This window comes from Abrus precatorius, unplaced genomic scaffold (genome assembly GCF_003935025.1).
Source record: "Abrus precatorius isolate BTA unplaced genomic scaffold, Abrus_2018 Scaffold11, whole genome shotgun sequence".
Taxonomy (NCBI): domain Eukaryota; kingdom Viridiplantae; phylum Streptophyta; class Magnoliopsida; order Fabales; family Fabaceae; genus Abrus; species Abrus precatorius.
Genome location: NW_020874303.1, coordinates 1846870 through 1918958, shown reverse-complemented (window position 1 = coordinate 1918958; position 72089 = coordinate 1846870). Strand labels below are relative to the sequence as shown.

Genomic DNA, 72089 nt, shown 5'->3' with positions numbered 1-72089 from the left:
CAAGCAAGAGTGGTATGGCTCAAGCGAAAGTTCACAATAAGTGAGAGGTATTTAAGAGATTTCAGACCAAAAACTCATTATAATATAAGAAATCTTTCCTAACTCATTTTCTTTGAACTCTCTCTTCCCTTCCTCCTGAGGAACTCCTCTGAACTTTGAACATACTCTAAATCCAAGCTTGAATCTCAACTCTACAGAATTGCTAGTGAGCATCTCAGAGCTTAACTTTTTGTTTTCATTCTATTTTCTTTGTTTTCTCTTTTCTCAAAGGGTACTTTTCTCTAATATATGTAAAAGGATCTGTCTTTTGGACAACCTTGTTTCACTAACTTCTTCATGAAATTTGTCTATTTGAGGTAAGAAGAGCTCTATTCCATTGTTAAGAACATGATATATTTGTACTCATGAAAATGTGTGTGTGTGTGCATTTATGTTGTGGACTGAGTTCGAAGGTGCTTGATCTCCAATAACTTATTGATATATGACAGAGGCAATGAACTTTAATAAAGAGAAAGAAAAAATATAATGAAAAATAAGATACCATAAAAATAACAATTTGTGTAGAATAAGAGAAAAAAAAATGGTGAAATCAAGATATAATGAGGAATACGAAAAGAGAAATGGTGATGAGAAAGGAAAGATGAAAAGGACGAGTGTAGATAGTTCAGAGATATACTGAGAATGTGAAAGATAAAGGCGATTTTAAAAATCTTGGGAAAATGAGGGTGATGAATGCTTTTCTTGATTTGTGCATATTAATGAGAGTAAGAGCACTACAACCTCACACTTATTTCTTGACCTAAACTCTTGACCATGCTTTTGCTAAAATGAGCCGGATCGACACACATTGTATCTGTGTAGATGAGATTATCCAGCAACTATATATACAAGGAAGACCTCAAAGGATCTCATGGGCAATGAAAGTTTGAAATGAAGAATCTAAGAATAATAGAAAGGAAAATATAATAAAGTTATAAAACTGATGGTTATAGTATGTATATTGAAATTAACTATATTGTTTTTATTAATTAGTGTGTTATTGTAGTTTCATTGTAAACAATAATGATGGTTTTGGCATTATATTTACTTTAGAAATAACAATAAGATATAATGTACCTTTTGATTACCTTAGCAGTGGTAGGATCCACCATATCCTATGCTTGTACATATACAAAGGTTTGATCAGATCACCAGATGCGTGGAATTACTGCATACTTTTTTGGATATGATCAAAATAAAAGAGCAAGTCATTTTATCATAAAGCGAATTACAGGTACTAAAGTAGTGGAGACACAAGCGATCTCAATAGAGACGATAACATATCTTAAGAGGAATTAGTAGGGATAAAGAGATGATTTAAGAATGATGATTAGCATCATCTTCAGTTTTTTGGTGTGAATATACTGTTCATTAGAAGTTGTTGTATTTTGTATTTTATTTGTAAATAGTATAAATGAGTTCTAATGTATTTTTGAATTATATTTTGTAAATAATAAACTCTTGTATGATAATTAACTAGTGTCCATGTATGTTATTTTAGCTTCCTACCTAAATTTATCATTTTTTTATTGTTTTATTATTGAAAAAATTTATGAGTCTAAGTAACAAAAATGAAAGTTTTACATTTCTTGCACTTTGCATTTTGAATACAAGTGAAATTTAATTTAATTTCCTCCTTTCAATATAAAATTATTTCCTTAAATAGTATAAATAAATAAGAATGTTACAAATAAGACTCTACTTTGATACTTTTTGTTTAAAAACAAAATCGAACATGTTATTTTTATGCATAAATTATATATAAAAACATCCTTAAAATTTATAAAAAGAAAGGTAAAATGTAATTTTTAGATAAAAACTTATGCATGGTTAATTCTAATCATGTCATTGTAGAATGTATTTTATGTTTTTAGATGACTTGTGAAGGCCTAACAATTTAAAAGCCGCATTTTCGAGCCAATAAGAGATTATTTGTGTTTCTAAGATGCTAGTTTGTGATTAGCACCTTAATAAGCTTTTGTCAAGAACTTTTTCTTCTTAAGTTATCTCCAACATAAATGCTTAAATATCGAAAAGGCAATGATCTCACTTTATAATTTAAAAATCAAGATGTTATGTCTAGAAAATTACTTGTTACATTCACTCCTATAATACAACTCTTATAAAAAATAATTTTAAGATAATTAAAAGTAATTTTTGTTAAAAAAAATTTATAACACACACCTCAATGCAATTTCTATTTATCTATTTATTAATTAATTCCTAATGATATTAGTTAAACAATTAAAAATATGTCTTTTAAATGTTATGCACACATTCCATGTGATCTTTCAATGCACACCCAATGTAATTTCTAAATTTTTGGGCAAAATTTAAACACTTTCTTCTTTTGGATTCTTCAAATATGATGAAATATATGAATAATGATAAAATATATGAATAATGTGTTTGTGCTTGTTGTCTTCTTTAAAATGCTATTGTTTGTATTGTTTTTTTTTTTTCTCTTTATGTATGTAAAAGTTTTTTTGTCTTCTCTAAAACAAGTTTTTTTTTTTAAAGTATCCTCCATAGAAAATAATTCTGTTCAAACAGTAAGTTTATGCTAAAAAACGATCTATTTCTTGTATAACAAATTTGAGTTTTTATTTTATTTTTATATATTCTCTTATAATGTAATCATATGTCTTTTTATTTTGGATTTTCTAAACTTTTGTATCAAATCAATTTAATATTTTCTTATTTAATTAATTGTTTAATAAAAAATTTACTATTTTTATTTTCTTTAATCAATCTCAATATTTTTAATCAAATTTAAGGATAAGGTTATTTATAAAACATCATTAAAATATTTTGTTAATAAAAATAATTTTGTTTATTTTTATATTTTAAAATATGATATCCTTAATAAATATTTTATTAATAAATTATTTTTTTTAAAAATAATTTTAATTTATATTTTTATATTTTCTCTGTATTCATTCACTCGTCTAAAGTAAGTCTGTCACTTCCATTTGTAACTTGTTCTTGTTTTGTAGCATTTTTTAAATTTGTTAGATTTTATAATTTTATTTTATTTTATTTATCCTTTTAGAGAGATCTTACAGTAAATAATTCAAGACAGGCCAAAAGCGTCATAGCCAAGGTGATAGTTGCGAAGTTAATTATTAAAATTTGTAAACTTGTAAAGTAATTTTAAATTATTAAAAATATTAAATATAATTATTTTTTAATATAAATATTTGTTTAAAATTTTATTCTAATTAACTCCTTTTTTGCATTTTTATTGTGCAATTTTAAAAAATTTTTTTGTCAGTGATCTCATACTCATTTTAAAAAAGATAATAAGTAAAGGAAAGAAATCAATGAATTTTTTCTTTTTCATAATTTTATTGAAGAATATTAAATGGCATTTAAATAACATTATGCAGGTTTTATCCAATTAGATTATAATTCCAATTTTATTATCCAAATGGAAATATAATAATTTCCTAGTTACAAAATAAACATAATAATAAATGGAAATTTTATTTTTTAATAATATTAAATGGGTTTAATAAAAATATATTTTTCCGGTCTTACTAAAAATATTCAAATACATAATAGAGAAGTATTATTTGATTTCCCGAAAAAGAGTTTAATAAAATAAATGTGTTCATATCTTTAAAAAAATTGTCTCGTAACCTGCAACTGCAAGTTCTCATACATTATGCAAATATTTTAAAATTAGGTAATAATTTGAAATATAAATTAAAATAAAAATATTTAAGAAAAAAATTAAAATTCTGATCTAGGTAAGTAAGCAGAGAAACCTAAATAGCTCAAATTTAGAAAAACGAAATAAACTTAAAATTTTAAATAATTAATTTAAAAGTATAATTGACATTTCAGAAAAAAATAATATAAGAATTTATTTTGGAGCAGAATTAATTAAGATTTGAAATGAAAAGAATATGTAAAAAGAACAATTTTTTAAAAATTGAACAAGTTGAGAAGAGTGAATAAAAAATATTTTTGACAAAAGAAGAAAAATTGAAAATATATAATATTTGAATAATTTTTAAAAAAATTAAAATTAAATTATGGAAATAATGAAAATAAGAGAGTGTGAAAAATATATTAAATAGTCTTATTTAAAGAGAGTGCTTAAACTTACCATTAAATTGATTAACCTATTTTATAGCTGCATTTAAATAGTCTTACTCTGACATTTAATCTCATTGACAGTAATAAGCTTTGATTAAATTGGCTCTACCTTTTTTTAACAAAATTTTATTTTTTAAAATTAGCTAATAAACTAGTTTATTCATTCAAGCAATGATTGATTTGTGGATTAAAATGAATTATTTTCCTTTATTACATTAAAATAATTTAATTTCTTCAATAAATTTTTTTTATATAAATAAATGGGTTGAACTATAAATTTAAAAATCACGTTTTTTTGTTGAAGGGAAGTAAACAAAGTTGGAAAAGATGAATATGAGATGAAAAAAATTGAGAAGACTGATTTTAATGGTGAAAGAGTGATTTTCTGTTGTTTGGTGCTTTTCTCATTTAATGGAAGAAAATAAATTAGGGAAGTGGAGTCCACACAAATAAATAATTTCATACCAATGTTATTTTTTTATTGTTAAATATTTTTAAATAATATAAAAATTTAAAAATAATAAATATAAAGAAAATGTTATATTAAAAGTTTAAGTTTTTTTATTAAAATATTTTTTACTATTATGAAAATATTTTATAAAAAATTTCTTATTTCTTATTCTTTTTTTTGTATTCATTTAAATAAGTAATGGTTTTTTTTTCTTAAATATAATTCTTGTCCTCTAAAAATTTTAAAAATTTCTATTTTATCCTTTGGTTTTAATTTTTTTAAATAAATTTCTTAAAAATTATATTTTTAATATAGTCCCTTTATTAGTAATTCATTACTTTTTTTATTTTATACTTTTATCATTGACATAAATTTTTTAAATTTTAATTTTAAAGTCTTAACTTTATTCGTTAAAATTTTATTTAAAAAATATGAAATATGTGATGTTATTAATAACATATTTTACTCATGTTATATTTCAATTAATTTATATAAACAATTTAGATGTTATATAAAAAAATAATGAAACAAGTTAATAAATTACTAATAGAGACTAAATAAAAATTAAGACATTATTTTGAAAAAAATAAATCAAGAGGGATCAAATATATGATTTATAAGTTTTTATAAAAACAAAATTTTATTTAAATTATTTTTAATGTCTTTCTCTTTTAGTATTTATTCATTATATTTTTATTCTTTTTTTTTATTTTTAATGCATTTCTCTTTTATATTTTTTACATATTATTTTTTTAATCTATTTAATTGACTTGATTTATTAAAATACTATATTGGAGGTACTGAAAAACTAATTTATAAAAAATAATAAATATATTCTAATAAATTATTTATAAAAATTAAATACAAATTATAAAATTTTTGTAAAATTCAAGCACTTTGAGTCTAATTTTTTCTAAACTAAAAGAATTGAACCTGCATCTAAAACTATGTCAGAGTTACATTTAACATGAGCTTTTGTCAACTAAGGGCTATGTGGATCAATTGAAGTTTGTATATCCTCCTCTAATAATAAGAGATGCACTTTTAATAATAAAATTAATTTTTCTATCTTATTATTTTTTAATATTTATTTATCTAACATGAAATAATAAGTTTATGTTATAGTTTTTTCTTATCTTACTTTCTAATCTAGATTTTATTTTATAAAAAAGTCTAAATTTAAAATAAATAAAATAAGATAACATACTATATCAAATTTATATATCAATTATATTATAAAATAATAACTTAATTACCCTTATTTTATCATATTTTTATTTAACTTTTATATTATTCTTATCGACTCATATAAATTAATTAATTATTATATTTTATTTAAATTACATAAAGTTTTTGTAAGAAATAATTGTATTTGACTTGTAATGATTATATTAAAATTATATTTTTAAATATTTATCATAATCATAGCCGCATTACTTAAGACTCGAAATCAAAACTTTGGATTAAACTAAAACCCACATGATGAACCATCTTTTAAGTCTCATTTAATGCTTAAGACAATATAAAAATAAATAAAATATTTGGAAAAAAATAATACTAAAAAAATAGGAAAAAAAATAAAAGTTGTGACATTTTCCATGCGTGACAAATCGCGTAGAAAAAACCAGACAATTCAAGATCAGACCAAATCTAATCACAGCGTTGTGAGTTGTTCCTCTGAATTCTGTCGCTATGTAAAGACAAACAAATCAAAAATCCCTGTAATATTATTATTGTATGAACACCTTTTAATATAATTTTATTAATTAATTTCTTAAAAGATTAACATTTTTTTATAAAATAATTAGTATACATTCATTAAAAATAATTTATAAAGTAAGTATTTATTTTTTTAAAAAATTAATAATTGTAAAATATATATGAAAAAAATATTTTTTATAAATATAATAAAAATTACATTTTAAAACGTGTTTTCAGTCACGTCTCTGTATTCTGTATAAATTGAATTCCAACAACCCAAAAACCACTTGTCTGAGGAAAAGCTTCAACATCAATTGCAAAACCTCTCATGGCTACCTCTATCACAAGCTTGAACTCTTCAAGGGTGCTTCACATTCACAGACAGCCACACCCATATTCCATTTCTCCCTCAAATATGTCAAAGTTTGCGTCTTTTCCTTCTTCAGCTTTCAGAACCCCTTCTTCTTCTTCTGTGTGTTGCTCTCTCACCAGAGACCCTGCTTCTGTTGTTCCATTGAAGGATCACATCAAGCTTGATAATGGGTCGGTTACGCCTCAGAGACCCGATTCGTTTGGTAGATTTGGAAGGTTTGGTGGCAAATATGTGCCTGAAACTCTGATGCATGCACTCACTGAGCTTGAGGCTGCTTTCCATTCCCTCGCTGCTGATGAAGATTTTCAGGTTTTGTGATGATTTTTACTGTATTTTGGTCATTTTTGTTGGGTTTGATTTGTTTACGGAAATGCTGATTGTTTGATTTTTAGGTTCTGGGAAGCTGTTTCAGGACTTATTTTTTAGAGTTACAAAATATATTTTTGCAATTTTCAATAAAATAACACAAGTTCCAATGAAAATATGATTTAAATTAAATTAAAATTCTGTTAACCTCAATCATAAGGTGAGTTTAGCATCCAAAATAATAAAAGAAAAAACATATATTATATTAAAATTGTAAAATTACAATAAGTGCTCATCTATTTCCCTTTTTCAATAAAATTTTATCATTCGTTCCTCAATCTCACTTATCCTCAGTCCATTACCATTTTTTTATTAATCTAGTCTTATATTTTAATTATATTTAATGCCTCAGAATTAATTTTATCAAGGTCAATTTTACTCAACTTTAAATAGACACTCGGTGGATTTAGTTGAAGATGAGTTTCCTTTGCAATGTGGGGGCTAAGCTGAAATTTTGTTTGTAATGGGTTTTGTTTTTTCATTTTGAACAGTATTTGTTAGTGTGGCACACAACTTGATTGTTGAAATGTGGCAGTGATGGTAGTTTTGGCTATTTAGTTATTTTTTTTAAAGTTTAGCATATTTGGGACTGTCATTTTGTCTGTTGAATTGATTGAATCCTCTGACCATGTTGGAAGTGGGGAATACCGGAAACTGAGCTGGGGTTAAGCTTCGGCCTTTCTGCTGTGGGAAGAATTAATGGTTACTTTATACTCGACCTTGTTATTTTAAATAATGAGGGGGGTGTTTGGTTTTACAAAACGTTTTTAAACTTCATTTTATGTTTTCACTTTTAATTATTAAACTGTGACCATGTTTTCATTTTGTTTCAAAGATTTGTACAGTGAAAAACAATTTTACAGTGTTTCTGAAACCAAACAGTTGACACTAAGGGTTATTTCCTTTTCCTTTTGCTGTTTCTCATGCTTGTGAATGAAAATTTCATTTTTGTGACAATTTGAATGTGTGTCATTTTATTCTTCAGCACATTTGTTAGTCTTTGCTTTTACAGTTCCATACAAAACTGAACAATTTGGAACTCCATATTAATCTCCACTCAATCATTCTGTGAATAATTTTTTATCTCTCTCAACAAGCACATCTCTCATTCTTTGTATGTTAACAACATTTAGCAGCTAAACAATGTAGTTTCTTGGACGGAAAAATAATGGAAATTTTCTGAGATAGATGATTTAAATTGCAGAGAGAGCTGGCTGGGATTCTAAGAGACTATGTTGGCCGGGAGAGTCCTCTTTATTTTGCAGAAAGGTTGACGGAGCATTACAAGAGGCCTAATGGTGAAGGGCCTCACATCTATCTGAAGAGGGAAGATCTTAATCACACAGGGGCTCACAAAATTAACAATGCTGTTGCCCAAGCTTTGCTTGCCAAGAGTTTGGGCAAAAAACGCATTATTGCTGAAACTGGAGCTGGTCAGCATGGAGTTGCCACTGCTACTGTATGTGCTCGGTTTGGTTTAGAATGCATAATTTATATGGGTGCACAGGATATGGAAAGGCAGGCACTCAATGTTTTCAGAATGCGCCTTCTTGGTGCCGAGGTATATACATCATCTGTTATTGTTGTTCCATTTGGTAGGTAGATATATCCTATCATATAAAAGATTTCTTATTTTGTTGACAATTAAATAAAAGAAAAATATATCCTTGAAATGAAAAAGGTTAATGTTCTCATGTTTGTTGTTCTTCATTATGTCATATGAATGATCACTTGTTGAAGACAATAACGTGGCTGATGGCTGTCAGTTGTCTGTTATTTTAAGAATGAACGTTAAAGCTTGCTATAGATGTCGTTAATCCCTTTAACTGCATGTACGGTGTTCTTCATGTTTGCAATTGCACTGTGTCCTTTTGCATATAAATGTCTTTTACTCTGTCTGTTGATATCTTTTCTATTTTAATATAAATATAGTGGGGTAAGATCCTTCTACGAATAAACTTTTAACTGTTTCTCTTTTGTTAGACATACACGTCTTTCATGCACTTCTTTTTTTGAGCTAGTACTTAAGGATAAAATACATTAGATATGCAGCTATGTTCTATATTGCAATCATCAGCTGAACCACTTTCTTCACAGGATAATTTATGATGATTCTGAAAGTATATGTCCTGTTAACTATTGAAAATCAGGATTGGATTTGTATATACCAGTATATAAAACTTTTTGTTGAAACTATTTTCTGATCCAGTAGACAGTTACTCCTAATGTGCCAAGGTTCACAAATTGATTGAGGCAAATGGTAAATTTGACAAATGTTTTGAGTAGCATAGCTCAATCAATGGATGCGGATGTGCATGATTTTGTTCTGGAAAGTAGACATATTTTTATGCTTGATATATTCTGTTTTTGGAGAATATTTTTGGTTCTGAACATGCATAGATGCATCTTTACAACATGACTGTATTAATGTAAGTATTTTTATTTGAGACAAGATAGTGTACTACATGCATAGATGCATACGCAAGATTTGGGTCAACATGAGATATGGACACTAACATGAGAATGTTATAAGTAAAAAAGTTTGAACACTGTATTAATGTTAGTATTTTTATTTGAGTAATTGTAGCATCCAAAGACCAAGTCTTGATCGGTATAAATGTCAAAAACATTTGAATTAATATATTACATTCTTCATCAGGGAAATTGTGTGCTCTTCAATCTTGTAATGTGATCGTAATGTGTGTCCAAAACTAGTTGCTATATGTTGAATTTAAAAGATCTATCTACATTTGAAAATTATGATTTGCTCTTTGGCCTATCTAATAGGATTATCTGTACTATAGGTGCGAGCTGTGCATTCTGGGACTGCTACGCTTAAGGATGCTACATCAGAGGCTATAAGGGACTGGGTGACTAATGTAGAGACAACTCATTATATTTTGGGTTCTGTTGCTGGGCCACATCCGTATCCAATGATGGTAAGAGAGTTTCATGCTGTGATTGGCAAGGAGACCAGAAAGCAAGCTTTGGAGAAATGGGATGGGAAACCTGATGTTCTGATTGCATGTGTTGGTGGAGGTTCAAATGCCATAGGACTTTTCCATGAATTTGTCGATGACAAAGATGTTAGGCTAATAGGTGTGGAGGCTGCTGGATTTGGTCTTGACAGTGGCAAGCATGCTGCAACATTGACAAAGGGAGAAATTGGGGTTTTGCATGGAGCTATGAGCTATCTGCTGCAGGATGATGATGGACAAATAGTTGAGCCTCACTCTGTTAGCGCAGGGTAATTCATCTGAATGATAATTTGCTATCCATTTTTCTTTTTTCTATTGTGATTATACTTACTCTGACTGTGTAATTATGTTTACAATGATGAAAAAATTTATATGCAGCTTGGATTACCCTGGTGTTGGTCCTGAACATAGCTTTTTGAAAGATTTAGGGCGTGCTGAATACCATAGCATCACTGATGAAGAAGCATTGGAAGGTATTCTTGCTTTGTATAAGACGTGATTACAGATTTATGTGAAAAATATTTTTAATATACAGTGAAAATTGCATGGATTTTAAATTTCAGTTGTCATGACTTATGTCTTTCTCCCTCCTTTGCATTGGCATACACTATGATTTTGTGTGATTGTGCTTTATAAATTATAACTGTAAAGAGATTCTATTGTATGTGAATGATAACTCTCATCTGAGTCATTTGTATGATACTTATTTTACTGTATTATTTCTGTAATCTTTATCTGGTCTTCCTGTAAATTCCCCATGGCACTTGTTCTTTATTAGTTTTATTGATGTGTCTAAAATCTAAGTAGGTGATGTCCATCTTAGATATCTTTCAAATAGCATGTATTCTAGTATTTTTATCTTTAGTTTACTTAAAATTGTTCTGGAGCATGACTTTATGATGAACACAGAATCTCATCTTGCCATTCTCCATCATACAGCATTAATAAGATAGATATATTTTTATACTTTTGTGGTTAGATGTTCATGTTATTGTTGCTCTTTTGTCAGATCTTGTTTCTATCTAATTTTGTGGATGCTTTTGTATGTGTAGCTTTTAAGAGAGTTTCGCGACTTGAAGGAATAATCCCGGCTTTGGAAACATCTCATGCTTTGGGATATCTAGAGAAAATCTGTCCAACCCTTCCTAATGGAACCAAAGTTGTGGTTAATTTCAGTGGCAGAGGTGATAAGGATGTTCAAACTGCTATCAAGTACTTGAAAGTTTGAAGGGGCGGGTGTATTATCTTCTGATTGAGCTTCATTTTCATACTTAGAGACAGATTTTGCTAAATTTATTGCTAAAGCAAGTTCTAGTTAATAACCATGTGTATTTGCAACAGAACTGTGGCCATTGGATTTTCAATAAACTTAAGTTTTGAATGTTATCATAAAAGTAGTGATTGAATACAAAATAAACATGTGGTGAAAACTTGCTGCTTTGAATTGTATTTATTTAGGGCTAATAAAGTGGTAAACAAGTTTGCATATCTAATGGTTGATTTGAAACCTACTAATCTATCCTTACCTATATGCATGAAGCAATAAACCTTAGACTGAGTCCTATCCGATGGTGGGAAAAAAAATTTAGAATGATCCTTTTCTGAGTGGTAATATCAAAAGTTGAAACTTGGAAGTGACAAGATCACAAAACTGCGTGGAGCTAATTGGATATAATGTTAGATAGACATGTTAAGTGTTCCTATCCAAATGTTAATGTAACTGAAAAGTGGAAAGTTGGTTTATAAATCTATTTTTCTTTGGTTCTTCCATTTCCTAATACCTACATTCCCTTGTGTGGTTTTATGTGCCAATAATATGGTGCTTATTAGTGTGGCAAATCTATTTATATGTCTCGGGACCCACTAATAATTTTTCCCCACTTTGGATCTTTAGAATTATGCAAAATTCAAAATTTAATATTTTCATAAATTACTGTCTTGAAGAACATGATTTTCCCATTTTTTAATAAAAATCTGAAGCATGGTAAAATTAACCACAAAGAAAATGTTTTATTTTACACCTTAATAGGTGTATACATCGTTGAGAGATAGGAAGATATGAGAAAGAAGTGTAAAACGGATGAGTGAAAATTGAGATTTGAAAAAAAATATTATTACGAAAATTTTCACTTTTCTTCTGTTCTCCATCTAAATACTAGATGCCTAACATAACACTTTTTCAAAGAAAAAAAAATCAAGAAAAGTGAGATACTTCAAAATTTATAATTTATAATAACATTTAAGATTTAGGTGAGAGGAAATTTATAAATTTATTTTAAAAATCATTAAAACTAATAAGTGAGTATAGATACATAGTATAAAAATAAGATAATGTAGCATAATTTTAGTACAATTTTCAAATTGAAGGTTCAAAAGAAATGATGGTAAATAGCAAGAAACATGCTTATTATACCTTTTTTAAGAGTTACATCTCCTCAACTTGTGAAGCAAAAGAAGTGTAAGTATAAACAAGATAGGACTGATTGTGAGGGTGAAAAATGAACGAATATGACGTGATATATATGTGTATAACATTATTCTTTTCATTTATACCATTGTTACATCACCTTTTAGATAATACAACAAGAGAAGTGTGCTAATTTCACTTTCCGTGTACAACAAAAGATGTGAAGTATATTGTGCAACAATCGTTTTCATGTTCTTATAGTAGTTGCTTACTTATAAAAGAACACTTCTTATTTAATATGGACTTTTCTGTGTTAAATAGTAACCTGCCACTTACATGAAATAAAACAGTATAAAAATGACCAGATGTAAGGTGATGTATAAATGTGCATACAACATTATTCTTATTTTTTATATTATTTTTATAATACTTTCATTTTAGATAAGAAAAATAAGAGAAACACAGTTCACATTACTCAATCATTTATTTCCAAGTCTAACAAAAGGTGATAGAGTAGTGTGCAACAATCATTTCCATATTCTGATAATAGTGATTTGTTTACAAAGGAAAAAAACTCAAAACACTATCTTACATGCAATCAAAACTTTTATGCTTTCCATAGTCACTTGTGGAGCTGTCAAAGTGGAATTTGACCCATGAGTTAACCTAGCTTGTGGTGAGTTTTTACTGAGTTATATTATAAAATAGTTGGGACTAAATGAGAGAAATGCATTTCACATTATATTTTCAATACACACTCATTTTTTCCTATATAACTAAAGGGTGAAAGCATAGTGTGCATAAATCATTAACATATTTCTATACCATTAATTTATTTTCCTGAAAAAATTACTCTTAACATTATCTTACACCAAACCTGGGCCGTTATGTTTTAAATAGCCCATATGTACAGAAATTAAAGGCCCATTTACTATTTATAAACTTGAGAGTAAATTTATTTGGTGACTAACATTTATTTAAAAAATGTGTGGAAGCTTTTTATTTCTGGCTTGTCCTCATGCAAACCTTATCCACAAAAACATTTTTGGGGCCTCAGTTTCAAAAGCATCATCAACAACAACCCCTTTAGTGTCTCTGCAATGAGTTCACCATCTCTATTACCTCTTAGATTGGCTTCCTAGCCCATCAAACTTACCATGGCTGCTTCCACCTTCCACTTTTTATTATCTTGGAAGTTACTTTTTATAGAACACAGTTGGAAACTCTAAGAGGAACAGTTTGTGCAAGATTCATAGCTAAGGGTTCTTGTTACTTGCTTATACACATTTTATTTGGTGTCCAAATGCATGGAAGCTGAAGTATGAATACACAACCTCGTCACAGTTCCCTGTGGACCCAGTCTCCTTAAAACTGGTTCATCTCTCTCTCTCTCTCTCTCTCTCTCTCTCTCTCTCATATTAATTACTTTTTCAAATTTTTATTGTTCTTCTGAAAAAAATTCTAATAAGGTGCACCCTAGATTATTTTCTAAGTGATGTGTGAAGGGGTATTTCTTAAAAATCTTTTATGAATCTTAAGTTAAGACTGATTAGTTTTCATGTTTAATATGAATCTGTTAAAAAATATTTTCAAGAAACTAATATTTATAAGTGTTTTTTTTTTAAATTATGTTTGTTTAACAAAATGTTCTCAAGGAAAGAATAAGAATATAAAATAAACATAAAGGTAGAAAAATTTTAGTGATATTCATGATAATGTTTCAATAAATCCTTCAATCTCTTTTGTTATATTCTCAGAAATTATGGTTTGCATAAAATATGATTCTGAAAAATCCCATGAATAAAAATAACTTACATACCAAACGCTATACGTCAAAATTTTAAACGTTTATATTTACTTTCCATACAATTGTAATAGCAATGAGAAAGGCTTTGGCAAACCACAGCCATAAAAAAAAAAAAAAAAACATAAAATATTTACTATCATCCGAAAATAAGTTTTATTATTATTATATTTAACAAAATCACAATTTCTTCTTCCACCATTTCTATCTCCATCATCGTAACCTCCCTAAGAAAAAGAAAAATAAATAAACATTAATAACATTTTTATTTATAAAGTGAAATTAATGTTAACCTACCGAATTAAGAATAAAACTCACTAAAAAGGAAGTGAATCTCACGTAAATTTTAACTAATAAAAATGTGTTAATAATAAATGAATTAAAGATAAATTATATTCCCAACCTCAAGATTTAATGAAATTATATCGAGTACCCTTTCTTTGACTCTTCACAAACCTCATGACCTATTTGTATAACTATCTAGCTGTTATGAAAAACTTGAAAATTTTTAGCATCTCACGAAATGTGCACTGAAAAATACATAAAATTCATGTAAACTACTTTACCCTTCAGTCATTTTTATAAAGAACAAAATGAAGTATTTTTTTAGTTTTAATTATAAAAAATATAAAATAAATTTAAGATGTATTAATTGTTAAACTCTTTTTATATTTTTTTCTATTAGTGTTATTGAATATACAATCTATCAATCATATCATTTAATATTATAGGTATTTTTGAAATAAAATTTATATTTATGAAAATATAACTGATTTAATTATTTTTTTTAATACTAATAATTTAGTTTTTTATTTTTTACGAGAGAAAGTACTGTTCAAGCATGCCATTAATTTATGAAATAATATAATATTATATATCTCAATTACATAAACTATGCATGATTTTTATGCAATTATGTGAATCAATAAAGATCAATATAAAGTGAAAAAAAAAGGATATAAACTGAAATTTCATTTACTGTCATGCAGAATGTGAATGTTATTTGTCCATGTATTGAAGAAAATGTTGCTAGAAATATATATGAGAGTTATAAATGCAAGTTTCAACAAAGAACGAACACATGAGCAATGGGAATTGGGAACATGTCCTTTTGAAAAGTGAAGAGTCGCTTTCTCTTGTGAAAAAGCCCACATCACATGAAAAGGGTCAAAGGACGGACAGAACTGAAGGATCACAACGCCCCTCCTTATGAAAAGCATAACATAAAAAGATAACAAATAATAACGCCCTGAAGAGATGGGTTTTTAATATATTTTTATTTATTATTAATTAAAATTTATTAAAAATTATGAAAATATATAAAAATTTATTAAATTAAGAATAAAACTCACAAAATTTAATCAATCACTAATAATATATTAAAAAATATATCTGCTGCCACACTCATATTACCACTTTTTTTAATTGCTTTTGTTTAAAATATCTTTCTCTTTATCTTATAATTATAATAGTAAAAATATTTTACATAAAATTTTTTAAATTGAAGTGACAATAAACCTATTAGTGTGACAATAAATATTTCTTATTTAAGAAAGTGTGTAAGCATTTCTCATGCCGTGAAATATTAAATCCCGGTTGCATCTTCACTAATGTCAGCAAACATTTATATATATCATATAACAAGAGGGCATTAAATAAATCATGCGCATCACATCATTACAAGCTCCTTATAGCAATTCAAAGTTTTGTGTCATTATTCTCAGACCATATAAACAAAAATATTTATTTCAACTCATTGGCACTTAAGAAATTGAAAATTTTAAAAAGCCTAACTAATCATCTGTTTTATGATAATGTCTTCCTCAGCATTATTCATATTATTATCTACAGATGGACTAACAACCAGATCATCCTAGTCTTAACAAAAATCCACAAAAATCCAGCATTCCTTGTCCCTGGTTGAGCATGATGAACAGCAACAAACAAGTACTTAAAGGAATCTTGGTGCCCCACCCCCACTCTATTGTTTTGCCTGCAAAAATAGGTAGAACAAGAAATAAGAATAAGTATACTTGCCAAACAAAACATTTATCTTTAAAAAAAAAAAGCATAATCCAGTCTATATTCTACTTTGTTTCTAACCCTTGTTTTTCTATATTCTAATAGGAGCATCTATGGTACCTTGAAAGTAATTTCCATGTGGGTGGTCAACGTTGGTAACTCTAGAAGGTAAGCTAACCAATTTTGAAATTGACTTGGAAAAGGAATAAGAAAAGGTAGGTTCAATGTTTGAACCAAAAGGAGTTAGGTGGGAATTCAAAGTCAGGCTACCAATGAAACACCTAACTTCAGAATAGCATCAATCAGATGAGATGGCAAAGTCATGAGGCACATTGATACCCAACTCCACCCTATGTGCCACCTTTTCTCCATTGTAAACACTAACTAAATCAAAATTCTTCAGCACTTACACCCTTTTACAAAGATAATTATAAGTTCAAAATTCTATGGCACTTAGCACTCCAGACAAAAACACAGTGCCTTCAGAGGTTCTAGTTCACTCAAATCGATATATAACACTACATTGAGGTAGAAGTTTTGGATGTAAATAAAATTTTCTTTCAGTAGTAAATACTATGGCCAAAGTGTACAATTAACAATTACTGACATATCAAAGCTGAAAAAAATGAAGACTAGAAAATACCTGTGAATATAAGAAGGTTCCAAGGATAGCAATAGCAGCTCCAAGAGCATTGATGGGCTGAACTGGTGTGTGGAAGATAATAATTGAGGACACTATGACGGATATACGCTTCATGGTGTTTCCGATGCTGAATGTCAAGGGAGAGATCTCATCTAGAGACATGTATGACACCTGATTGTACAGATGATAGAATACACTCTGAGCTGCAACCCACCTGTTGTTGACAATCACCAGTCATACATTCAGTCATAATGTTCGGAAGTGCAGAAACTTTAAGAACCAGAAGATATAGAATGAGAAAAACAGACAACTCAAAATCAGAATGAGATCATTAATGTCACAGTACACTGCAATAAAGGTTTAATCATTAATTACATTAACATATTTTGGCATTTGTCAATCAGTCCATTGCTCCTCATATTATTTATTGGCTCTCAAGTCTCAAATTAAAAAAAGGACAAACAGAAAAGACTGAAGAATTTGACAATTGGCATAATTTTAACAGGTAACAAATGTTCTTCATGAAGGAGTGAAACGTGATAAAATTATAAAAAACACAATAGGGATAGCATTACAGTAAAAAGTCAACATGAAGTTACCATATGAATTGGGGTCCAATTTGAGAGAGGGCTGTTTGCCATCCAGCAGCCCACATCTGTGGTCCTTCTACAGCAATTGCAAAGGGTGTAAGTATTGCAAGAGACAAAATTGATAAACAAGCATAGTAATTCATTCCACTGACAGACTTTCCCTTCATGCCCTTCTTAGAAAAGATATTACGGAATACGAATGCCAAATTTGATATCATAGCCCCCATAAAACCTGGAAAAAAAGTCAATGAAATTAAAGCCAGGAGAGTGCAGAGAATTACTTGCAGCAAAATTATGAGAAATACATTATAGAACATCCTCTGATGGCACTTTTACACAAATAAATCATAAGTAAATCACCCTTGTGGTTGGTGGAACTCAAGCAAGAATTAACAACAGAGTGCACTAATTGCAGACAACAAAAGAAAAAGCGATCTAACCATAACTCAATAAATGATATACAAATTATCTTTTTTCAGGTTAAATTCAACATTCATGTGGATTCATCATCCTATCTTCAAAGCTAGAAAAGAACAAAATTTCTTCAAAGGACAAGTTCATTACCAGTCATGTTAAAATTGAGCTCTGTCACAGCAGCAAGTGCACACCCACCAATGATTGGAATTAAAGATAGATAGACTGGCACAGGGAAGGTCTCACCCAAAAGAAATCTTGAAACCAGAACACTGAAAGCAGGCTCACCACTCTTGATAATATGTGTAAACGACACTGCAACTTTTGACATACTAACCGTTGCCGCAACATGTCCTATTGTATGTGCAACAGCAACCTGAGGGAGAAACACCAAAGACTTAAGGTCACTATCCATTCAAAAAGATAAACAAACAGAGGAGAATGACCAAATTGATTAATAACTAACCAACAGATTGAAGGGTTTTATTTATTATTGGACGGATGCTAAAGTGAAAATGAAATTACTCTTTCAAAACTTGAAAATTGTCATAATTGATAAACCAAAATCTCAAAATTAAAGCTGTCCAATTCAGCTATTCAAGGTTAGAATGAACTAGACTAGATTTTCTCTACTTTGTTTTTTTCTGGAATCAACCAACATCAATATCCAGATATATGTCCAAAATTATTATAAAAGAAAAACATTTTTTCCAGAACAAAAAAACAATATGAGCAAACAAAACTAAGCTTTCACCCTCTCCCATCAATTTATTTCCCAGAAGAAACAAACAAAAGACAAATCAAAACTAACTTACAGGGAACAAAGACTTCCAAAACTCGAGATCAGTCTTAGGCGCCTCAGCTATCCTTGTGGCCCAAGAGACCAACATCATAAGAGACCCACATGCAAGTGAGAGAGTTGAGGTAAGCCAAGGGTAAGGGTAGGCATTCAAAACCTTCTTGTTATAAATATTGAACACCACATTCAGAGCCCACCAGGTTGCAAAATATATCCCAATTTTCACCTTCTTTGCAGCCTCTGATGGTGTGTTTGCAGCTTCAATTTCTGATCTATCTGCCTCATATGCTTCACACTTCATCAAATCATTCCTTCCATCATTCTTCACTGGCTCAAAATTTTTCACTGACCCAAAATTCCCAACACCAAGAGATGCAAGGTGCAGAGGCCTTTGCACTGAAACAAGAAATTTTTGAGCCTTAACTCTTGACAAAGAAGGCAAAAACAATCGTGCCTTAAGAGGGGTGGCATGTGTTCTCTTCAAAACAAGATCAGAACCACTGATCCCTACGCCAGGTTGTCTCAATGAAGAAATCATTGTAAAGGGTAGCAAAAAATCCAAACTTTCTGACCAAAATCTTAAAGGGTTGCTAAAAACCTCAGAAGAAACAAAACCAAAAATAAAATAAAATCAGAAACAACCCTTCTTGTGTCAGGGTAGTGAAATTAACTCTCACAATCCTGACCACTATTTATATACGAGAATGTGTCTCAGCCTCTGATCTCATGCCCCTCTGAGATCTTGAAAGGTTTATGTCACTCAAAGCAAATACTGCAAAACAATAATTATAATAAATTAATAAACAAATAATAGAGAGTTTTATCGTTGAAAATTCAAGACAAAACTCAATAACATAAAAGAAACAATAAAGGGAAGGGAATGATACCTTGGAATCTCGTATTGGAACAAATTTCAAATGATAACATTAATATTTATAGTCAAATAATGTTGGTGTTGGTTTTGGTTCCGTATAATTAATAGCAAGTTGGAGGCGCTGTATTGTGGGGTTCGGTGGCTGAAGCGTGATGGTGAGGGCAAGTGTTTCTGATTTCTATTGTGATTGATGATGGCTTTCAAATACACAACAAACTGTGTCTTCGAAATCTCAGTCTAAATTGAAAATCGAAAATTTCCAACAATAACAATTATCACGTGCTTGCTACCACCAAAACAAAATTTATCACGTGCTATCTTTCTCCTATCTTTTGCTTTTAAAACCAGATTTGTTGAGTCTTGCAGTTAATTTTTTTTTTATTAAATAAAATTTACGTGAAATTTATGAAATTAAAACGCTTTTTTTTTGCGCGTAAATTTATGAGTTTTGTTATATTTGATAACAACGAATGTGTTATTAATATTTTTAAATTTATTTATTAATCACATATATAATCAGTATACTTTTTGTATACTGCGTAATTATTTTTAAATTAATAATAAATATCTTATTATGTCATATCCAACACTTAAAATCACTTTGGTTTAAGATGATTTTTTCTTTTTATGATAAATAAGAAAAAAAAACTCGTATATTATTCATTAGAGCAATATTTTGTGAATGGGATTTAAATAAGAAATTGACTTTCCTTATTATAAGGAAGAAAACTTCTTCTCTTGATGAGTTTGTGTACTTTGAATCCAAAATTTATTTGATACTACATATGTTTCTTGCTTCAATTTTCTTGTAAGAATAGTGATAACTGATAATTAATCTTTCGAGTTATCATTAAAATATTTAATTATGATATAATAAGTATTTAAGATATGAAATTCTTTAGAGTAATCATATAGTTTAACAATTATAGAAATTATGTATACTATAAAATAACATAAAATTAAAATCACAAATTATTTTAAATAATGTACGTAATCACAAATTAATAGAAATTATAGTAAATATGAATTCTATAGGAAACGGGATAACAAAATCTTGCACAATTTAATTATGGATTTATTTTGATTTTGAATGGGTATATATCCTTAGGATGTGTTTCATCATGTTTAGTCAGATTCTTAGATTAGGGTATTCATCAACCGATCTAATTTAATGCAAATTGTAAAAATTAAGTGGAATAATTAAAAATTATCAAAATCAATTATTTATTAGATTAAATTGAATTTTGAATTCTACTTTAAAAACTGATTGAATCTACTCCAAATCGAACATATATATATATATATATATATATAATTAACATTTTACTTATATTTATAAAATAATATATATCAATAAAATTATAATACTTAAGTATTTCTTATAATTTAATTTTTAAATTTATACCATGTTATTATTTTTAGAAATACATTTTACTTTTTTATGAATATGTAAATATATTTTTAATAAAAAATATTATTTTATATCATATTTTTTATATAAATTATTATATATAAAATATTATTTTTTTAACAATAATAAAAAATGATAAAATAATATATTTATTGTTTTTAATTAAATTAGAAATAAAATTATAAAAATGATTTATCTAATTCAATACAAACTACTTTTGGTTGGATGAAATGTGGTTTATTTATTTATTTATTTTTAATCGATCCAAAGCAAATTTGATTATTATTTTAATGATTGGATTAAATGACTTTTTGTCTAAAATTAATCTAATCCAACCTGTGATTACCTTTATTTTAGACTATGCATGCCTTCATTTTATTTTAATTTTCACAATCTCAACTTTTCTTACCTAAATTTGAGTTAAAAAATTCTTCGTGTCTTTGCTTCTGGGTAAAAGGCTCATAAATTGAGTAAATAGCAAGCATTAATGGTCATGATGATAGTAGAATTCACCCAAAACACACAAGATAAACAAGTGGGGGACTTTAAACCAAACCTTGGAGTACTTGATTGAGACTAGGATCTTAGTCCTTTAAGAGTTCTTACCTAGGTGTATCTTGATTTTCTTTATTCGTTTTGATATTTTGAAACCCCTGCTCAAATGGTGTTGTCATTTGGTTTTTGTTCTTGAAAATGTGGTAGATTGATACTTTAGTGACTTCATGTTTATTTTTTGTACTTGATTAGCTGATTTTGGTCAATATGTTCTTTGGTTGATGATTCTGATTGTGGTAATTTAGTTTTTGGTAATTCATGCAGGTTCAGCTAAGGCAATGTTTTCACATGGCATTAAATGTAATGGTTGAAAACTTCATTGCCACTAAAACCCTAGAAAAGTGCTAATTAGTAACGTAAGGGTATTGATTAAGAAATTAAGATTAATATTTTTATTGAAAAACGTAAAAATGTACTTCTATAATATTTAGTGCATTTTAATATATAATTTTAAATTATTATTTATTAATTTATTAAATAGCCTTAACAGCACTAATTACTAATTAGCATGACCCAAAAACATAAAAAACTGCAAGTCTTTCACCTAGTATTACCTACATACGACGTTAATTTATAGTTGCTGATCCCCCATGCGACATAGCATTACTCTGAGTTAACTTAAAGAGAGGTGAAGTCTTCATCAATAATTAAGTCTCTGTCAAGAATAGCTCTTACATTTGTTCAGTGTCTTGCTTCATCAGCAATCTTCTTCATCCTAATTCATTAATTGCACTGCTTCATATCTGCAATGCATAACATTTGGCTGTTGTGTGATTGCATTTAAGGTGAAAGGGATAGAACCAGACATCATTTAGGAATCAAAGGAACATGTTGGGGGCGGAGCTGGGAATTTTAAAAGAGGGGCCAACTAATTAACATATATACTATTAAGTAAAATTAAAATTAAAATTAATTATCACTTAGAAATAAATATAATACACAAAATCTCTAACAAATTATAAGTCATCCAAGCATATTTAGGATCAACATAAACACTTACATATACATGAGCTATATACCTAATATATTTATTTTTTTAACTGTGGTCATCAGTGATGCTTCATGGTATAAAAATCATCAATTATCACATCTAAACTAAACTTTGTAGTAATATTCTTTTCCATGTAACAACCATGTAATCTTCAAGAAAATTATCTTCCATCTTATTCGGAAGCTTTGTTTTAATAATTTTTATAGCAAAAAATGTATGTTTTATTGTTGCTGTAGATAATTCATATGCCAATTGGATCATCTCTTGCTCATAAAAATCTAAAGAATAAAAATTGCATGATTATTGAGTGTTAACATTGCATAATCATTAGTTAAAAGGCTATTAAAATTGTATAATCATTAAGCGTTAATATAAATTGTATCAGTGATTGATAATCATAAAAAGATCAGAGTTACAATTAGGTTAAAAGTGAACATAATAAAGTGTAAGAGGTGATACTTATATGTCCTAAATTCCTTTCCAACAGTCTAATCAAAAGTGCATTGCTTTATTAATTTGAATTGTTTGTTTTACTCTTAGTTTAACTATCACAAATCTTTTAAGTTCAAATAATTAAATTATGACTTTCTTGATAATTAGAAATAATCATTTTAGAACGATATTACTTTTCGATGGGTACACTTGTTCACGAACAAGTAACTCGTAACTTATCATTCTTTATGTTCTCTCTTTGGTTGTCTTCCTCCACTCTTCTTCTAGTGGGTGTCTTTGTGGTCCTCTGTGACACCCTTACTTTTATTTTTGAAAAAAATGAGAATTTTGGTACAACGATTCTCGTTCAAGTGAGATAAATTTTGTTCAAGAGAAAAAGATTTTTTTGAACCAAGCTCTCTAGAGCTCTATTACTGTAGCGAGAATAAGATAGTGGAATCAAGCTTTTTCTAGAATCTTCTGTTGTAGCTAGAATGATAGATAGTAGAAGAAAAAAACATTTTCTGATGATATTGAAGGTAATTATTTAAGGGAGTTATGTTGAGAAACTTTATTTTTTTTTTCCGTCAAAACACCTCTCCCTCTCCCTCTCCATTCCTTTCGTTCTCTTCTTCTCCCTTCTCTGAAAATAGTTCCTCTAAACTTGAATCATCTTGGATCTGAGCTCTCACTTCTATTTCACTCGAATATAAGTAAGTTTCTAGAGCTCAGCTTTTGAATCTCGTTATTGTCAAATGCAAATGAACTGTTCACTCATTAATGCACTCGTGGAATAGCGGAAGCTTGAAACACACATTTTACTTAATTTTTGGAGAATGCACAATTACATTGCAAGATGTTTATATGTTACTTGAAATTAAGAAAAATGGTGTAGCAGTGATTGGTTCTACAAATCCTTTTACTATTGTAGCACAGGAAATGTGTGATAATTTAATAGATTATCGTGGATATCACAACACCTTGGTTGGCTTTCTTGTAATTCAGACGTTAGGTTACAACAACATGCTCGTGGGTATATTCTTTGCTTGCTTGGACATGTTTTGGTGCCGAATAAAAGTAATGTAGTGGTGCATTCAAAATTCTTGCTGTTGTTGACCGATGTGAATCAAATTGGGAATTACAGTTGGGGATCAGCATGCTTGGCCTCTCTGTATAGTGGGTTGGATTGTGCTTCTAGATATGATGCCAAAGAAATATGTGGGTGCTTGATACTAGTGTAGGTGTGGGCATGGCATCGCCTCCCATGGCTAGCTCTAATCCCGGGTTCACCAATAGTATTTCCGCTTGCTCTGAGATGGAGATGTATGCGCTATCTAACGAATACACCATTTAAGAATCTTCAAAATATTAGATTAGCATTGGATCAAATGGGTGTTAATAAGGTAAACAATTTAACTAATTGTTATTAATATGTTACATGATGATATGAGTGTCAAACCTTTTTATAACGTGTGTTAAAAGAAATTAACAGTTTTTTTGCAATTTTTGTGGACACCATATATGGATGAAATTGATGCAGTCACTCCAGATGACACATGGGATGAACAAAAAGTGTGGTCTACTGTCTCTCCTCTTATATGTTTTGAAGTTATAGAGTGGCATGCAACTGACCGTGTCATGCATCAATTTGGATATGCTCAGCCTATTCCTCTCCCAACAACTTGAAGGAGTCCATAACAGAGACCTACGTAGAGTAAGAGAACCAAAGGATTGGACAATCATTCATCATGATTGGGTGACAATATGGGAGTATCGACATCAACGTATTTTAGAAGGAGTCCAAGCTCATAATTTCTATCCTTCTAATGAATATTGGGCATGATACACATTGTAGGCACTGGATTGGCTATGGTTATCCCCACAGTTGCCTCTAGAGCCGTCATTGTCTGAGCATGAGGAGATTCCTATGAATGCACCACCTATCCAGCCACAAGACATTCCATCAAGTTCTATACAACCAAATCAAGAGTTTTATTTGTCACCTAAAATGAATGTGTGACAACATTTTTAATGGGATGAACAATCACCACAACCATAATCACCACAATCACAACCACAACAAAGAGGTACGTCTATTGGTAAGACAGATGTTCATGGTGGTCGATCAACCAGGCAGGAACGAGGTCGAAGATTTGTTGATTGTGATAGTATCAGTGGAACTTCTTCTAGATTTATTCCAACATATGATTTTGTGGTGGATACACCCTCACCTTCACAGAGGAATGCGACTCCAAACTTTGACTTAAATGAATAAGCTACCATGGAAGATGTTTCTGTGCATGACGAGAATGTCTATTGACCAGCACCGATGTTTGATGGTCTACCTGTGCAATGGTCTATGCCAATTGGGTCGTGGGATTTCACGCCTCAAGATTACACAGATATCTAACAATCGAAAAATGTATCGCAGCCTAACCCTATAATAAATAGGAATGCAACAAATGAGGAAAGGAGGATGTCACTCAACAGTTAGGACGAGATGCAACTCAACCAGTATAGTAATTTTTGTATTACTAATGATTTTATGTATTTCTGTTTTTTTTTATTATTTGTTTCACCAATTATTTACTTATAATTATTTATAAGTAATTAATACATAAACTACTACATATTAATATAAAAGGCAACAACATATTAATATAAAATATGACAAATTAATACAAAAATTACCACATATTAATAAAAACACAACAACAATGATGTTAACAAACAACAACAGCCACAAGAAATAAAGCATAACAACTCCACATGATGAACTGGGGCCAGCAACATTGGGACAACGACTATGACTATGGTTTTCTCCTCAACAAAGACTACAGCGTGGTGGGCGCCTCATTTGTCGCATATCCATTTTATTCAAAAAAATGAGTTGATTTTGGAGGGCCTTTCGAAGTACTCTTTAAAGCGGGGTTAGGACAGAGCTTGGGACCTCGATATTTGTGCTACCTAGATTCATTTCCGATAACCCTAAATTCCTTCTTGTATACATTGCATACTTCATTGATTATATAGACTTTATTCACATAAGCATGTCAATCAATGTTTTGATTACAATAGGCAGCAATCACGTGGCGACATGAATATCTATCGATTTGCAAGTTTCCACAATCACAATAATTTTGTCTAAGTGTTTGATAAATGCTGCACATGAAAAGTCTCATTGCGTCTATCAAAATGAGTCACATAAAGGTTTCTTAAGCAATGCTCGTTTGATTGAAGACGACTTGTTATATTTTCTGATAACAAATGTCCAACATTCTTACATGCATAAGCCTTGCTACTTTTACGTGCAAATAATTGTGCTAATCTAAAGTAAGTGGCTCTTATAAGTGCTGTAATAGGCAAGTTACGGGCACATTTTAAAACATAATTAATGCATTTCACAAGATTTGTCGTCATATGACCCCATCGATGGCCACCGTTAAATGCTAAAACCCATCGATGTCCACGCTCCTGTATTCGCTCATAATGAATATTAAATTCATGCTCCGTTCTTGAGTAACCTGTAAATAACAAATTATTTCTTGCATCAGCTTAAACAATGTCATGTAAGAGTATATTAATAACATTATTTTAAATATGAAACTCAGGTTTATTACCCATACGAACACAAGTTTATGCAAATTGAGAGCCTTGAATCTTTGTAAGAAATTTGCAGCTATGTGCCTAATACAATACATATGGAATGCTCTTGGAGGTTTCCACCGGCCATTACTTCTTTTTATTGCTGCTATAATTGACTCGTGACGATAAGAAATCAGGCCAACATCATCTTTAGTTACAACATATTTTCGTAAATTTTCAAGAAAAAAACTCCAAACATTTGTTGTCTCACCCTCAACAACAACAAATGCAATTGGCAATATATTCTGATTTCCATCTTGTGCAATAGTAACTAGTAGAACTCCTTTATATTTGTCATATAAATGTGTCCCATCGACCTGCACAACTGGCTTGCAATGGCGAAATGCTCTAATGCATGGACCAAAACTCTAAAACACTTGACGAAATATTTAAATATTAGGAATCAATTCATCATTGCGATAAGCCTGTGCAACATCTAATTTCACAACCGAACCTAGAACAACATCGCACATTACTATGCACCATTGGGGCAAAGTTTCAAATGACACTTGCCACTGAGCAAATACTTTTTTGATTGCCTTTTGTTTAGCCAACCATGCTTTCCGATAACTTATTATGTACCCAAATCGAGACTGAATTTCTCCAATCACTACTTTAATTTTAAAAGAAGGATCAGATTCTATCATTAGCTTTATACATCCTACAATTGTGTTTGTATCCAACTTTCTATGATCTTGAGAAATGATTCCAATAGTACAAGTCTATGGACTGTTATATTTTTGAATTTCTCAAAAATACTCGTTTTTCCTGAAACTAGCTCAAAGAAGCCACATACAATCTAAGTCATACCTTACACATTTGAAATAAATGTATTTGGTTCTGACTCGAACACTTTGTAGTCCACTCCTTTGGATATACTGTAATGCTTTACTGTTTGAATAACAACTTCTTTGTCACTAATTTCCTTCCAACATATAATTTACCATCTATCTCAGTGTTACCTACCAATATCGAATATAAACTAATTAATAAAACTATAATTAATTTCACTGATATATTTATAAAATACACATACCTAAATTTGCATACTCTGGAAACTCAGAGAAACATTCATAACATTAACATCTAAATCACGCATGAATAGTGGTTCTCCATATGGATGTAGACCAACCAGATAAGGCTCCTCCTCCTCATTATCATCATCATCAGAATCATGGCTTTCCTCGCTTCCATGTTCACATTTAAAATCGTTGTCATCACTTTCACTATTGTTTTGTTCCCATTGTATCTCTGTGTGTAGCATGGTCCCTGCATATTCTTCTTTAACCGCATTATTTTTGAAAATAATATACAACTCAATGGTACCACTTAGAGGATAACGTTGCTCATGTATCTGAAACATTTGTTGAACATCATCATCATTCATTATAGAAATTGTATGATATTGCATAAAACTGTCAAATATCGATACTGGACATTGATACATAAACACTTTATACTATTTTCAGAAACGGAGCTTCAATATATTGACTGAGTCAATACTTTAAATCTTCAAATGATATGATTTATGGAATATATATACATGTTGGCTTCTCACATGTAAAAATCACACCGTCACTAGTATTTGGTATAATCTTACCATTAAAATAGACAACAATGGCAACACTCATTTTTTCCTTCTACAAATACCCAAAATTCTCAGACACTAGGAAGAGATATGTATGCAATCACAAATGGCTGAAGACTAGCAAAAGTTCTGTATTTATAGACTCATCACTTAAAAATCGCAAGTTGCGATTTTTTTACTGTTTTTAAACTATTATCCTTGGTCAAATGTCGCCATGGGCGAGTTTAGAGTAATATTTATATTTTCTTTTGTGGTCAAATATTGCCATTTGCAATTTTAAGATTTCTTTTAATTTAATTCAGTAAAAACCTGCATGTTGCGACTTTTGTAATTACACTTTTACTTTTTATAACTCGCAAGTTGCGATTTTTACATTTGATAACATGAAATTCTGTTTACTTGACATATAAAACGCTAGTTGTGATTTTTATAAAAAATCATATTCAGGTAATATTGCCAAATTTACCATATTCTCATAATTTGGTTTTAAAATAACCATAATTAAAAAAATGACCCTAAATCTAAAATAAATAATATATCGAATTAGTGTAAAAATATAGTAAAAAGTTAATACTTATTATAGCATTATAATTTACTGTGATCTAAAACATATCTGCTATAGTTCAAAAGAAAATTTAAATTATTTTAAAATAAAAAATACCTGCTAGTTGTAAAAAAAATTATTTGTTCATAAATAAAATTAGCAAGTTTCTCAGGTGTTGTATGTTTTTATTTTTATTTTAAATATTAAATATTAAAGTGACTAGTAAATGTTTTTATTATTAATGAATATTTCATTAACTAAAACTAAATTACAGAGATAAAACTTTTAAAATTAAAAAATATTTTATGAAAATATAATATTGAATCAAGACATATTATCTTTATTATTATTACATGTTAAAATTTAAATTTTACAAATTAAATTCAAAACAAGATTGATTAAGACAATAATAATTTTAAATTTTAATTTATCTAAAAAAAAATTCAATTTTCAGTTTTGTGTTGTTGTTGCCACTCTTAAAAAAGATATTCACATTGATAGAATTTACGGAATTTAAAACCTAAATTAATTTAGAATTAAATTAAGAAATATTTTTTTAAAATAATAAAAATAAAATTAAATTCTCAATGATAAAAATAAAAAATGTGATTTAATAAGGATAAAAAATTCTTAAAAATAAGAATGAGGGTATATTGTAGAAATAAATTATCTCATTAAAATGAATTGAATTGGGTACAATGATAATAATATATTTGAAATTAGAAAAACTTCTAATTAATTTATTACTTGATTCTATTTGATAATTTGTTTTAATGTATGAAAATTTTATTACTTCTAATATTCTGATTTAAACCATATTATTATTCTGATAAAGTTCTTCTTGTATCTCTCTTCCAAGGCTTTTAATTTTAAATTTATTTGAAAGCGTTCTGATTATTAAAAATGTCTTACTTTCATATACATCTTCTTGTGTGAAACTGAATAAGAGACCAAATATTCCACAACAACCGTGTTGTTTTTTTTTCCACCATTTTTTGGTGCCGTGGAAAAGAATGAAACACAGCCAAAAGAATAAAACCGTGTGATTTGATGCAATTTAAATATTTGATGTGTAATTTTATTTTACTAAGGTAAATACTAATAAGTGTCTAAAGACGTCAGTTAAAAAATAAAAAATATTATTAATATGTTTTTTAAATATAATTTTTATTAATAAAATAATTTACTTATTGCTTAACCAACATTATTAATAATACTCTTTACCTAATTCATTTGATTAGACAAAGTAAGAATATTTTGAGGACCCACCATCAATGCCCCTATCAACACTCTCAGTTAAGTTAGGAGAGGTCAAGTCTTGGTCAACAATTGCAATCCCTCACAAAAAGTCTCTGTCAACTGATAAGAGAATCTTTGTCAGTAATTACTACTCCTCTTCAATCTGCAATCTGTAGCTTGTTCAAAGAATTTTGGTTCATTAGTAATCTTCTTCATCCAAGGTTTGTTTCAAACTCATTCATTCATTGCACTGCTTCATATATATAATAGATAGTATTTATTTGAGTATTGTATGATATATTAAGGTGAAAGACAGGACCAAAGACATCATTGTGATTCAAAGGTACATGTTTTTTTTTTTTTTAAAAAATAAAAAAACTTTCTTGGACTCTGATTTTGCTAATTACTTATGTGTGTGTTTCTGGGAAATCAAAGGGAACATGCATTATCATATTTTCCTCGCTAGAGTATAATTTAAAAGAGAAAAAAAAATCAGAAACTTGGTTAAGCTTATGAAAGGAAGTTTTATTTCCTAAAAAAGGAAGAAAAATTATGGTAACCTCTTGAAATTAGTTTATTTGCTACATTTTTCCATTCTTTTGGTAGAGTTTCTTCCAGTTTGATACAATAGTTTATATATATATATATATATATCCAAAAGTCAGTTTGAGCTCCCGGGAACCCTAGTTCAAAAGTTACTCTGTTAGTTTTATATTATCGCTTGAGATCATTGTATTGAATTTTCCCCTTTGGCAAAATTTTAACCATGTCATATTGTGTTTTAATATGTAAAGAATTTCTTTTTTTGTGATGTATATGTTTAGTGCAAGTTTGATTTAATTTATTTTACAGTAATAATCTCTTTCTGTCTTTTAACTTCATGAGAGAATTAAAAAAATTACTTCCTAAAAAAGTAGTAAGCGAACATGAACTTGATATTCTTATATTGTGTGAGAAACTACACAATCATTAAATAAGGATCAAGATTTTCTGCAATTACCATCTATTGACTTTGTTCTGTTTTGCTAGAACTGATTTGCCAAAAAGTTTAAATAGCAAACATCACTTTATTTAAGCTATGAAAAGAAAGATTGCTATATGCTGGAAGTAATCTCCAAACTACTATAGATTAGTAGGTGTTGCTAGTTTTCTCTAGTGTTTGAGATCATAGTTTTCTTGTTTTTCCCAAACTGATATAAATCATTATTTTAGTATAAAAGAACACTATATAATCACTAGAGTGCAATTGCATAAGAAAACTTGTACATTCACACACTGTCAGGTTCTCAATATAAACCTGTGAAAAGTGAAAAATAGAATTTATAGATATATACACAAGGTTCAAAAAAATTAACCATAAGAGTTTTTTAGTTTCAGGAAGATGGCCGAAATTGGTACTGCTGTGGCATCAACAATAATAGAGCGTGTGGTGGATGCAATTATAGTTTGTGCACGTTATATATTCCGTTTCAATAAATTTGTTATTGAACTTAGAAAATCAAAGAGAACACTTGAAAAAGTATTAGACCACATGAAAGAACGTGCTAAAGATGCTGCTATAAATGCTGAGAAGATTGTGCAACCAGTTGAAGAGTGGCTGAGTGATGTGGAGAAGGCTCTGGAAGATGCACAGAAGCTGGAAGAAAAGGTGGAAGATAGCCAAAGCTGTTTGAATTTGACACTGCAATATTCCCTAGCAAAAGAGGTGATATGCATGACACAGCAAATGAACATGCTCAACATCAACAACAAATTTGAGCCATTTTCACAACCCATTGAACTCTCAAGCATGGATTATTTCTTTCCTAAAGACTTCGTGTCGTTGGATTCTAGGAAGCCGGTTCATGAAAAGCTATTGAAGGCAATCCAAGATGACAGGAACATTGTGATTGGAGTGCTTGGCATGGAAGGTTCAGGTAAAAGCACATTAGCAAGAGTGGTAGGAAAGCAAGTTGAGGAGTCAAAGCTTTTTGACAAGGTGGTTATGACAGTTGTGTCTCAAGATGTCAAAGTTAGAGATATTCAAGGTCAAATAGCTGATCACTTGAGTTTCTCATTGATGGAAGAGACAGAACTTGGCAGGGCACTCCGGTTGTCTCACAGGTTAAAGACTGAGAAGATTCTTATCATTTTGGATGATGTAAGGGAGAAGCTGGACTTGGAGGCTATTGGAATTCCATTTAATGAGAATGACAAGAGATGTTGCATCCTCCTCACAACGCGCAACCAAGAAGTTTGCACTTCAATGAATTGCCAAAGCATGATTGAACTGTCTGTGTTAAGTGAAGATGAAGGTTGGACTTTGTTCAAGCAGCGTGCACAAATAGACGATGATTCCTCAGAAGACTTGAGAGAGGTAGCAATTAGAGTCTTCAACAAATGTCAAGGAGTGCTTGTTGCAATTCTGACAGTGGCAAGCACTTTAAAAGGAAAGTCTCTTTTGACTTGGGAATTGGCATTGTCAAGACTAGAAACTTGCCAATCAATTGATGTTCGAGAGAGCTTGACAAGTACCTATGAATGCAATGAGTTGGAGGAAATAATTTGTTTGGATTCAAAGGAAGCTGGAGGAATGAGATACCTATATGCTCCTTCCCTACCAGTTTTCCCCAAACTAAGGAAGATCTTAATCAAAGGATGCTACAAACTGAGAAAAATCTTCTTCCCAAGAATTGTTTCAAGCCTACCAGAGTTGAAAGAGTTATCAGTACATGACTGCAATGAATTGCTGGGAATTATTTCTTCAAATTCTTCAAACGAAGCAACACAATTCCAAAATTTATCTTTTCCATCCCAACAAGTTTCTTTCCCCAAACTGGAGGTGATTGAGATCCAAAGTTGCAACAAACTAAAAACAATATTCTTTGCAACCACTGTTTCAAGCTTGCCAGAGTTGAAAGAGTTGTCTATAAGCAATTGTAACAACTTGGAGGAAATAATTTCTTCAAATTCAGTGGAAACAACACAATTAAGAAATGTAACTTCTCCTTTCCAAGAAATTTGCCCCAAACTATGGAGGATTAGCATTGAGAATTGCAACAAATTGAAAACATTCTTCTCTGTGGCCATTGTTACGAGCCTGCCAGAGTTACAACAACTAGTTGTAAAGGATTGTGACAAGTGGGAGGAAATAGTTTTCATAGATTCAAATCAAGCCGGACAATTTAGAAACCGAGATCCTCTTTACCAACAAGACTGTTTCCTCAAACTAAGAAGTGTCCAGATTGAAAGATGTCATGCGTTGAAAACAATCTTCTCCACAACCATTGTTACATGCTTACCAGAGTTGATTGAACTGATTTTAAAGGACTGCAATGAATGGATGGAAATAATTTCTGGAGATTTAGAGGAATCAAAACAATTTGGAAACCCCTCTGTCCATGCCAAAGAAGTTTGTTTCCCCAAACTACAGAGGATTGAGATTGAAAGTTGCAGAAGGTTGAAGACAATCTTTTCTACAGCCCTTGTTACTATCCTTCCAGAGTTGGAACAATTAGTTGTAAAGGATTGCAATGAATTGGAGGGAATAATTTATTTTGATTCAGAGGAAGCAAGACAACTTAGAAACCTATCTGCTTCATCACAAAAAATTTGTTTTCCTAAATTAAGAAAAATTGAGATCTTAAAATGTAACAAATTGAAGGCAATCTTCTCTACAACCATTGTTAGAAGCCTTCCAGAGTTGGAGCAACTCCTTTTAATGGAATGCAATGAATTGGAGGAAGCAATTTCTTTAGATTCAGATGAAGCTGGACAACTTAAGAACTTGTCCGTTCCTTCCCAACAAGTTTGTTTTCCAAAATTAGGATCTATTAGGATTGAAAAATGCTCCAAATTTAAAAGAATCTTCTCCATGACCATTGTTAAAATCCTACCGGAGCTAAAACAATTGGTTGTAAAGGACTGCAATGAATGGAAGGAAATAATTTCCATAGATTTAGAGGAAGCAAGAGAACTTAGAAACATATCTTCTCCTTTGTGTCAAGTTTGTTTCCCCAAACTGAGGACAGTTGAGATTGAAGGCTGCAACAAATTGAAAGCAATATTTTCTGCTACCATTGTTACAATACTGCCGAGGTTGGAGCTACTGTTTGTAAAGGACTGCAGTGAATGGGAGGAAATAATTTCCGTAGATTCAGAGGAAGAAGAACAACTTAGAAACCAATCGTCTCCTTTCCAACAAGTTTGTTTTCCAAGATTGAGGACTATCAATATCCAAAAATGCAACAAATTGAAAGCAATCTTCGCTGCAACCATTGTTACGAAACTACCAATGTTGGAGTATTTGACTGTGAAGGATTGCAATGAATGGGCGGAAATAATTTCTTTAGGTTCAGTGGAAGCAAGACAACATAGAAACCTGTATTCTCCTTATCAACAAGTTTGTTTCCCTGTACTGTTTACAATTGAGATTGAAAGATGCAACAAATTGAAAACAATTTTCCATGCTGCCATTGTTACAAGCCTACCAGAGTTGGTAGAACTGTCTGTAGAAGACTGCAGTGAATGGGAAGAAATAATTTGTTCAGATTCAGAGGAAGCAACACAACAAAGAACCCTATTTGCATCTTCCCAACAAGTTTGTTTCCCCAAACTGCGAAGTATTTCTATCGAAAAATGCAACAAACTGAAAACAATATTTAATGCTGCAGTTGTTTCTAGCCTACCAGAGTTAGAAAGTCTAATCATAAGGAACTGCGATGAATGGGAGGAAATAATTTCTTTAGATTCAAGGGAAGCAAGACAGAATGAAAACGTCTTTGCTACTTTCCAAAACATTTGTTTCCCCAAGCTACATAGATTTTGGGTTGCAGGATGCAACAAATTGAAAACTATCTTCTCTGTGTCCATTATTTCAAGCCTACCAAACTTGGAATCCTTGTCTGTAGCTGACTGTGACAATTTGAAAGCCTTAATTTCTCCATACTCAGTGAAAGAAGAACAAATGAGAAACAAATTAGCTCCTCCTCATCAAGTTAGTTTCCTCAAACTGGAAAGTATCTGGATTCAAAGTTGCAAGAAATTGACAACAATTTTCTTCACAACCACTATTTCATATATGCCAAAGTTAAAACACCTGTGTGTATTTGACTGCAATGAACTGGAGGATATAATTTGTTCAGATTCTATGGAGGAAAAACCACTTAGAAACCTATCAACTCCTTCCCAACAAGTTTATTTCCCCAAACTAACAAGAATAGATATTGAAAGATGCAACAAATTGAAAACAATCTTCTCCTCGACCATTGTTGGAAACCTGCCAGAGCTGGGAAGACTCTATGTAAGTGGTTGCAATGCATTGGAAGAAATATTTTCTTTAGATTCAGTGGAAACAGGACAAGTTGAAAAGATATCTGCATCCTCCCAACAAGTTTGTTTCCCTAAACTCAGCAGCATTAGTATCCTAATATGCAACAAATTGAAATGCATTTTCCCTTATACCATGGCTTTTCATTGTCCTTCACTGGACTCACTATACATACAATCATGCTCTCAAGTTGAGCACATTGTTAATTTTGAACCTAAAGCTACAACTGAAGGAGTTTCAGGGATGGTTGTTGATCATGATCATGGAGAGCATTTATTGTTTCCAAATCTGCATTGGCTAGGAGTCAGGAAGTTGCCAACTCTCACTGGAACTTTTCCTTGGTATAATGATGAATCCCAATATCGTCATTTGACCATAGAAGATTGCCCCAAGTATTTGTGGTATTCAGTTTCTACTTAGTCTGCCTCACCATATAGGTACATAACTATTACTACTACATTTTTACCTGGTGTTAGTTTAAAATGGCATTCATCAATTTAATTGGTGAAATATTTAGCGAATACCGATTTCTGCGATTTCTCGTTTTCAAATTTTCATTTATCCAGTCAATGATTATAGTTACAGGAAAAATTGATCATCATTAGAAATCAAGTTTGAGACTAATTCAAATTAATTCCAAGTTATGAATGATTTTGGTAATGAACATCTTAACCCAAATATTTAAGTTGTAAATGGTTTCTAAATTAAATTAGATTAAATAGTAAGCTTTGGAGTTCAATCTTTTTCCTTGATATTTAAAGGAGAAAGTCAGCATGTAAAGAATTTTCTTTTTCTTTTCTTCTTTTTTGACTGATAAAAGAATCCATTCAATTCATGTAGGCTTTGACAAGAATAGAAGTATTGGGGCAGTGGCTGCAGTGTGTAGAGACACATCATGTCAGTAGCTAAGAAGGGAAGGTAGATGGTAACATGGTCTCCATTGATTCCAAAAGCTCTTGCTTTCAGAGAGGTTCTTGGTGTCTTAGTTCCTTTGTAGTGGTCACTCCTTTTCCTCTACAGTTCCCTTCATAAGCAACGTACAAGGGTGTCGTCAACTATTGTTGTAATCATGAAGTTGATATCTTGTGCTGAATAGAAGCTTGCTTTGTAAAGGCAGAAGAAAGGCATTGGTGTGATCTCTTGAGCTATATTATATTTATATGTAATGGACCTTCAGTTGAATTTTTATAGAACTGGCATGTAAAAGTTGAGTCCGTTCTCTTTTTTAAATGGCTTGATTTCAATATTTGAATAATATATGCACTCCTTTAAATTTTAAAGAAATTAATTAAGAAGTGAAAGTGTTTAAATTAAAAAAAAATTGTGATGAATTCATTTCCTCTTTTTCTTGCTCCACTTGCTAGTTCTTAAGCTGTTTATTTTGTATTATCATTCGTTTAATGGTTAGTTAGTAAAATTTGATGGTCTCTTTTTGACGTATATACTTTAAAATATTATTATAAATTTATGTACTATCTGATTTTTTTGCTTATTTTATCTCAATTAATACTTTCTTTAAATAGTCGTGTTTAGAGTTTTTAAATCAATAATCTTTTTCAATTTAAACTAAGATATGCAACTTATGTGAGATGTATTACTAGTGGTTTAGTTCTCTTCTTCGGCTGGATACTTTTTATTCTTTTGAATAAGTGACTTGGGATTAAAGAGTAGAATTTTTACTAATTTATAAAATTAATACAAATGCATTTATATATATATATAAAAGAAAAAGATCTTTTTATACAAGTGTAAGTCTAAAAATTCTTACTATTAATTTAAGTTTTTTATTTAATTTAAATCTAATGGTCAGTAAAGTAATAAATTATAACATATTAAATTTAAGTTAAATGAAAAACTCAAATTTGATATAAAAAATTTTAAACTTACACCAGTATGAAAAATTTTGTCCCATATACATATATATATATATATATATATATATATATATATATATATATATATATATATATATATAAAAGCACGTTTATTGCATACTTTTAAAGTTTTTTAAATATTTCATGCGCACCAGTGGTATCTCTTTAGTTGACAGCCAAAGATTAATTACTAAAAAGCCTAAAATTGCCAAAATGAGTTACCAACAAAGTTTTTTCTATAAACATGAACAAGAATCAAACTCTAGAAAATATTGTTTTTCTCATCATATCAATGTTATTCGAATTCAAAAAATGATTGTTGAATAGCCACTACCAATTTCCATGTTGGTATTAAGAACTGCATTTAGTATATACAAGAATAATAATGATAACATGCTCGAAAACAAAATTCCATACTAGAAATAAAAAATGAGAAAAATTGATCTATTACAACCTTTTGTGATTTGCAAAATATATCTTACAACTCCAAAGAATGACAAAATCTCTAGTTGAGCACATATTTTCACAGAATACAAGTGATGTTGATTGCAGGGTGGCACCACATCTGCAAAATTTGTTTACTCAAAAAATACTTGAAAAGAACTTTGACACCGCAATTCCAACAGGGAACATAAACATGTGACTTCTGAAAGGTGAGATGGTATAGACCGACATCAATGCCGCTGGAAGATTATTTGGTGCCCTGTGATCTTTATAAATCATTGCTTCAATCAGGAAGCAGAAAATATTTGTTAGGGGTCCAAATTACAAGATCAATGGAAGTTAAGGGATTATTAAAAATAAGTCTTAATTTGACAATGCTTCACATTCACAATAATTTTGAAGTAGTCAATTTTCATTTTTTTTTTGTGGGTATCCATAGAAGTAGCCATGCCATAGCTTTAATATACATATAATTCAGGAAATTAATAGTTAACTGAAGAATTATAATCAAATAAAGGACAAACATGCAGCTTCTGGAAAAAAATTGAAAGATGTAAAACATTTCAGTCACCAAAAAGAAAAGAATTGATGTTTCATAAGTAAACGTGTTGTTAATTTCCTAGCCCATGCAAAAATAGAAAATTTGTTATTATTGAAACTTCAACTTTCAAGATTCCAGCTTTCATTTTTATCTACAATACAGGAGCCAAGGTTGTCATTTGCAGGATTTTAATAGCATGCAGCATCAGCTACCTCCAGATGAATACAACAGTATGAAGCAATAATATATGCATTTATGAATATATAAAATATAAGATTGTGATTCATAAAATTTAACTGGCATCCAAGAGAAAGCATACTTTGGATTTTAATTATTTGGTCCTTAAGGTTTCAGATATCTTCTTGTTCCTCCATCTCCTCAAGAATAACATATTTGGCAGCAGAATCTCTTGAATTCTCTGCCACATCATTGCTGCCTGCATGGCCCTTCTGAAGCTTCCGGTATCTGAATTTTTTTGGAAAGAACAAAAACATTTAATGACTAGCATTAAATTGAAAAAGTATTACCATGTCTGAAGAACACCCGGATGGGTTTGGTAGGCAAGATAGAATATGTGCAAGATTTATAGATCAGCATGTTGTAATTTGAGCTCTAATGCTGTATTATTATATCAGAAAATTAGCAGTTCCATTGTTTTACATGTTACAAACTAAAGTGTTAAAAGGTGGTTCCATTATTTTCTTGTCCGTTTCTCTGATAGAGTAGAGTAGAATGAAGTTCGCCACCAGTTCTTTCTTAAACTTACAAAGAAACAAAAAGTAATAAATAAAAAAACCATTTTATTTATTTTTTTCAATTAGAAGTTGAAATATTGATTAAAATAACTGATCTTTGTGATAGAAAACAAAGTAGAGTAAGGTTCCCTAAAACCCATTAGCAAACCATGCAAAGCCACAAATGAAAACTCAAGTACTCAAGAAGTGATGTGACATTGAACTTCTCAAATGTGCAAGCTATCAGTACAAGCAAATTAACTACATATATCAAGCAATTAGAGAAAAGAATGATAACAGATTAGATATTGTTGCTGTCTGCGGATGACTTACTTGTACCAATTAAACAAACTGACACCAACCATAATGGTGAATAGACCAAATCCTTTCAACCAAGTAAATTTGTCATGAAAGTATAATACAGCAACCTACACAAAAGCAACATAAAACCAGAAAATTAAGTTCAAGTAGATGTAATCAGCAACCCATATGTGAGAAGATTTAACAAAATAAAAAACATTTATTCAATACAAAGCATTATATTTATATGAGTAGAATAAAACATATATGTCGTATAATACGAATAATTCATATCTATATGAGCTGACATTAAAACTTAAGAATCAAGCAAGTCAAAAGTTAGTTCTTAAGTTTAATAACCACCCAAACCCTACTCTAATGCAATACAGAATTGCAAGTATGCCTTTAATTCAATACTAAAGAAAACTAAATGCAACAAACTAACAAAACTATAAGTAAAAATGACAGCTCTAACTAATTAAGTATTTAAAACACTAAAGCTGGCCCCAACATCAAGATCAAACCAAAATTTGAAATTTTTGTTTTAACTTTCTAGGTTTTGTGCACCTTAACTAATTTCTGTCTTATGTGCTTATGACATGTAACAGGTACATCAATAGAAAAGAGAAACTTTGTACAATTGGTCCATGAATCCTAATGGTTTTTTTTTTTTTTACTTTTTATTTTCCCTTTTGATAAAGCTAGTGATAATATTTACTTGGCCAGGATCATAGTAAATATTATTGGTAAATGAAAGCACAAGCTATTGCTGCATCAATGTAATCCTGATGGAATTACACCACAGAAGTGGAAATATGTAGCCAAGAAACACCTGATTGAATAATAAGAGAGGTAGCGATTGGATAATCAAATCAACAAACGAAAATAATCTCAAAACATAATTGATACCAATATGGTGACGGCCTCCTTAACAACCCCTGCTATAGTAACAGTGACAGCACTAGTTACTGAGACAAGAACATATTCTGTTAGTACCTGCAAGAAGATAAGGATCCAAAAGTTAAGATGAAGAAATAAAAGGTTAACTAATATGACTATGACTGCACACAAACAAAGGCCTGGTCTGGAGAAGTCAAATAAGAAGCAAGTCAAACGATAACTATTGAGTATAACAAAAGTTATATTTCTCCTAGAGTGAATAAATGACTGTTAAATTCCATGCCAGGAGGCAAGTAAACTGGGATGAAAGAATATGTATGCATCTTAAGGGGATATCTCTCATACCATAAAAAATGCAAGTGTCCCACCAAAAAGCATTAGCAAGCAACTTTGACCGATATGCCATGAATTATCAAAGTACTTGTTTTCCCGGAATTCATCCCATGGATCTAAAGCAAGAGAAAGAAGAGCAGTTGCTGCTGCCATTACTGGAGTTACATAGCTCATCAGGGTAAGCGGATTTTTCAGACCTGAAATAATTTGAAAAAGCATATAAAAATTTTGCTAAAATATAACAGCATTTAACAAATTCTAAGTGGAAAGTGAACTCATGCAAAACAAAGGCTCAATGCAGGAGTGAAAATTTAGAAAGAGGGAAGGGAAACACTGGGATATGACAGTTTAGAGAGTTAGCCTTGCTAAGTCTTTTAATAAACAATAATGCTTTATAATTTCAGATCTTCAAGGCCCACAAGTGCTTGGAATGATGCTCTGCTCTCTTGAGCTGATTTTGGTCTTTCCCTTTTATCCTGGACTTTGGGGTTGTTAGGAGGGCTCCTGATCATCTTCTTCTGTATTTGTCTTCCCTTATATTAAATTCTTCTATCAAAGAAAAAATTCAATTCCTTGATGTGTATTTAAATCTACAATTCCACACTTTACTTTCTATTTATTAACCTTGTGTATTAGCTTCTTCTGGAGCTTAGTAATCAATGAACCTGAGCTTATATGTAAGACTCCAGGATAGAGCAATATATTGATTGAAATGTAATTTAGCTTTCATGTTTACTAAGGTATGTCAATCTGTCTGGTATAAAGGTAGTTGCTAGAAAACATATTTCTAAAGACTTATAAGTGAGGTCTGTATGTAAAGAAAAACAAGATCATAATAATTTTTCATCAAGGAGAAGCCAATTACTTTATTAATTAATTTGGGAGGACAACATTATACAGTGAAAGCAATAGGTGTATTTAGTTGACAAGATGGAGGAGTAACTAAGGGAGAAGGCAGTAACCTCAAAACAAAATAAAAGCTATTATCCCTCTGACAGTTGAAGTCACAGTAGTTGATCCATCAGCTTTCCAGCAAGGAAACTCCAACTAAAATATGTACAATTAATATCTTAGAGCTGCCTCACTCGTTAACTGAGTTTGTTTTATGCTTCTTTCTTTGTTTGTTTGTTTAGGAGGATTCCTTGTCCTCCTCTCTTCAAAATTCTTTATTAGTCTCAGTAAGTTTCTTTCATGAAAAAAATGAGCTATACAAGTATCTGGTAATTAGGTTTCTCAATGCTTCTTTATCTCAGAGGTTAAATTAATCTGTAGTCCTTGAACTATTTGAGAATTTTTAATAGGCCTCTGCACCTTCAAAATGTTTGTAATCCCTAAACTAATAATTTTCAATTGGGTCCCAACCTAGGGTTCTGTCAAGTATAGGAACCTAATTGAAAGTTCTCAAAGAGTTCAAGGACCTACTAAATAATTAATTTAGTGATCTAGTTCCTGAACTATTAAAGAAATTTCAATTAGGTCCCCATACTTGAAACCCTAGCCAAGAACTCAATTAAAAAAATGGTTTATAAGTTTAGGGACTTAATTACAAACTTTCAAATTATAGGGACCTGATTAAAACTAAAATAATTAAATTAGTGATCTAGTCCCTGAACTATTAAAGAATTTTCAATTAGGTCCCTATGCTTGAGACAAGGCTCAATTAAATTTATTTATAAGTTTAGGGACTTAATTACAAACTTTTAAAGTATAGGGACCTGATTAAAAAATCTCAAACAGCTCAGGGACTAACATTTAACCTATCTCAAATGCATAGGCATAATGCACCATCTTCTGAATCAACAATTATACACAATTTAATCACAAATTTATGAATTTCCAAAAAGGGAAGAAAGAATCCTTGGTCGATAAAAATAATGAATAAACTGGCAGAAAATAATATCAGATTTACAAATTGACTGACCAAAACCAAATAAAAAATGAGTAAGTGGAGAGAACAAAACATGAAAACTTTAATTAAGTGAAAACTGTCACTTAACATATTGCATAAATTTAACAACACTGATATTTTGAACAAATTATTGATATGGAGATATGCAGAGCACATACCGTAAGCTTCTTTCTTTCAATTTGGTTTTCATGTGAATGGCAAGAATGAAAATCAGATTCCAACCCAACAAAAAGAAGCAAGAATGCATTGTCAATAAGAGCATAAAAAAATAAGAATGTGAATGTGGTTGTGTAGATAGACATGTAGATATAAATTATACAGAGAAATGAGAATGAAAATACAATACCTGCAAAAGGATCTGAGTCATACACCAGCGAAAGCCAGACATAACAGCAGCAAGCATAACAAGTACAAATCCCCAAAAGTCAAACTCTGTCTCTTTTGAAACTGTGGTACAAAAATAATATTAAAGATGGAAGGTTTGAATTGACAATGCAGTATAAATTTCTGAAGTTTTCAAATTAGAAATTGATATGTTTCAAATAGAAATGAAAGATCAAGAGCTCATATGAAGAAGAAAAAACAATATAAATTGACAATCTTTAAAAGCATAAATTTTTTATCACTGTCCCCAAAAAACATTCATGTGAAAATCAATACTTATAATTGATAGGAACTACAACAAGAATATGAGGAAGAACTCAGTGGCTGTTTTAAATTCTGATAACTGCTTAATTAACTAACCTTCAAACTAATTTGTATGAAAAATGTCTTTCCTAACTTCTGTCTGGATGATATTTCACTTTGGACTTGAAGTAAATCTTTCACACAAAAAAAATTCAGAAATACATTTAAATAGCTTGGTAAGATGGAAACATCCATAATAAATATCCTGTTTACTTTGTAACGTGCCCTCACTCTATAATACATAACAATGGAGCTTATAGGAAGTAGCATTGGCTCAGATGTTCTAAATTCTTAAGTGCACTGTGCAAATACATGTATATTGAAATGACATATTATGATGGGCACCAGAAATGTAAGAAACAAAACACAGACAGAGGTTCTTCAAGGACCTCTTTCTCCCCAATCGTTCCACTGAATTCTTGTTTACCCTCCCAGTGATCTCATCATTTCATTTATCTATGCCCCTCCTATAACAGAATAGTATTCACTCCAACCTCCCAGATGCCTTGTGTCCAGGAAGTTATGCAGGATCCAGCCCCTTACCTAATACCCTTCTCCAGCCCATTTTGGCTTTCTGGGGCCTATAGCCCAATAGCCTTCCCCCTTTAGCTCTTCAAATTTAAATTTCACTAGTAGGGGGAAATTTATCATATTAGTGGATTACTACTGAGGAAGTGAAGCAAGACATCATTACCTGTTAGTAATATGCCAACGGAGATGATTAAGATGATGCCTGATAGTTTAACGCTTGGCGTCTCCAACCTTTAACCGAAATTTACAATTAAACGTCAAAAAATGTGAGCAAATAAATATATAAACACAAAATAAATATTCATCTAGAGGATGCGTAACTGAAAATGCAATAATTTTTTAACCAAAAACAAAAAAACATCTCAAAAAAATTTAACACATTACAAAATGCAGAACTGCTAATTTGAAATAATTGTTAGCATGTCAATTCTAAAAGAATTCTACCTGCTCACAGAATAAATAACTATCGGTGTAGATAATAAATACACATGCCGATTGTCTTCTAGGTTATGCAAGACTTCATAATTTTTTATTTATTTTTTTTTTTTTTTTTGCATTAATGCAATACACCTGACCTACAAATTATCTTATGTAGGTGCTGAAATTTTAGAATGTTAAACATTTATCTCAAGAAATCACAAGAATCACATGATCAGAGTATTTACAAAGACAAAAATGACATGAAAATCACCTGAAAGCAAAAGCAAAAAGAAGAAGAAAAATTGGAGCAGCAGATTTACACTGCAAAGAGAAAAGGAAGAATAGTTACTTCCACTAAAATGGAGGCGAAACATAGAATCAGGTATGGATGTAATATTACAAAAGAAAATATAATTAAATTATCATTCCTCTAATTCTACATGAAAAGAAAATAAATGTCACGAACCATTGTAGCAAATGTGACAGAGATGAAAACTAAAGATGCATTGCTCAAGTTAACATCCATTGCTGTCCCAAGAGCAGTTGGTACAACTGTTAAAGGCAAAGTCCATCTGTAGCATTAGTTGATATAAAAGTTAATGTAATGTGCCGTGAGAAATTTGCAAATGTGCTTCAAAGTAGAAGATTAGCGAGACAAAAGTTTTAAAAAAAAATGGCACAGTAAAACATCCTAGGTGGTGTTAGAGCATTTCACATTGCTAGCAAATTTGTGCATTTCAATGAAAAAAGATACTCAAATCAGCAAATAACAAAAATTGATGAAATTCATCAGATGAATAGGCCAATTATTCAAAATTTGAACATAGATGAGCTTTCATACAAATAAACAGAAGTTGTAGTTCCAAAAAACTAAAAAGACCTGAGTATATATATTTAACGAAGGAGAGAAAATTTCTTTTAAATGTCTGACATTATAACACTTGGATTAAGTGATGTTAGAGGTACCAATAAAAGCATTCATGTGTTTTCACCTAGCTGGCAACCATCTAAGTGTCTGGGATAGTTGGTTTATGATAAGTGGTATAAAAAAGAAAAATGAAGATGCTACAGCCAGAACTTTTCCTGATAGAATTTGAGGCAGAATAAGTTGTTAGTTTTTCTGACTTTTAGATGGATGACTGGCCTACCATTTAGTCATCTCTAATTGAATTTGGCTAAATGCTGTCGTTGTCATGTTTGGTACCCAGAATAATGATTCATGGAATGAGAACATAATAAGGAAATAAAAATATTTCACTTTCCTTCTGAATATTTTAATGTGTAATATGAATGTATAGTTTTGAGATTAATGTTCAAATTTTATATTTTCATTATAACTTGATTAAAAAAAAATCATTACAAAAAGAGCAAAACGATTTTTTTATTTGATAGAAAAAAATAAAGTGTCTATTGTCATTTGGGATATAGGTATAATACAGACATTAAACTTGAATTATACTGCCTCTTCGTTAAATATTTCAGTGATAGAACATTGTATTTCTCATGGATTTAAAAGGATTAAAATATAACATTGATAATAGTTTTTACTTTGCAAAATTAATGCAGATATGTAGGGAACAGGAAAATAAAATCTTATTCCATGAGGCATGGAATCCCAATACCACCTTGCTTGGAGGAATGGATTTTATTCTCCATCCTGGTTCTGTAGAATGAGGCCCGAAATGGAATCTCCATTCTGCACTTTCATTTTCCTAACAAAATGGGAATCCCCATTTCATGAAATGGGCAAACATCATTCAGATTTCTTCTTGTAGTGATGCTCTATTTTTAGGAAAGATGTCATTATTGCAAAAGACACTTGGCAAATGGAAACATAAATAGTGATAATACTATGATGGGAAATCTATTTAAAACTGGATGTTCTAAATGATAACAATGGTTCAGAATGTCTAGAAACCTGGAATGAGTAGTATCTTTATTAGGAAATATATGGAAAAACTCCCCAATTTACAGAACAGAGCACTTAGTACCATGGTAGTCAAAATCAAGATTTTACGTGGGATCGGAAAAGGGGTGAACGATCGTAACTTGTAAGATTGTAACACGGATTGTAAGATCTTACAAAATTGTATAAATACATATAAAATAGTATAAATATTAAAATGAAAGAAGCTAAACAAAGACAGATGTAGGGAAAGGAACCATCCTTAACTCAAAACAGAAACAGGGACATGTCCATTAAAAACAGAGACAGAAGAGGAGAAGGAAAAGATGGATTATGTAATGTATTCTGATGGAAAGACTCTTTTACCCTTAAAAGAACTTATAGCAGAATCATTTTAAGAGTAAAAAAAGAAAGTCAAATTATTTTTTAAATATAAGATGCCTTTTTACCCTTAAAAAACCCTAAAATCTTCCTCATTCTGAAGATAGAAAGAGAAAGTCGACAACTTTTGCTCCAGTGGCACTATTGCGCTGCAAATTAGGCTATGACAATGGCTGCAAATACAGTTGCGATGGTTGCCACGGCAAAACACTCCGCTATGACAAGGTCGCGGCGCAGACAAGGTCGCCGGAGTATATACAGTCACTGGTGTGAAAGCTATAGGGATTCAGAGTAGAGGAATGAAGTTGCATATTAAAGGAAAGGTTTAAGTATCACAGAACGAAACTGGCGCAGACAAGGTTGCCAGAGCATATACAGTCACCGGTATAAAAGCTATAGGGATCGCAAAGCAGAAGAACGAAGTCACAGATCAGAGGAAAGGTTTAGGGATCACAAAATGAAATCAATTTTAGGGTTTAAAGCAAATTGGGTTGCGGGTCATTGGGTTTGAAAACACGGGGGGATCGTCCAAGCTTACCGGTTTTACGTTCTGGCACGGCGATCCCACTCGATCTTGCTAAATCACAATCTTGGCACCAAGCTAGCACGGAGAGGGAGTTGGAGATCATAAAATTGTGCGATTTTACGTTCTAGCACGCGATTTTGACTACCATGCTTAGTACACACAGCAGATTTTAACTGCACCTCCCAAGCCAAAATGCCCCAACTTTCTCAAAATTGACAAGATGCTCTTTCTCTTAATCCTCTTCTTATTTATAGGCAACATGCCTTAATTCTTCTGATTATCCCAACCCAACACACTCCCTCCCTAACAGTCCCTAACAAACACTAACAGATATCTAATACCTAGAACTTAGAACTACATAACAGAGACAAAAATAGGATGTTTTTTCAATGGTGAAAAGTAGCACAACTAGTATCTTCCCTGGTTTACTAAGGAACTAAAGCTGTGGTGGAGGTCCAACCCTCCAACATCCCCATTTCTCATCCCCTGCTTATGTCTGATAGGACTTCCTGCTTGCTAGAACCACAAGAAGTTTAATATAGTAAAATTGAACATTGTTCTAGAAGATACTTAATGATAAAAAAAAAGGGATTTATGTGGCATATTCCACTAGTTGTATACTTTCATATACTTGACCATATCATGTTTGGTTCAACTTAAATTTAAAGAAATAACCATTCATTTTCAAAAGCTTTCTTTGGAAGCGATTATTTCTCTCAAGTAAGCTGAACAAACATGCCTTTGTCTTTCATCTATAAGAAAATATTTATTGACAAAAAAAAATATGGCATGGTTTCTTAGAAACGATAAAACGTAGTACATATCCATAGACACTAACATTGAACAGTGTTCCAGTCTTCCAAATGAATCTAACAAATAGAAAGGTGTGATTGCCAAATTTCAAAATTTGTCCATTTTCATCATGTAGTTGACCAAGCAATGGGTAATAGGTTGAGTTAATTTGTCTCACCAAGTAAACAAACAAACACTCAACCTACAAAAGTAAGAGCCTAGTATGTTTCACTCATTTTTTATTCCAAGCCATAAAAATGTTATATGTTTGGACCACAATACTGTAGAATCATGACATTTGAGTGGCAAAATGATGAGAAAAACAATTCCTATTTCAGAAGAGCTATTATCACCACAAAGAATTAAAAATTACTTTAAATCAAAAGCACTTAAATTTAACCGGTGTCATTCTGCATTGATAACAGTCAATAAGTTATAACAAAAATTTAGCTAAAATGCAATAAGAAGTTACAGCATAGCATACCTAATCCACATAATAAAGAGGTGGCAGAGTTAGAACTTATGATACAAAGAATGAAGAAGAGGAACTGAAAATTTACCTCTCAAAAAGTAATCCCTCCAAGACATGACAACACTAGTCTCAAATCTATGAGACCAATACCAAGTGATAAATCTTGATAAAACAGCTTGCATTACAAAGTGGATAGTATTCATTAAAAATGGAGCTGGGAACTTTCCCATGTGATCTCCTAATAGACTTTTATTATACCTGTTAAAATAACTAGAATCAGAAAAGAAAGGAAAAAGGATTTGCATCACAAACAACACTAAACAAGGTATATGTGCCAGCAATGACAAACTAAATAAACAAGGAACTTACAGGGTCAAAAATAGACTGAAAGTGTACCACATAAGTATGAAAAACAATGTCTTCAAGATATTTGCTACATGAATAGGATTCTGGGAGCCTTTTCCCAGTGATCCGTCACCACTCACAGAATTGTCAGAATCAATACCAAATGTTCCACTTTCAGACTTGTCTTCAATGTCAAAAGACACATACTTCTCAGATCCATTACCTCTCCGATAAACAGAATCATCATCCATGATACTAGTATCATTCATTTGCACACTCCTCTGCTGAAACTTTTGATGAAAGAATCTCTCTCTATCTAAAGGTCTGCCTTGCAGCTCGTTCTTTTCAGGAGAAGGCAACTCAAAATCAGAGTCTTCCTCTACGCTAACATCTCCGTTACTTAATTGCTGATCCAAATGGACCCTTTCATCATCGTCACACCAACGTGAAAATGAAAGTTCTCTACGAATGCCGGAGCCTAGGCTCTCGCTGCCAGCATCATAGATCCTTGTGAAGTCACTGCTTTCTAAATCCAATTCACTCTGTACCATCTCCTATTGTATATCGAATTATATCCATGTATATACTCTTCTAGCCAACTTCTGTTCAATATCATCACTTGTCACCAAATCCAACAACATAAGTACACTTTGGCTCATAGACCTGAGAGCTGCCACTATTATTCAAACTATCCTGTTGGGACCAACCAATAGTCAGCAAATAAAAACGGGTTCCCTTTATTTCAATCCAAAAGAAGTAACTCCCCAGAGCTCTTATATAGTCACTCTATACTTAGACTTGGATTGAACTGAAGAATCCAACTTTTCCTGTACAAGTACAAGTCAATATTCATAGCAGATGGTTAAATCTTCCCAAAATTAAATACAAACAAAACCATATTACAATAAAAACTGCCGAGAAAGCATAGAGAGAATATAATAATTCTTCAAAATTTTGATTGAACTTGAAATTGATTGAAAGAACAGCAAACCCCTCAACTACCACCTTTAGTCAAGGTACGACCCAAAAGTGCCGTAATGCTTATTAATAATAACAGGATTTAATGAAGACTGTTCTTTAACCAAAAAAAAAAAAAAAGATTTAAAGAAGGTAAATATAGTTAATGGTTGTTTTGCACTATCATTCAGACCACCATTTTTCATTTGAACAAAAATCAGCTCATACAAAAATACCATAACTTTGATAAAAGGTGAAAGATATAAAGACCCATTTGAGCTAAAATTACCTCGTACATGCCAAACATGAGAAAACGCAATAAAAATGCAATCTTCGAGATCAAACACGTGATTTTTGCCCATACCAACCATGAAAATTTGATCATGACATTAAACTTTCACGAAGCATGGAACTAACCTGGGGCTGATTGAGAGAGAGAGAAGAAGAGAGATCTGAATCTGAAAGCGTTGGATCTGAACAGAACTTGGTTTCGATGTAAAGAGCGTTAGGCGTTTTGAGGAATTGGTTTAGGTGTTATTGTCTTGCACAACAAAGTCACCAACCTCATGTTAATATTATTGATTATCAATTTTACTGTCAATTAATTAAAAATTAATCTTCCAAGAAAATATATTAATCTCTTTTTATTTATTTGGTGCATAAAAATTGTTGGTATTGATTTTGTGCTTTGCATACTTTCCTGTAATTTGAAGTAAATCTTTGCTTTCAACGTGGAAAATGGTTTTCAAGACTCGGTCGGTGGTGGGGGCTGCTTGGTTGAAACTAGGGATACAAATAGGTGACGGTAGACAACTATTATGGTGTAATTTTTTTAAAATTTAGCTTAATTTTTTCTATTTAAGTAAAATACTTAATTTAAATTTTTTTAAAAAACTCAATTAATTAAATAAATTATATTGAAATTAAATTTTTTTATTAAACCTAATAAAATATCTATTTAAGAATCATAAAATTCATAATAATTATATAATTTTATATAAAAATAATATTATATTATATTATATCAAATAAATTAAATTTTAAAATAAATAAATTTTAAATTAAAATTTTAAATTTTTTTCATTAAAGTTAGAAAGTATTTTTATTACATACTCGCTAAAAAAATAGTTTCATAACATGGATTTGTATTTGTGTTTATTGAATACTTAATATTTTACTTATTTAAATTAAATTTATAATTTAAAAATAATAAATAGAAATATGTAATTTTATTATAAATATTTAATGTGCTAAATTATTTTTTTATGCTTGTAATCTTTATAAAAATATGCTATTTAAATAATTTAATAGTCTATTTATTAAAAAAATTATTAACAAAAATAATAATATTACTAAACATAGATAATCAGAAAGTTTTTTTAATTAGAATTTTATATTTTTTAACTTTTCACTCAAACATTAAATTATAATACTTTATTTTTCTTTTTCTTTAAGTGTCTAGAAATAAAAGAAGATATCACTCAGTTCTTTTAAATAAAATTATACTTTTATAGATTTAACTATAACCTGACTCTTTACTAAATAAATTGAATACAAGTAAAAATCATAAGGTCTTTTTCAGGTTGTAATATGACCAAAGATTTTAATAATAATAAAAAGAAAGAATATACAAAGAGATAATAAATTATGACAATTAACAAATATTTCCTAAGTTTATAAATGAAGCAAATACTCTTCTTCTTGAATAACACTTTAAATTTCTTCACTACTAATTAACCACTACTTAACAAATTCTTCCAAAACATATAACATTTCACATATTAGATTAGTTCATACACAGTTTTCTATTGACATTATGCTCTTCCCCTTCACTTATAGATACTCTCCATTACCTATCTTTACCGTTGACTTTAATAACTTGTCAAAGTCCTTGAACAACTACTTATCACCTTTCATATGATGGATACACTGACTATCAACCAACCAATTGTCACATTGAGTGACTATTGAGAAACAAGTGGTCACAAATAATTGATCTTCTTCATACTGAATTGTAGTATGAACTCCTCCTTGGTACTATGTTTTTGTTTCCTTATAGAACCTCTTGATGTGCCCCATTAAGTGGCATCTCCTACACATTATAGTCATATTTTAGGATATTTTTGTGTGAATCAATATTTAAGGAAATAAAAATCAAATGAAATAAATAACTTTTCATAATGCTTTTAATTTGTTCTTAGTAAGTCATTTGTTTGTAATAAAGTTTTTATTTATTTTTGGTGTGTATTGGTTTTTGCAGGAATTTCAATATAAAAATGTATGAATTAGAGGCTTAAACAATTAAGAAGACCTTTGGCGTCATCACTTTTCTCTCAAAAAGTAACTACATCCAAAAAGCAAAGAACTCTTCTACGTAACCACTTTGAAAGTAAAAAAGGAGCAACACGCAAGATGCAGAACATTTATTGGTGCATGTAAACACTTTCAAAGGAAAATGTTTTCACTCAAGAATTTTAGAATACTTATAAATAACGCATATTTCAAATTTTAAAGGAATTGTTCATTTTTGTTTGTGCTTATCTGTGGAGAGAAGGAGAGAGAGAGAGAGAGAGATTTGAGAGGGTTTCTGAAGACTAAATTTGTGTGGAACAGGTTTGGATCTTTAGATTGGATGGAGTTCTCAATCTCTTCTTCCTCTACTTTTTGTTTCATTATGTTTTGCTAATTTCTTTTGTTAAGGATTGGTTAATCCTTTTTTGACATTGTAATTTGATTATTATTTTGGATTCTTGGTTAGTGATTATATTGAACACTCATCTTTTTTTAATGCCGTTCTTGAATTAGTTACTCAATTGAATTGATATTAAAGTGTTTGCATCAATGGAAATTGAACAAATAACTTTGATCTAAGATGAATTTCAAGATTGTAGAGATCTTATGAGTAAGTATTGATAATCGTGTGATTTGTTGAGTTCTTAAGCTTCATGTAATATTTGATTGATGTGAGCCTAAGGAATTATGGTAATTAATTAGATATTAAGATCATTCAGTCAAAGAATTGAATTTTGATTAAATTAGAAATTTTGATCATCAATTAGTCATAAAACCTAGGGATTCATAATAATCAGGCTTACAATTGAAGACTAGGTGAAATCATCCTTAACTCCTTTTGATTAGTAAATTCATTTTAGTCACTTGTATTTTGCTATCTTTCTCATTGGTTGCATTTTATGTTCTAATTCTTTAAATTTCCTAGCTCTACAACTTTTTATTAGCTCAAATAGTATGCAAATCTTGTAAATTGATAATTAAATGTATGCAATCCCTACAAACGATACTCAAAACTCACACTTCCATCTTTTATTTCTTACTACAATCACCTAGTTCACTTGCTAGTTTGCATTAACACCAATATCCTTAGTGTTCTTAAGTGCAACAATATTTGCTTCATACTTTTCTTGCACAAAAATAAGAATCTTTTGCACAATCCTTCCATTAGAAAGTTCAATGCCAAGAACTCTTGCCTTGATGGCAATTTCAATCAGGTTCTTTGAGTATTATTTACTTGACTCAGACTCCTTCATCTGCAACCTTTTGAACTCCCTGATCAAATTCAACACTTTCATAGTCTTATCCTCTCATCTCCTTGATACTAGACCTTGAGATAATCTCAAACTGAAGCAAGAGTCATGATTTTGGTGAAGATGGCCAATGAAACTTGATAAATGTTTTTTTGTGTTTGATCCTGTAATATATATCATGAATAATGATTGAGATTTTGAACTAGCCATTGTGGGAACTTGTTATTAATCATATTACTATTCATGTTTCAAGAAGAATGAACAAGAAATGAGAGTTTTTGAAAGGATAATAGAGAAAAGGAAAGCAATGTCAACTTCCTTTGTAACAAAATCAACAAGATATGTGGGCAAATTCACAACCATGTATCTACACATATACTTTCCATCTTGAATAAATTGTTATGAATGCAAAGGTAGGGATTTACATCGGCAAGTTCATGCCCATAAATTTGCTTATGTACTTCTCAAATTATGTAAAATAAGCAAAGTCTTTGAAGTAGAGAGATGCATGTTCAGATTCATGATCGTGTATCTTGTATGAACTTCATTGGTCGTGTTTCTAAGCATGTAGTTTAATGGAAAACTTAAAGGGATGAATTATTAGGAAACCAGAGAGATACACGATCAAGTACATGATCATGTATCTATGAGTGTACAATGATGAGCGTTAGATTTGAGCATCTACGAGATAGTGAACAATTGGGTTGTCTGATATAAAAAGAGGATGATGCAAAAACTTAAGAGGAGACAATTGGCAATAAAGTAAGTGTAATGACTGTAATTGGAGATGATAACAAAAAGACTTTTCTCTCGTTTTTAGATCTTGGATTGTAGTTTTCGTATGTTTTATTTCTAATTTACTTTTAGAGCACCTAGATGTAATGAATTCTCGGTAATCCTTTCCTTGAGTTCTCCTTCAAACTACTTTAAGTTTTGTTTTTTTGAGTTCAATTGAGTAGTTTTGTTTGTTGATTAATAATTCAATTTATCTTCTTTCTTATTTTCTTATTTTTTATTTTGAATAGAAATATGTGACATGAATTGATCATTGCTTAATTGAAAAGAATTTCTTGCAATCTTAGAGATAAAATTACATAAGTTCTATTTTAGAGATAACCCTAATTGCGGAATTCACAAATCAAAATTAATGCAACCTAGGGGTGTTAATTAGGAAGAGATTTCAATTAATTAACTAAAGGTTAGGAGTTACTTATCTTGAAATAGATATTTGCTTACTATAAGAATTCCACAACTTTAAGAGATTAAAATTCAGTAGTTGATGGAGAAATCTAGTTTGTTTGGATGCTTAGAATGATTTAAAATCTAGATACTCACTTTCTATATCTGAATTTACTTAACCCCGCTTCTAAATTTTAATTCTTGAAATCAATTTTCTTTTTATTTGCTATTTTTTTAATCTTAATGAAATTATCATCTTAATTCTTTTGTTTGTGTTTCTTAACAAATGAGTAATTAAAGATTAAAACACTTAGTATTCCTTCTTATAGTAATATTACAGTGACAATAGGTATACTTACCTATTTATTGATTTGAGTCACTAAAACTGCACCATATAGCAAACTCAATCTTTTGCCATTTTAAGGACTCTTTCTTATGAATATTAATTTTATTGATGGTTAGATTATCTTGAAGTGAAGCTATTTAGTAGTCATTTTTAACTACTTCTAGGTAGTCATACCCCCTCCCTCTCAAAAGTGAAGTTAGACTCGAGAGATTGCTTGATCCTCCTTCCATTTCACTCAACTTTTCACATGTATTACTCAAGAATCTCTCTCAATTTTGTAACGCCCCGAATTTTGGTAATATTAATTATTATATATATATATATATATATATATATATATTCATATGTGTGTTGATTTAATTGATAATGATGTTTATGTGTATTAAGTACATAGATGTGTGTATTTATGTGTATGCATGACTGGTTAGGGCTGAAAATGGGATAAATGCCTAAGTGCAAGATGTGATACTGGACTGTTCTTGCTGCATCGAGAGGATTCTCACTGTAGCGAGAGGGCCTTGGAAGGAAGGACCAGAATTGTCGCCTTCTCGCTGTAGCGAGAGATGTCTCGCTGTAGCGACAGAGTGACAGTTTAGGGTGCATTTTCTGGGTGCAGTCTCGTTGTAGCGAGAAGGTCTCACCGTAGCGAGATTCTGTAGAAACTAAGGTGCAGTTTTGTCTAATATTTTTGCTGCAGCGTGAGGGCGTGTCGCTGCAGTGAGAATATCTCGCTGTAGCAAGAGTGTCGCGACCAGAAAATGATTTAAAGGGGGTTAGGGTTCGGGAAATGTTATTTCTCTCTCTCCCTTCGAAATTCCTTGGATCATCTCATTCTCAAAGCCCTATTCTACCGATTAATTGCCTCCGAAGCCGTTCGGGAGCTTGATTGAAGGTTGAATCCGTGTGAAGAATGTTTGGAGGTAAGTTTTAATGGTTAGGGTTCCATTTCTCATCGTCATTTCTTTGTTTCTCGATTTTTTAGAGTTCTCATAGAGTTCTTCCATGTGTTTTAGGCTGCAATTTGTGTAGGGAGCACGTCCGTGGTCAAATTTGAGTGTGGGTCTTCAATCCAAGGTAAGGGGGGACTCTACCCTACTATTTGCATGTGATTTACTGTTATTTAATTGAACATTGTGATGTGGATGAGCTAGAGGATAGGAAATTGTTGTGGAATATGATGCAGGCCATGTGTCATGATATGTGAATATTATGTGTGTGTAGATGAGAGAATATGTGGTTGAGGGAATTTTGCTATGTATTGCGGTGTGTGAAATGAATGTGGGCCTAGTGCTGTGTATTTGAATGCAATGTGGGTTGTGTGTCGTATGTAAGCATGATTATTGCATGCTTGAATGAAATATGTGTGATTGAGCGTGTTAGTGCCGTTGTAATGTGCTGTGAATGATTCAACGATACACTGAGGATGTGAGAGATAAGAACGGTAGAAATACCTTGGGGAAGAGGGAGTGGTGGTGACACCGACTGTAAAACGGGTGCACCACAAGCCACACATTCTCTTGTTGACTAGACCTCTGACCATTACTTTTGCTGAGCGACCCGTGACTGCTCACGTGGTATCCGTAAGGCGGGGGTAACCGGCGACCATTCATGGTGTAAGTCTGTGATCACAGTGCCACAGTGAGTGTGACTGGCGTGCGTATGCATGAGTTTATGATTTGTACTTATGGATGTGAAATGGTATCTGTGATTGTAATTGTTTAATGTATTGAATATGTTCTAGAAGTGAAATTCTACGTTGATTGTGTGTTTCTAGGTAATGTAGAGTACTCACCCTTATATTCATTTTTTAGGTAATCAAGACGATCAACACCAGATTCAATGAAAGGATGGATGGACTGTTATAAGATTTAGTTTTTATTTTGAAATTGTTGTAACTAAATTAGTCTTGTAGCAGTCATTTGATATTAATTTGTAACCCTTTCCTTATTTCAAAGTATTTTATGAAAATTGATTATTCTAATTTATAAAATTATTATTAAATTGAAATTAAATTTAAAGTGTTACAAATTTCACTGATAGTTCCCTTAAGAAGGAGGGCTCTAATATCACTACTAGGTTGAGGTTTTTTTTTTTTTTTATCAACTATTGCATAAAAAACTGAAGAGAAAGAAAAATAAAAAAAAGTGATTCATTAATTATAATTGAACAAAAATAAATTTTGACTCCACTAATACTTAAAAACAATAACCGACAAAGACCACAACTTAAGCATAAGTATCTACCACCAACTTCTGTAAAAATTAGGACTTAACTCAAATTGAATTAAATATAATAAAAAACATAAACTTTGCACTCGGAGACATTAATTGAGAGCAAAAGTTTAACACATGTTAAGTAAAATCAACAATGACTAATTTTATTATTAATACTTGTCTAAAATGTAATTTAAGAAAAAAATATATATCATATATCCTGTAAAATAAATATGAAATAAAGAAAAACTTCATTTCAGCAATTAAAATTATGATACTTAGAGTGGAGCAATGCGCTATATTGAATATAGTATATTAACCCTACCTTATTGAATGAAGTTGATGCCTTAGTGTAAAAAGCTTCGTAGATGAAGTTGAGTTCAACATATGTAACTCTCAAAGCTTAGTTTGATGAAATAATTGCGGCTATCACTACGTTCATGGAAGCTAAAAATCATGTCAACAACAAGCCCTATAAATGTAACGAAGTTATTATAAGCATTTCTCTCTATCTCCACATCACATAGCTTTTCCTCTTGGTCATTGCCTTTGGCATCAACATTAATTTTCCTCCATGGGTCTGGTTTACGCACCACAAATTGTTGTAAGTTGCTAACACTTGCAAGTTGATGATCCTTGCAAAGAAAACAAAGGTTGTAGGGAGCCATATGCATAACATGTTTTCGGGTAGTGTCAATGGGAAGACATAACCAGTTAGACATACCTGTATAAGAGTAACGTAAAGGTGTGATCTACCTACCAAAAAAAGAGAGAAAAAAAAGGGTATGATCTTATTATTATTGTAATGAACAAGGGTGTTCATATGATAGGTTGACATATGTTTATCTTGGTCCCTGTCAATCCAAAATGTTTATAGAGTTGAATTTGACTCAATCATGCCATATATATTTGAAATAAGTATGTGCATCCCTTGCTTTGTTTCTTTTGCTTTGCTCTTTATTGTCTTTTTGTTTGTCAGGGAAATGCTTCTCTTTTGCTTTGGTTCAAGTGAAGTTACTTCGAAGCAGCAAAAGCACAATGGAACTTTGTGTTATAAAAACTGGTTATCTTACAAGACACGGGCAACAGAACTAACCAAAGCGTATTGTTAATCAAATTGATTAGTTGTGATATATTGATCTGGAATGGTGCCAATCGACACCTCAAAGCAGAGGATAAAACAATGCCTACATAAATGGAGATTTCATGCCTCAGGTATGTGAGATAATCCTTTGCCTTACACACATTGTATTGCTTCATATCCTTTCTAACTTGATTGTTGAGTGTTTCCTTTCAAGAACTCTACCAAAATAGTACCTACTTCTCTCACTAGGAAGGTACCGAACATTTTTGAAACGATGAAGTTATACTGTAAATCTATCTCATGAAACAGATTAAATTAATTTTAATACATTTCATGATAATCAATCAATTAACATTTAAGTTTAACGTGAAAAGCATCTTGGTCCATTCTGAGATGGGAAACTGTCACACAACATAGCTATTAACAAAAGTAACTGTTTCACATTCCTTATCTGACATAAGTATTAAGTAAGGAATAAGTACAATTTCATGTAAAGGAAAATATTTATGCAAATTTGAAGAATCTAACTTTTCTCAAATAGATGGGCAAATATTTCCAAAGTTGCTGAGGGTCGAAAGAGAAGGAAGATTTCATTACAGATCCATAAATAGAGATTTTAGAGCTCAATGTCCTTTAACATAATAGAGCTAAATGTTGTTTCTTCAATTACAAACATTTTGATTCAAAGGATATGAAATCATCTTTCTTCATAGGAAGAAGTGGAGAATCTCACATCACGTTTTTCAAGAGAAGATAGATTGATCATCAAAAACATTTACTAACTAAATCAGGTACCATTTTTTTCTCATTATTACTTTTTATTTTATATTCATGACATTCACAATTTAAATTCTTAACATAATTAATTATAATTACGAGTGCTTAATATCTAAACAAAATTATCCTACTTGTTCGATTAATCTATTTTTAAAAGTAATACAAATTTTAAGAAAAAAAACTTTATATTGAACCCTTTTAAGTACAAAATAAACATCACTTAACTTTCTTGTGTAATATGTATTTGTAGATGTAATTTTGTTAGTTCTCTAAAATAAATTAAATTTTATAATTTTCACCCAACAAAGATATAAAAGAGATTTATTTAAATATATGCTTTTAGTCTCTTAGCATGTCTATAACTTTTCCTTGCATTTTTGTTCTCTTCCTTGTACTCTTTTATTAAATTGAACATTGATGGAAGCTTCTTCCTCACCCGAAGGTTACATGGTAGTTAACAAGATCCTCATAGATTTATCTTAAAAATGACTTGAGTTTTTTTTTTAATTTATTTTACAAAGACGAAAGATGATCTTTTCGAAGACTTCAAAATCCTTGAATAATGATTATATCATACTTGGATTTGTGGGTATAAACATTTAGTTTGTGAAAGTAATTACTTAGGGACAATCAACCTTTTTGTATGAGATTTAAATATAAACTTTCGTACCTACTCAACACTCACTTAGGAAATTATTATATGTTTGGCTTCACTAGGATGAAGACATAAATTTCCTCTATATTCCTAGGGCTTCAAATAAAATGGTAGATGACTTGGTTAAGATTAGAGCTTAGAATAATATATATATATATATATAGAGAGAGAGAGATAGGATCTTTTTATATCGATGTAAGTCTAAAAACTCTTACACCTAATTTGAGCCTTTTATTTAACTTAAATTTTAAGAATTATAATTTATTACTTTACTAGCCGTTAAATTTAAGTTAAATGAAAGGTTCAGATTAGGTATAAGAGTTTTTAAACTTACAGTTGGTGTAAGAAAATTATTCTCCATATATATATATATATAATCAAGACTTTTAAAATAAAAGACCTAATGGACTAATATTTTAGTTTAGTCCAATACAAACCTAATTAAAACAATTAAAATAACCTTAAACAAACTTGAACTACATGGCTAGCAAAGCTCTAATACATAAAGAATAAAACAAAAGTAATTAAATAAGTACAAATTTTAAATAAAATGGTCCTTAACATTACTTTGAACTTGAATTAAATGGATCAACTTGCATTCCATTCTTTTGGCAGTTGACTCAATAAAACTTTTCAAAGTCCTTATCATTTGACTTATCAAATCCTTTTAAAGCATTATTCTCTTATCTTTTTTCTTTTTATTTACAATTAATTCCTTCTTAATTTTTAATAATTGTTTGCCTTATAATCATATAATCTTTCCTTCTCTTCATCCTATTCTTTTGTTTCTTTAAAGTGAAAAAAAAAGTACATGCGTTATTCTAATTCTCTACTTTATCTTTTATGATAATTAACTTTAAGTTTTTGAAGGAAAAAGGTTGATATTTTTAAGTTATAAAATATATAAAATTATTATTATTATTTTTATGTGTTAATAGACTAATAACCATTATATTATACTTTACTTTTATTAGATTTGGCCAAATAAATAAAATATAAATTATTTTAAATATATCAACAAATAATTTATTAAAATAGATATTAAAAAATCAAATTAAAACCTAAATTAAATAAATTTGTTAGTGGAATCAATGTAAACTTTTCAAGTCATGTGTTTTCATACTTTGAATTTGTTATGTGAATTGTTGTAATACAGAAAATTAGTAATATTTAAACAGAGAGATATGTAAAGTAAAAAAGTTATTTATTCATCTTTAATTTGAATTTAAATATTTTATAAATATAACTAATTTAAAATTAAAGGTGAATAGATTCTCAGTTTCTTTCTTTATACATTTTAAGAGAGCTAAATCTGTGTTGCCATGATCTAATAAAAGTGTGGAGTTGAAATCCCATGACAGATTAGTAAAGTATTTGAAATGTTTGTTAAAATGTAATTTTCTTATGGTAACGTTTTCTAAAAAAAAATTGTTGGCTTTTTATTTTATACTATGATTTAAGTATTCAGTAATATTTTTTAAGATCTACGATATTTTTTATTTTTGTTGTTGTTGTTATTATTATTATTATTATTATTATTATTATAAATCATATATTTTTATTTGAGTTTAATTTTAGAGTAATATTAGTGTGAAGACTTTTATATTGTTAATTGATTAAAATATATTATATATATGATTTTTATGTTAATTATTATAGAAATCAACAAATCTTACTGATATGATGATTAGATGATAATGTAAAAAAATATATTATTAAAAAATTTAAATTATTTTTTATTTTTAATTATACTATATTATTTGACAATTTATTATTTTAATTTTAAGCTCTAAATCTTAAACCTTAAATTAATATAAGTAAAATTAATGCTTTGATGTTGAACATAAAAAAATATTAATAAATATATAAAGTCGTAGATAATACAGATAAGAAACTACGAAAGAAACTAATTAACATATATTACAAAATTTATAAAAATATAAGAAAGAAATATTATAAAATCATAACTCATGAAATTATCAAGCATATGGATTAGGTAGAGGCATATTCAAACTTAATTTATTATCTTAAATTCAAATTTTACTGTATACAGTTGTGTTAAATACTTAGAAAGAAATTTTCACTGCTTGCAGTAATTCTAACCAGCTCAAAATTTCTAGTGAAATAAAATTTTAGTCATATAAAAATAAGTATTAAAAAATAAAATGTCAAAATAAATATAATTTTTGAAATAAATAATAATAATAATAATTAATTAAAAATATAGTTAAATTAAATATTTATATTTTAATAATAAAATAAAATTATTGTATAAAAATTTACTGTTGCTCTTTAACAGTAATATATTTATTCATTCAATTTAAATTAAAATAAATTTTATATCAAATTTTTATCTTTAAATTTTAAAAAATAATATGCCTTATATGTCAACATTCTTTCAATTATGCAATTATATTAATATGAAAAAATGTTTTTTTTTTCAAATTATAAAGAAACACCTAAGAAAAGCACATTTATCATAAAAGCATATTCCAAATTAAAAAAAATAAAAAAAACAGACAAAAGTTAAAAAAAATAAATTAACAGAAGAAACTTAAAATATTACATGTAAAAAAAACTTAAAATACATAAAAATTTAAATTGAATTTTAAAAATAAATATTATAATTTAATCTACTAAATTCCAATATTTGATCTTTAAATAAATTTGTCAGTGGAATCAATATAAGCATTTTAAGTAATGTGTTTATATTTTTTATAGGCTGAAACTAATCTCATTAATGTTTAGCATATTATTCAATTGATTTTCCAGTAAAAAGTTATAATGTGTCCCAAGAGGACTACTTTGCAGGAGTGGATACAAGGAAGATTCTGCTGCAAACAAGTTCACTGAAACTGCAGGTGATTATTTTAATTTTTCAAGAAAATAGTTCGATTATATGGAGCAATTATTTATATATATAAAAAAAGAAATTTTTAACTTTTTTTTAAAAATAAGTATATTTATTTTCATTATTTAATTTATTTGACATAATTAATGATTTTTATGCATTAAATTTTAATGTATAAGAATGAGCTATAATAAACTTTTTCTTATAAATTATTATAATGATTTTAGTTCTTATGAATAGGTGTAATAAAAAATTAGTAATAGTTTTTTTAAGTTAAAAGATATATAAAATAAAAAAGTAATTTATTGATCCTGATTTGAATTTAATTATTTTATAAATATAACTAATTTTAAATTAAGGTAGATAGATTCTGACAGAATGATAAAGTATTTGATAAAGTAATTTCTTCTGACAGAATGCTTTTTTGGTAGGGAGTGCACTTTGGCCAAGGGAAAGGAAGATCGATCTGCACATTATTTGAACCATGAAAGTAGTAAAGGTTGTACGTCAATTGGGTAACTTGATTTCCTACAAAATCATTTTGGAGAATCTCAAAAACGAAGCCAAGAATCTGCAACAAAAAAGACAAAGGGTGCAACAAAATTTTACTTCTTGGGATTCTGAGGAATTCCAGACTAAAAGTAAGTGGTTAAATAGAACTGCTGAATTTTGTGGAGAAGTGAATGTATTTGTGAACTACTATGAAGGAAAAGGTTCTTGCACAAATTTCCTATGGTGGTATAAGGTTAATAAACAAGCAAGAAAGATGATGCAAGAAATTTTACAATTACAAGAAGGTAATCTTTATCTGTTAGTGAAACCACCAAAAGATTATAAGGCCCCAAAATCAAGAGCAGATACTATAAATGATATTATGGAGGCCATGAAGGACCCTCTTATCCAAACAGTTGGAGTATGGTGGTGGAGGCACAACCTTATTGGCCAAACAGGTTGGAGACCAAGCAGAAGAAGAACAAAACTTGTTCAAAGTGGTTATCATAGATGTAGCTGAGAAGCCAAGCACTGAACAAGTTCAAGAAGATATTGAAGCTCTATTGGGTCTCCAGTTTAATGGGGAAATGCATGTGGAAAGAAGAAATAGATTGCGTCTAAGAACAAAGAAAGAGAAAAGGATTCTTATCATCATTAATGATATGTGGGGAGAATTGAATCCTCGAGGATTTGATTTGGACGAAAATGGAGTTCCTTTGGGTGATGAACATAAAGGGTGTAAATTATTGCTGATATCAAAAAACTTGAATTTCATCCAAAATTTGATGGGTGCTCCTAAAGCTAAGATATTTCAACTAGAAGTGGTACTAGAAGAAGAGGCTCATAGCTTGTTTGTAAAGATGGTTGGAGACATTGCTCAAGATTCTGAGGCAAGTTCCATAATAACTGAAATAGTGCAAAGTTGTGAAGGTCTAGCTCCAGCAGTTTTTGCTATAGCCAAAGTATTAGAAAAGAAAGACCTACATGCTTTGCAAGATGTCTTGACGCAGCTAAAGGAACAGGTTGCACCAATAAGACTATGTTACAATAGTTTGGAGAGTGAAGAACACAAATACTTGCTCTTGATTCTTACCATCAGGGGAAGGAGAGCCGTGAACAAGTATAGTATATATATAGACATGTGGGAAGGTTTATTAAAAAAATTTGATACATTAGAGGCTGCAAGAAGTAGGTGTGATTCATTAATTAGTGATCTTAAGGCCTATGGTCTTCTGGTTGAAGATGAAAATGAAAATGTCAAAATAAATGACTTGATATGGCACACTGCTTATTCAATGGCTCAAAGTGATCTAAAAGCTTCAATGATTTCTACAGAATGGCCGACTGAAGAATGGTTGGGAAGTTTACGCTTTTGCAACATGACTATTGCGAATGGTGCATAGGTTCCTGAAAGGTTGCAATGTCCAGAAATGCAAGAGATTATACTAAGCACTGACAATCCCTTAATGCAGGTTCCAAATTCATTTTTTGATGAGACTAAACTTTTGAAATTATTAGAACTTATTGGCTTTGATTGTTCAAAACTACCTTCTAGTTTTGGTTTGATAAGGAACCTTCAGGCATTATCCATGTACAATTGCAAATTGGGAGACATAACTATGGTTGGTGAGCTCACAAACCTACAAATTCTTGTCCTCCTTGGAACTAGAATCCAACAATTACCTAGACAAATAGAACAGCTTCAGAAGTTGCTCATCTTGGATTTAAGAGACACATATATCCAAATGATTCTATCCAATGTTCTGTCAAACTTAACTAGTTTAGAAGAATTATATTTGAGAAACTCCTTTTGCAATTGGGAGGTTGAAAGATCCAATAGTGAAAACAGAAATGCAAGCTTGAAAGAGCTAACAAACTTGCATCACTTGGCATATATAGAAGACTTGTATGTTCCTGATCCTCAAGCATGGCCAATGGACTTATACTTTGAAAAAATTAAATCATACACAATTTTCATTGGGGATAGGTGGGTTGAAACCCATAATGGTGATCATGGGTTAAAAGTATTGAAACTCAAGCTCGATAGAAAGTTGCAATTGGAGGATGGGATTAAAAGGATGGTGAAAAATGTTGATGTCTTATACTTAGATGAACTGTATGGTGTCCAAAATATTCTGAGTGATTTAGGCAGTGATGGGTTTCTCCATCTACAATCTCTCCCTATACAAAACAATGTTGAAATCAAATGCATAGCCATGAGTTCTAGTGATGATCATCCCATTGATGCTTTCCCCAACTTAGAGTCATTGTCTCTGAAAAATGTAAGCAATTTAAAGCACATATGCCACGGTTCTCTTAGTGAAAAATCTTTCTTCAAAATAAGAGTCATTAGAGTACAACAATGCCATGAAATGACATGCCTCTTCTCAGACTCAATGGTCAAAAGTCTTCCCTATCTTGTTGATTTAGAAGTTTCAGAGTGCAAACTCATTGAGGCAATTGTGGTTGGAGGAGAAGAAATAATAGTGTTTCCTCATTTACGCTCTCTAAAGTTACAAGGACTCCCTGCATTATTAAATTTCTACATGTTTTCTTCTTACGTTAAACACGTACTTTTTGATGACAAGGTATGTACATATTTCAAGTCCAATTTTATTTCTATACGTCTTCTTACCAGGAACCCCCACTTTTTGATGACAAAGTAATGGAAGTATGTATATATTTCAAGTCCAATGATAATATTACAAATTACTAATTTTGCTTCTAGTATTTTTCCTTTCATTACAATTCCAAAGGTTAATTCTTATACTAAATAATTTCATTTGCTAATTATGTTCATCAATGTGGTAATATATTATTACGTGTATATATGCCGATTTCTTGCCCTAATTTGGAGAGAATGGTGATTTCCAAGGTTATCAAATTAAATTTCATATGGTCATTTCGATACAATGTTGCAAATTCATTTTGGAAGTTGAAGAACGTATGCATTGAAGATTGTGATAATTTGAAGACCGTTTTTCCTGCTTCGTTACAATTAAATCTTCAATATTTGAAGATTTTAGTCGTAAAAAATTGCAGGTCAATGGGGTACATTTTCTTTTTGGATGATAAGGACGGTCGATTTAGAAAATTAAGCCGTATCCAGTTGATTTGTTTAACTCTACTTCAGCTACCAGAATTGCTATGGGTATGCTGTCTGTCAGAAGATGCCGGAGGTAAATTATTATACTAGAATGATATTTTTCAAAACATGAGAAGCAATTTGGTATATTTTTAAACTTTTACTTTTAGTTACAAAAATGTTATCTTACTTTTTGTTTATAAAAATATATCGATCTAGGAAGCTGTAAGAACAATAAAAAAATGTTTTTAAGTTTGTCACTACAAATCTTTAAAAATAAGAGATGAAATAAGAATAAATTGAGATAATTTTATAATAAAACTATAAAGCACTTTCTTAAACCAAAAGTCTATAAAAGTATTATAATATGAATAAAGCATCAAATGCAATGTATTGTATATTTCTTTGAGTGCATGTGTGTGTGAGAAATCAAATAATTTTTGCATTTTATTTTCTTCCTTTTTTATGTTCTTTGAAAAATACTATTTTTACTTATCTTGTTTTATTTATTTATTTACTTATTCTTTTATGCTGAATAATTGGGAGAAATTTGATGAATTTTAGATGCTCTACGTGTAATTGGATTCCCTGAAATGGCCAAAATGCATCTTGAAGACTTGCCATCATTGATGAGGTTCTTCAGTAAAGGTTATGTTGAATTGCCATCTTTGGAGAATGTAGTTTTGAACCACTGTCCTCAATTGGATGATTTTGGTTTGGGAACGATAGAAAGCTCACAGTTGAAGTCAATGATCATTGACAATCAAGACCAAATTCAAAATGATGCCCTAATTAGTCAAGTTTTTAACTTATTGGTTAGATCTCTCTCTCAAATTATACACTGCATATTTATAATTTATTATACTTATTTATATATTTTTCTATTTTTAATTTTCATCCAAACTTTAAAAATGTAGAAATAACATGACATCTCTTCTAAATATTCATAAAATATTGTTGAAACCTAATTTATACAGTAGATGATCTAATACTAATATTGAAAATAGAATAGTCTTACTTTATTAATCAATGTTACATTTCACGATAGAACGAGATTGTTTCAAATAATTAACATGTGAATTGAATGAAATCATAATTTAAAAGAGAGTCTTTAATTTAATTTTTAAATAAAGAGATATTTATAGGGATATAAGATAAAATTGTTGAAATTGAACACATCAAACCAATTAAAAAATATATTATTATTATTTTTAATGAAAATGATGGGTAACCTCGCCCCAAAAAAAAAGAAAAACACTAACAACCAAGAAGTCTTCAAAAGTAATTATCTACCAAATCTGCAAAAATAAGAAGATTATGACTAATAGAAAGATTGTAATACAAATAACAACCAAAACTAAGTTAATAACAAAAGAAAAAAGAAGTCATAAACCAATTTACCACTTTATTTCCCTCTCCCTATACAGCTGATGAAAAATAGTGACTTGTCAATGGTACTTATAATAGGAACACATTAAGGATGAGTAATGAAAATAGAATAGCCATACTTTATTAATTAATGAAAATAGTATCAATTTTAAATCCCTAAAAATTATATTATTGATATTCTAAATTAAACCAACGATATTAAATGATAGAAACAATTATTTTGAAATGTTATGTTTGAATTATTTTCGAAGTGATTTACTAAAGCAAGAAAATTGACAGGATGGTCCACATGACTTAGTTATTGATGGGGATGAGGAATTAATTAAAGCAGATGAATTATGTTCAGATAAACCTTTGTTTCTGTCTTGCGTTACAATGTTTAAAGCAAAAAATTGCAGCGATGGAAACAGTTTGTGTAAATTTTTAATCTGGTTGGTATGGGAGTCAGAACTGCTTGAACATATCACCATTGAGCACTGCAAAACAAATCGATCTCTATTTGGCATTGATTCTTTTAAAGATTTTTCCTTGAAGGAATTGGTATTAATGGAATTACCTGATGTGGTGGATATATGGGAAATACGTAACCTTTACAATAGGATCCCCCAACTGAATAATTTGAGAAAAATACACATCAAGAGTTGCCCCTCTATGATGGTAGTCATTCATCCTGAAGTTAGAAAGCTCCCCCAACTGAATGAATTGAAGATTCAAGAATGTAAGAATTTAACAAAAGTTCTTCCATTATTTTATTTGGATCCCATTAAATTCCTAGCATTGAGCAAGGTGGAGCTTATGTACCTCCCAAAATTAGTCATGTTCCATGAGAACCATGGTCTAATAAAAATAGAACTCCCAGTTTTAAAAACATTGGTGATAGAAAAATGTCCTGAGTTGGAAATATTCACCCATGGGCTTGCAACTGCATATGATTTGCCAACAGATGACCGTAATTCTTTCTTTAAGTTAAATGAACTCAAGTTGGATACTTGCCACATGTTGGTTTATGTCATTTCCTCTAAAGACGTTACAAGAGTTTCCAGAATTGACAAAACTCACTGTAAGTCATTGTAACAAACTCAAAATGATTTTCAACATCAAAGAGGAAATATCATATTCTACAGAGATCTTGCAGCAGCTAACTGAATTGACTTTAATTGACCTACCCAATTTGACTCACATCATCAACAAAGAAATGGGTGAGAATAAGACCTCCTTTCTTCAGTTGAAGTATGTTTCTCTTGAAAATCTAACAAAGCTCACAACTGTATTTCCTTCTCAATCTCATTTTCCATCCTTGGAAACATTGATAATCACAAATTGTCCTGCTCTCATCACTTTTCTTGATAACTCCAATGAGCAGAAGGATCACCCACAACCTCCTACTTCAGACTATTTCTTCCCAAATTCTGTAAGTTTATCAAAATTTAAGTTATAATATTCATATTCATTATATATATATATATATATATATATATATACACACACACACACACATGCATATTAATACAATAATTCTTAGGCACTTGTGATATAATCTTATAGTCAATCTCACGTTTGTATCAAAGTCAAAGTCATCATGTTTATGATGGAAAGGAATTGAATGATATGATTATACTATGTAGTTTTGTTTCATCTCCACTCCTAGACATTGATAATTACCATTTGTTCCTTGCAGCTGTCATTGGACAAGTTGAAAGTACTTTGTATAAACCAGGATATTGAGAAACTCTGGCACTACAATTGTCCCCCACAATCATTTTGTGAACTGAAAAATTTGACTTTGAGGAACAGCAAATTGTTGTATGTCATCACATCCAACATGGTCAAAAGATATGACAATCTAAAATCTTTGACTCTGGACAAATGTGAGTTAATGACAGAGGTATTTAACATTGAAGATGACAAGCAAAATCAGAATATCCAAGAGATGTTTCCTCAACTGAGTACATTAGCATTGAGCAACCTAAAGAGATTGACATGTCTCTGGAACAAAGAAACTCAAGTTCCATTTTTTCAAATTTGATATCACTTCACATAATTCACTGTGGTAGCCTCAAAAGTTTATTTTCACCTTCTTCTGCCAAAAATCTTGGGAAACTCAAATTACTCAAATTGTGTGATTGTGAAAAAATAGAAGAGGTCATATCAATTGATAAAAATGAAAGTGTATCTATCATTTTACCTGAAGTAGAATGCCTTGTACTAAAAAATCTTCCAATGTTAGTCAGTTTTTGTCAGCAAAGTGTGACTTTCGAGTGGCCTAAATTACAAACAGTGAGGGTGAGCAATATTCCAAGTATGAAGACTTTTTCACGAGGTCATGTCAACACACCATTGTTAAGATCAGTTGATATAACATTTGTTAAGAAATACTGGCTAGAGAATTTGAACAAGACCATATCATATATCCATCAAAATTCAGGTATGTAAATTTTAATATTATATTCAAAACTTATGATAATATATAAGTTAGCGATAGATGTTTATACATAATACATAGCATCTGCTTTCCGAAACATGTCTCTTGTATGTTCTTAATTTAAATTATTAGATGACAATATATTTCTTGTGACATTATATCAACATGTTCCTAACTTTTTGAAAAGATGCTAAACTTTAGGACTGGAGAATCTAACCTTGAGCGACAACAATTTGTTGAGAGGCATATCTTCCAATATGATCACAAGATATAGTAATCTAATAAATTTGATTGTGGACAAATGTGAGTTACTAAATGAGGTATTTTACTTTGACGATGACAAACAAGATGAGAATATCATAGAAATGCTTCCTCAACTAGGGGTATTAACATTGAGCAACCTAAAGAGTTTGACATATGTCTGGAACAAGGAACCTCAAGTTTCCTTTTTTCCAAATTTGGTGTCACTCAACATTGTCCAATGTGGTAGCCTCAAGAGTTTATTTTCATGTTCTGTTACCAAAAACCTTGGTAAGCTAAAATTACTCAAATTGTGTAATTGTGAGAAAATAGAAAATATATTATTAGATGATAAAGAAGAAAATGTATTCATCATTTTCCCTGAAGTAGAGTGCCTTGTACTCAAAGACCTTCCAAAGTTAATTAGTTTCTGCCAGCAGAGTAGAACTGTTGATTGGCCTAAATTACAAAAAGTGAGTGTGAGCAACATTCCAAGTATGAAGACTTTTTCAGGAGGTCAAGTCAATACACCATTGCTAAGATCAGTTTATACAACATTTGTTAAGAAATATTGGCTTGAGAATTTGAACAAGACGATATCATATATCCATCACAATTCAGGTATGTAAATTTTAATTATATACTTTGAAATTAAAATATTATAGATTTAAACATATGGTTAATCTTGTATATTTATGAAATTTTGATTCTAGTCAATCAGTTCTTTTTTGCCCCCCCCCCCTCCCCTTTTTATTAAATCCTTTTGATTCTTTGTAATATTTTGACAGATTGTTATGTATTAATCTTGATGTACTATGTTAATGAAAAGGAACAAAAAATTACGGGTTAAAACTAAAAAAAAAAGAATTAAAATCAAAATCTTGCAAAAATATAAGAATTAAAAACATGTTTAAGTCACAATTATAACGTATGCTTCTCGAAAGATGTTGTTAGTAAAACATGTTCTTAATATACTATACTATAGATGACAAGAGTTTTATTTCGATATTATTAATATGATTTCAAATATTCTAAAAAATGTCAATCTTTAGGATTTTGTACTTTTTTTTAGTGGACTTTTTTAGGATCACATTCAAACCTTGTATAAAAGCAATTGCATAATTATGATAAGACTTTTATTTTCTTGGATTTTTTTGAGGGACACCACATTCAAATAAAATTGATGGAATCCTAAAGTGTTGAGTGAAGTGTTATTGTTTTGTTTAAGCATAGTAAAATTCACAATAAACCTTTGAATATATTGTTTGATTGAATCTTAAATTCATTAGACGATTGATTTATGAATTTTTTTCTTTCTTTTAAAGAATGACTTTTGTGGAAATCTTATATCAAATCTTACTTATATATTGCAAAGTTTTATCTGCATGAGTTAATTCAGAATTAATGGAAATGCATAAAGCCAAGGAGAATGGAATTGAAGCAACTTATTTGGCACTAAAAGACAAAAAGGATGAATACTGAACAACCTTTAATAAGCTTTGATTAAGGTTGTTTATCCTATGTAGGTAATATCAAGTCTCTAACTTTCTAACATACGGTGTAAGGATTATTTGCTTTTTAAAAAACAATTGCATGTTTACTATTTCATACAAAATGATAAGGACATAAAATATTCAAATTATAGTATTTAAATTAAGTGAATGGAATGAAAAAATGTGTATAGGAATAGAAAAATGTTTCTTGAACTAAAAAAAATGTTAATGCATAGCGAAAAAGAGTGTTATGATCATTTTATACCAAGTGTTAAATATAAAGGCTTACACTTAATGCAATATTCAACAATCCAACTGTTGAATGATCTTATATAATTCTTATGATTATATATATCAAATTTTACATAATTTAAACATTTATAATTATGCTATCCAAAAGTTAATATTTACTTATATTTTATGAACAAATTAAATATTAAAATAAAATAACATGATAAAGTACTTTTTTTATATAAAATTTTACAAAATTATCTTTTTGATAAGAATTTTTAAATTACTAATTGAATTGATCAATCTTACATTCTATAAAAAATTATTAAGTAGTGTAAGTGCTTAAGTTATAATATTATGATACTTATGATAAGTACTATATAATTTTTGTTCAAAAGATCATCCTTGCTCTTAATATATGTTATGTAGCTATAAATGTAAGGAAAAAAAAATGTAATTGATTTGATAAATTTAGTTTATCTCTTATTAAGACTTTTTTTTTCAATGTTAGGAATGGAACACAGGGAGGGATGAAAGATAAGAAAACAACAGAATGGAAAAGACCTCCAAAGATTGCTGCAAAGTCATATTAACTAGTCATAAACATATGTACTGCAAAAGTTTCGTAAATATTTTAAAATACAGTATAATGAAGTATGAGTTTCTAATTCATACTTACGTAACTATTAAAAGTATTTTTAATAGTTATTTTAAACAAAAGTATCATTAAATATTAGGGTTTTTTTTTTTCTTTCTAAAC

General features: G+C 30.1%; 5 protein-coding genes across 7 annotated transcripts; 3 read left to right on the top strand and 2 right to left on the bottom strand.

The window, feature by feature from the left end:
- The first annotated feature begins 6590 nt into the window (after positions 1 to 6590).
- LOC113854324 (tryptophan synthase beta chain 1-like) lies at positions 6591 to 11496 on the top strand. Its single transcript, XM_027485261.1, has 5 exons — positions 6591 to 6977; positions 8239 to 8595; positions 9839 to 10281; positions 10391 to 10485; positions 11065 to 11496. Exons 1-5 carry the CDS (start codon positions 6624 to 6626, stop codon positions 11238 to 11240), a joined length of 1425 nt encoding a protein of 474 aa, XP_027341062.1. The 5' UTR covers positions 6591 to 6623; the 3' UTR covers positions 11241 to 11496.
- Positions 11497 to 15912: 4416 nt separating this feature from the next.
- On the bottom strand, positions 15913 to 19717 carry LOC113854904 (glucose-6-phosphate/phosphate translocator 2, chloroplastic-like). Its single transcript, XM_027486226.1, has 6 exons — positions 19579 to 19717; positions 18708 to 19463; positions 18043 to 18268; positions 17488 to 17710; positions 16889 to 17102; positions 15913 to 16216 (listed from the first exon to the last, which is right to left on the bottom strand). Exons 2-6 carry the CDS (start codon positions 19227 to 19229, stop codon positions 16205 to 16207), a joined length of 1197 nt encoding a protein of 398 aa, XP_027342027.1. The 5' UTR covers positions 19230 to 19463; positions 19579 to 19717; the 3' UTR covers positions 15913 to 16204.
- Positions 19718 to 31351: 11634 nt separating this feature from the next.
- LOC113854242 (disease resistance protein SUMM2-like) lies at positions 31352 to 35698 on the top strand. Its single transcript, XM_027485144.1, has one exon. It carries the CDS (start codon positions 31352 to 31354, stop codon positions 35696 to 35698), a length of 4347 nt encoding a protein of 1448 aa, XP_027340945.1.
- A 1780-nt stretch (positions 35699 to 37478) lies between these two features.
- Positions 37479 to 50108, bottom strand: LOC113853846 (probable sugar phosphate/phosphate translocator At1g06470). Of its 3 annotated transcripts, XM_027484516.1 has the most exons (13): positions 49748 to 50108; positions 48398 to 49200; positions 48117 to 48286; positions 44418 to 44503; positions 44223 to 44272; positions 43695 to 43762; positions 42660 to 42760; positions 42472 to 42484; positions 40417 to 40601; positions 40081 to 40167; positions 39205 to 39299; positions 38457 to 38602; positions 37479 to 37877 (listed from the first exon to the last, which is right to left on the bottom strand). In XM_027484516.1, exons 2-12 carry the CDS (start codon positions 48922 to 48924, stop codon positions 38488 to 38490), a joined length of 1497 nt encoding a protein of 498 aa, XP_027340317.1. In that variant the 5' UTR covers positions 48925 to 49200; positions 49748 to 50108; the 3' UTR covers positions 37479 to 37877; positions 38457 to 38487. The 3 variants fall into 3 exon arrangements, with proteins under 3 accessions (XP_027340317.1, XP_027340318.1, XP_027340319.1); XM_027484517.1 differs by lacking the exon at positions 49748 to 50108 and having other exon boundaries at positions 37486 to 37855; positions 48398 to 49195; XM_027484518.1 differs by lacking the exons at positions 40417 to 40601; positions 42472 to 42484; positions 49748 to 50108 and having other exon boundaries at positions 37486 to 37855; positions 48398 to 49195.
- A 13791-nt stretch (positions 50109 to 63899) lies between these two features.
- On the top strand, positions 63900 to 68017 carry LOC113854241 (probable disease resistance protein At4g27220). The gene is made up of 4 exons (XM_027485143.1): positions 63900 to 65057; positions 65603 to 65648; positions 66119 to 66354; positions 67478 to 68017. The coding sequence occupies exons 1-4, from the start codon at positions 63900 to 63902 to the stop codon at positions 68015 to 68017; spliced, it is 1980 nt and encodes a 659-aa protein (XP_027340944.1).
- Positions 68018 to 72089: the final 4072 nt, after the last annotated feature.

Excerpts from the sequence above, each read along its gene's own strand:
- LOC113854904 (XM_027486226.1), bottom strand. The coding sequence starts at position 19,229 with ATGATTTCTTCATTGAGACAACCTGGCGTAGGGATCAGTGGTTCTGAT. Across the intron at positions 18,269-18,707 it reads TTTGGAAGTCTTTGTTCCCT|GTTGCTGTTGCACATACAAT; the intron begins GTAAGTTAGTTT and ends TTTCTCCCTCAG. Across the intron at positions 17,711-18,042 it reads GCTCAATTTTAACATGACTG|GTTTTATGGGGGCTATGATA; the intron begins GTAATGAACTTG and ends CTTTTTTTCCAG.
- LOC113853846 (XM_027484516.1), bottom strand. The coding sequence starts at position 48,924 with ATGGTACAGAGTGAATTGGATTTAGAAAGCAGTGACTTCACAAGGATC. Across the intron at positions 42,761-43,694 it reads CGTTGGCATATTACTAACAG|TTTCAAAAGAGACAGAGTTT; the intron begins GTAATGATGTCT and ends TTTGTACCACAG. Across the intron at positions 40,168-40,416 it reads GGACACTTGCATTTTTTATG|GTACTAACAGAATATGTTCT; the intron begins GTATGAGAGATA and ends ATCTTCTTGCAG.
- LOC113854324 (XM_027485261.1), top strand. The coding sequence starts at position 6,624 with ATGGCTACCTCTATCACAAGCTTGAACTCTTCAAGGGTGCTTCACATT. Across the intron at positions 6,978-8,238 it reads CTGCTGATGAAGATTTTCAG|AGAGAGCTGGCTGGGATTCT; the intron begins GTTTTGTGATGA and ends TTTAAATTGCAG. Across the intron at positions 10,486-11,064 it reads TGATGAAGAAGCATTGGAAG|CTTTTAAGAGAGTTTCGCGA; the intron begins GTATTCTTGCTT and ends TTGTATGTGTAG.
- LOC113854241 (XM_027485143.1), top strand. The coding sequence starts at position 63,900 with ATGCAAGAGATTATACTAAGCACTGACAATCCCTTAATGCAGGTTCCA. Across the intron at positions 65,058-65,602 it reads ACGTACTTTTTGATGACAAG|CTACCAGAATTGCTATGGGT; the intron begins GTATGTACATAT and ends ACTCTACTTCAG. Across the intron at positions 65,649-66,118 it reads TCTGTCAGAAGATGCCGGAG|ATGCTCTACGTGTAATTGGA; the intron begins GTAAATTATTAT and ends GATGAATTTTAG.
- LOC113854242 (XM_027485144.1), top strand. The coding sequence starts at position 31,352 with ATGGCCGAAATTGGTACTGCTGTGGCATCAACAATAATAGAGCGTGTG.